The 72,089-nt window shown below is 34.5% G+C and overlaps 5 protein-coding genes across 6 annotated transcripts; all 5 read right to left on the reverse strand.

Moving 5' to 3' along the window:
• Positions 1 to 15,502: 15,502 nt before the first annotated feature.
• On the reverse strand, positions 15,503 to 16,075 carry LOC107958815 (calmodulin-like protein 30). The gene has a single exon (XM_016894707.1). The coding sequence runs from the start codon at positions 16,073 to 16,075 to the stop codon at positions 15,503 to 15,505; it is 573 nt and encodes a 190-aa protein (XP_016750196.1).
• A 1,451-nt stretch (positions 16,076 to 17,526) lies between these two features.
• On the reverse strand, positions 17,527 to 25,843 carry LOC107897709 (protein DETOXIFICATION 49). Its single transcript, XM_016823257.2, has 3 exons — positions 24,086 to 25,843; positions 23,575 to 23,948; positions 17,527 to 18,648 (listed from the first exon to the last, which is right to left on the reverse strand). Exons 1-3 carry the CDS (start codon positions 24,245 to 24,247, stop codon positions 17,616 to 17,618), a joined length of 1,569 nt encoding a protein of 522 aa, XP_016678746.1. The 5' UTR covers positions 24,248 to 25,843; the 3' UTR covers positions 17,527 to 17,615.
• A 1,073-nt stretch (positions 25,844 to 26,916) lies between these two features.
• Positions 26,917 to 29,562, reverse strand: LOC107958824 (pentatricopeptide repeat-containing protein At3g16610). The gene has a single exon (XM_016894718.1). It carries the CDS (start codon positions 29,560 to 29,562, stop codon positions 26,917 to 26,919), a length of 2,646 nt encoding a protein of 881 aa, XP_016750207.1.
• A 1,161-nt stretch (positions 29,563 to 30,723) lies between these two features.
• On the reverse strand, positions 30,724 to 34,837 carry LOC107897716 (caltractin). Of its 2 annotated transcripts, XM_016823265.1 has the most exons (8): positions 34,389 to 34,837; positions 32,561 to 33,154; positions 31,762 to 31,876; positions 31,635 to 31,671; positions 31,524 to 31,551; positions 31,277 to 31,429; positions 31,090 to 31,192; positions 30,724 to 30,937 (listed from the first exon to the last, which is right to left on the reverse strand). In XM_016823265.1, the coding sequence occupies exons 1-8, from the start codon at positions 34,710 to 34,712 to the stop codon at positions 30,873 to 30,875; spliced, it is 1,419 nt and encodes a 472-aa protein (XP_016678754.1). In that variant the 5' UTR covers positions 34,713 to 34,837; the 3' UTR covers positions 30,724 to 30,872. The 2 variants fall into 2 exon arrangements, with proteins under 2 accessions (XP_016678754.1, XP_016678773.1); XM_016823284.2 differs by lacking the exons at positions 32,561 to 33,154; positions 34,389 to 34,837 and adding an exon at positions 32,207 to 32,375.
• A 23,943-nt stretch (positions 34,838 to 58,780) lies between these two features.
• On the reverse strand, positions 58,781 to 59,934 carry LOC107897732 (uncharacterized). The gene is made up of 2 exons (XM_016823296.2): positions 59,262 to 59,934; positions 58,781 to 59,157 (listed from the first exon to the last, which is right to left on the reverse strand). Exons 1-2 carry the CDS (start codon positions 59,689 to 59,691, stop codon positions 59,078 to 59,080), a joined length of 510 nt encoding a protein of 169 aa, XP_016678785.1. The 5' UTR covers positions 59,692 to 59,934; the 3' UTR covers positions 58,781 to 59,077.
• Between the last annotated feature and the right edge of the window lie 12,155 nt (positions 59,935 to 72,089).

Consider the following 72,089-nt stretch of genomic DNA (forward strand, 5'->3'; position numbering starts at 1 on the left):
TAATTTGCCATTCAATTTCACATGACACAACAAACATTACATTTTTCCATATCATACACACCATCCATCAACTTCTCTTAAACATATTAAATCATAAAATTTATGCCATATAAATAAAGAATTACGATTCATGCATAGTATTGCATTATTATTAACACACAAACTTACTTGGTATTCGTTTTGGTGTTGTGTTTTGGTTATTCCGAAACCTTTCGTTTTCCTCGGTCGACCTCCGAAATTTGTTCCTTGGGGTCTATTACAACAAAATTAAATCATTAACACTCCACATTATACATTTCAAGTCTAAATTCTACCCCCGGTCCAAATGACCATTTTGCCCTTAACCTTTCACATTTTCACGATTTAGTCCCTAGGATGAAACACATACAATTTCTATCTTACCCAAGCCTAGCCAAACATTTTTCTCTCTTATGACAGCCCACATTTTCCATTATTTTCACATTTCTACCTCACATTTTACAACTTTTGTAAAAAGGTCCCTTTTGGGGATTTTCATGAAAATCACCTAGGAAAATATGTTTAACACACATCCAACTTTCATATTCCTCTATAATCCATCAAAATACAAGTAACTCATGCATGGGTAAATTTTTAAACATGAGCCCTAGCATGAAATATCGGCAGAAATGGAGAGAGCAAGCTACCGGAATTTCAAAAATACAAAGAACATTAAAAATGGGGTTTGAGAGCACTTACTATTGAGCTTGAAAAGCTTGAAAACCCTTGCTATGGAGGGCTTGAGAGTTCCGGCTGGTACAAGGGAGAAAATGACTGATTTTTGTTTCATTTTTCCCATTTTATTTCATCAAAATGCCTAATGACCAAAATGCATTTAAGCCCTTTCTTTAAAATTTCATCCATGCAAGCCCATTTTTGTCCAAAAACATAGAAATTGGGCAAATTGCTCTCCAAGACTTATAATTTATAATTTAAAGAAATTTCATACAAATTGGTTCTAGAATCCAAGTTTTTTAATTTATTCAATTTAGTCCCTAATTTCCAATTGGACACCTTACTCAAAGAATTTCTTCATGAAACTTTAACACATGCATATTCTCATATTCTAGGCCTCATAATAATCATAAAATAAATATTTTTATGTTGGATTTGTGGTCCCGAAACCACTATTCTGACTAAGCCCTATTTCGGGATGTTACATTTCTCCCCCCTTAGGGACTTTCGTCCTCGAAAGTCTTACCAGTAAATAGATTTGAATATTGGCTTCTCATGGTTTCTTCCGGCTCCCATGTAGCCTCTTCCACACCATGTCGATGCCATAAACTTTTACAAAAGCCACATCTTTATTCCTCAACCGTTTAATCTCACGGGCTAAAATCTTAACCGGTTTCTCTCCAGGCGAAATCATATGAGAGGGGTCTGATCGATATCGCCTTAACATAGATACATGGAACACATCATGAATCTTTTCCAGTTCGGGTGGCAATGCTAAACGACAAGCTAACAGTCCAACTCTTTCGGTGATCTCGTATGGTCTGATAAATCGCAGACTCAGTTTGCCTTTCCAACCAAATCTCAACACCCTTTTCCATGGAGATACTTTCAAGAATACTCTATCTCCAACTTGGAACTCAATTTCCTTTCTTTTCAGATCAGCATATGACTTTTTCCTATTTGATGCTGCTTTTAGACAATTTCGTATTACTTTAACTTTCTCTTCAGTTTCTTTAATCAGATCAACTCCATGAATCTGACTTTCCTTAAGTTCTATCCAGTAAAATAGAGTTCGGCACTTCCTGGCATATAAGGCCTCATAAGGTGCCATCTTCAAACTTGTTTGAAAACTATTATTGTAGGCAAATTCTACCAATGGCAGATATTTTTCCCAGCTACCCTAAAATTCGAGGATGCAACATCGCACATATCCTCGAGAATCTGAATCATCAGTTCAGACTGACTATCAGTCTGAGGGTGAAAAGTTGTACTAAAGCTCAACTTCGTACCCAAGGCTTCTTGTAATTTATTCTAGAATCTCGAAGTGAACCTCGGGTCTCTGTCTGAAAAATCGGCAGTGGTATTCCATGCAACTTTACAATCTCAGAAATGTATAAGTCAGCCAACTTATCAAGAGAGTAATCTATCCTTACCGGAATAAAATGACCCAACTTCGTCAACTTATCCGCTACAATCCATATGGCATCTTTCTTTTTCGAAGTCAAAGGCAATCCTGTCACGAAATCCATGGTAACTCTATCCCACTTCCATTCGGGGACCATCACAGGCTGTAACAACCCTGAAGGTACTTGATGTTCAGCTTTAATTTGCTGACATACCAGGCATTTTGATACAAATTCAGAAATATATCTTTTCATGCCTTTCCACCAGTACATTTTCTTCAAATCGTTTTACATCTTGGTACTTCCTGGGTGAACTGACAAACGGCTGTCATGTGCTTCTTACAAAATATTCCGAATAAGGTCATTGTCCTTGGGTACACAAACCATATCTCTGAACATCAAACATCCATCAGAACTAATCCGAAAATCTGATTCAATACCTCATTCACATTGAGTTCTTTTTGCTTGCAAGTCATCATCATTAGTTTGAGCATTATAGATTTCCGGAAGAAATGTCAGCCTAGCCTCTAGCTCTGCCAAGACTGAACCATCATCAAGCAATGCCAAACGAGCATCCATGGCTCTCAAAGCAAACAAGGATTTTCGACTCAACGCATCGGTGACCATATTCGCCCGTCCTGGATCATTGTCCTTAAGGCATCAAAATACAAGTAACTCATGCATGGGTAAATTTTTAAACATAAACCCTAGTATGAAATATGGATAGAAATGGAGAGAGCAAGCTACCGAAATTTCAAAAATACAAAGAACATTAAAAACGGGGTTTGGGAGCACTTACTATTGAGCTTGAAAAGCTTGAAAACCCTAGCTATGGAGGGCTTGAGAGTTTTGGCTGGTACAAGGGAGAAAATGACTGATTTTTGTTTCATTTTTCCCATTTTATTTCATCAAAATGCCTAATGACCAAAATTCCCTTAAGCCCTTTCTTTAAAATTTCATCCATGCAACCCTATTTTTGTCCAAAAACTTAGAAATTGGGCAAATTGCTCTCCAAGACCTTATAATTTATAATCTAAAGCAATTTCATACAAATTGGTTCTAGAATCCAAGTTTTTTAATTTATTCAATTTAGTCCCTAATTTCCAATTGGAATACAAATTGGTTCTAGAATCCAAGTTTTTTAATTTATTCAATTTAGTCCCTAATTTCCAATTGGACACCTTACTCAAAGAATTTCTTCATGAAACTTTAACACAAGCATATTCTCATATTCTATGCCTCATAATAATTATAAAATAAATATTTTTATGTTGGATTTGTGGTCCCGAAACCGCTATTCTGACTAGGCCCTATTTCGGGATGTTACAACACATTTAGAGAATTTTGTGTTTACGTTTTGAGGGTTCTTTGTTTTCGGGTTTTCAGGGTTTAGTTTTTATCTCCATCTTTTGTACTCTTTGTTCTTTTGCCATAATAGTAAAATTATCTTTACTCGTGGCTTTTTTCTTCTTTGGAGGGGTTTTTTCACGTTAAATTTGTGTGTTCAATTTCTTAATTTATTCCGCTATTTTTTTACTTGTTGCTTAATCTTGTCAATCCTAACAGTGTCATTTACTAGAAGATTAGTGGATATGGGAAGTGATAAAAGAAGGGAGAGAAAGGAAAGAGGATAAAGAACAAGAAAATTCAAGGAAAAAGTAGAAGAAAAAGAGAAAGGAAGGACTTAGATAAAAGATTCTTTTTTCAATTCAATTATGAATTTATAAAAATAACCTTCTTTTAAATTATAATTATTATTATTGGTGACATTTTTTTATACTTTTATATCATCTTTAAATAAAAGAATATAAATTATAAATTCAAGAATTGAGCATGTGTTCAATAGTATTAAAATACAAATTTATTGAACCCAAATTATGACCTGTTTACCTTGCCTATGAAAAATTTAGATTTGAATCATTCTTATAAATAAATAAATAAATTTATGATTACTCTAACTATATTAATTATTGGATAATTTTTTAAAAAATATACTTTTTCTTTTAATATTTTCTTTTACCCAAGTTCACAAAATTTAGTATTCATTACCCAGGTAGCAAAGTTACTATACTATTTGTATTGTGACTTTACATATTATTCCAATATTACACGTAATAATATCCTTATTTACAATTCTAGTATATACATAGAATTAGATTTGTATTCATACATTATTATTATGCTCTTTGGTTATTTAAGCAATAGTGTAAAGGGAGAAGTTTATTTATTACATATTTATTACAAGAGTTAGAAATAAAATAAAAAAATAATTAATATAAATTTAAATTAGAAATTAGAAAAATAAATAATTATTATTATGAAAAATAAAATTTCTATTAAATAAATGAGAAGTTTTTTTTTACTAAAATAAATTATAAGAATGATTAAATATCACAAATTGAATTAATTTATTAAAGCAGGGTAGCCGTGATGGATTTCTTGGCTTCTTAATTTTATCATTTGTTGTGATGTATTCAACCATGTGCTTCATTATTTTGTTGTATGAAGTCTTTTTATATGCACATCATATTGAAGTCTTTTTATATGTATATCTTGATAATTTTTATATGTATATCTTAATAATTTATACATTTGGTCAAGTAAATTAATTTCAAAAGTCCTTTTATATGCATATCTTAATATTTTCTTTACGTATCAACTCTTCATTGCTACCACACACCTCCTTTCTCTTTTTCTAACAACACTAACAACCTTCAAATTTATTCTTTAATCCTAATTGCATTTACATATTACACTAAAATTTATATATAATTTTAAAATTTATTATTCTTCAAATATTATTAAAAAAATAATATTTTTATTTTGTCAAGTATCCAACCATTTTTTTCCCTGCTAGTGGTTAGAGATTTTTTATATTAAACTTAAATAATATTTTTATTACATCCACACTAATATGGGAATGAAGTGCAAAATTCCTTAGACAAGTAGTATCCAATATGACCAGATCAAACGAATTGTTGTGTAAATGAAAAAGAATATTGTCACATAAAATTGAACAGCTTTTATATATATATGGTAATAGTTTTGGTCATATAAAATGGTTTTTGTATATAATTATTGTTCTAACTGTTATAAAAAAGGACAAAAAGGAGAGCCGGCATCCGCCATAAATAAGAGGTAGAACAGCCTTGCAATGTAAGCAAAATTCTCCTCAAGTTCCAACAAATTAAGAGTAGTTGCAAATAGGCTGTAAATTAAATTAAAGAAAAACCCAAATCTAATCTTTTCAAAGGTGGGTGTTCCATAAAAAAGGAGCAGGAGCATGTTACCATCACAAATGGTTCATTTGTCAGCATTATCATTTTATATATACACGCCCCCCCCAATTAGGATGCTACCTTCTCACTACTGCCATTCTTATCTTCTCAGTTACATTGCTAATTTTGGTCACATAGAATTGAATTAATCAATTAGCCTTTGTCAGTTTCCCATGGCTGAAACCAATTTTGTGCAACCCAAAGAAAATAAGGACTCAACCCTGGTACAGTCCAAAGAGTCAGACCTGGAGGAGCAACCTCAACAAGCGGTGCAGGCCAAAGAAAATAAGGACTCAACCCTGGTACAGTCCAAAGAGTCAGACCTGGAGGAGCAACCTCAACAATCGGAAGACTCTACCACCGAACCATCATCCGAGTTCACCCGAAAGGATCTGGCTAAACTTGTTGCCTCCTTGGTCGTTGTTGCGCTGACTATAGTATTTTCAGTACTGGTATTCACCCCAAAACATCCCAAGTTTAAAGTGCGGTCTGTTGCGGTTGAGAATCTCAACTATACCACCTCTCCCAAACCTTCATTCAACATGAGGTTTGCTGCAAAAATGACCGTGAAGAACCCAAATTTTGGCTACTTCAGATATGGAGTCACTAATGTTAGTTTCGCCTACAGAGGCATACAAGTTGGGGAGGTTTTGATTCCAAAGGCAAGAGTGAGGGCAGTAAGCACAAGAAAGATGAATGCAGCAATAAACTTGAATTCAAACAACGTAAGAAATGATACAAATCTGGAAAGTGATATAAGGTCGGGGACTTTGACGCTGACGGTCCAGTCCAATATGAAAGGTAAGGTGTACTTGATGTCTTCGGGGAAAAGGAGTAAGGTAAACGGTAGGAAGAGAACTGCAGCACTGAACTGCACCCTTACAGTTAATTTGCCTGAAAAGTTGGTACAGGACATACATTGCTCTTAAAGCACTGCAACCGTATGAGTGATGCTGGTTTTTTTTTATTAATTTGAAACCAAAAAAAAAAATACTGAAATAGAACGTCCGTCCCCATAAGTGCCACACAAGCCCGATTCCCGCAAAGATTCAGACTTTTTCATTTCAAAAGAACGTTTTCGAAAGGAAGAAAAAAGAGTTAATGTCAGTCAGCCAAGTTAGAAGGGATCAGTCAAGTCAAATCAGTGCCAGTCAATCAAGTCAGAGTCAATTAAACGGATCAAAAATTTAGCAGTAAAAAGACCGAAATCGGTTTTGCCCAGCTCGATTTCTATGAAAAGCAGATGGCTCATGTCACGTCAAGTCCGTCAGAAACATGGTAGACGAGTGACGAAAATTGATCTGCCGTGAATTTATTACAGCCTCCGTCAAATCGGAAAATCCAGCTTCGGAGAATTCAATCCGATTCTCCCCAAAGTTTGTTTTTTTTTTAAAGCAGTTATATATTGAGTTTGTTAGAGTTGTCAGTCTCTGTAAAATATTTATATTTGATTATAAACATTTTACATTAATTGTATAAGTAGAATTTATATAAAATTTATCACATTTTATTTAATATGGATTAGAATAATATTTTTTAACTTGTAAATAAAAATAATTGAAACTTCTCTTTTATTATTTGAATTTCAATATTAGTAATTTTTTTTCTATTCTATTTATAGTTTTTTTCGAAAGAATTTTCACGTAAAATTTATTTTTTTTCTTATTTTTTTGTTTTGCTATTATTTACATTCTCATTATTGACGTTCAGTTTTTTAAATTAATATCAGAACTTTTCTGGTTACTTGTCTTGATCACAGTAATGGCGACACTGAAGTATGGTATTTCATTGTTTGATCGCAACACCAGATTCGTGTTGTGGAGATAAAGATGCAGGCAGTTCTTGCACAGATGAATTTGGAGCATGCCCTAGTAAGGATAGATAAGACACCTTCGACATTGATAGAAGAAGAGAAAAAGCGTAAAGATCGAAGGCTTTAACGCAATTACATCTGCATCCGTCAAATGAAATTTTGTAGTACATGATGAAGGAGAAAACCACTGCTGCATTATGGAAGAAGCTGGAGCAGTTATGCATGTTGAAAACTCTAACTAACAAGTTGCATATGAAGCAATGTCTTTATGCTCATCGTTTGGAAGAATGTGCGTCTGTGCACGAACACTTAACTGTGTTTAAAGAAATTCTTTCGGACCTAGAGGCCGTGGAGGTTCAATACGATAAAGATTTAGCGTTAATTCTATTTTGTCTATTGCCCCCAACTTATTCGACCTTTAGAAATACAATTTTATATAACCGTGAATCTCTCACAGTTGATGAAATCTATGCTTCCTTAACCTCATATGACAAGATGAAACATCTTGTGGTTAGATCCAACTCTCAGGGAGAGGATCTCATTATTTGTGAGAGGCAAGAATGAAATATTAATGATAATTGTGGGATGACACAAGAACGCAATCCTCGCAGTAAATATCTAAGGATAGATCGAGATCTTCAAATAGAGGTAAAACTTGTAACTTATAAAAAAAAATGGCACATTAAGTCTGAGTGCTATAAGTTACAAAACAAGATCAAAATGAAGGTTACGAATCGAAAGGGAAAACAACTAGAACAATCCAATGAAGTTGATGTTGTAGAAAACTATAGCAATGGTGAACTCCTAGTTGTTTCTACCAACAACTCTAAAGTGAGCGATGAGTGGATCCTCGATTCTGGTTACACCTTCCATATGAGTGCTAATTGGGATTGATTTATAACATATGAAATAATGTTTGAAGGTGTTGTTTTTATGGGAAATAATGCTTCATGTAAAATCGCAAGTATTGGCACGATCAAAATTAATATGTTCGATGGAGTTGTCAGAACACTTGATTCACAAATGCACAAGTACCAAAATTAAATATGAGAATTGAAGTGGTATTAACATATAAAATGTACCTGAATTGAAGAGGAATTTAATTTCGTTGAGTACTCTTGATTCAAAAGGGCACAAGTACACAGCTGAAAGTGGGGTTCTAAAGATTAGCAAGGATTTTTCGTTGTGATGAAAGGGCAGAGAAAGACTGTCAAGTTATATGTTTTGCAAGGTTCTACTGTTACTAGTGATGCAACCGTCACTTCTTCTTCCTTGTCAGATGATGATGTTACTAAAATTTGGCATATGCGTTTAGGGCATATGAGTGATAACATCATCGCAGAATTGAGCAAAAGAGGACTTCTTGATGGATAAGGTATTAGTAAATTGAAATTATGTGAGTATTGCATTTTTTAGAAGCAAAAAAGAGTTCGATTTACTAGAGGAATCTATAACACGAAGGGAATGCTGGTTTATATTAATTATGATCTTTGGGGACCATCCAGAGTGCCTTTGAGGGGTGATGTTAATTATATACTGACGATCATAGATGATTTTTTCTAGAAAAGTTTGGGCATTCTTTCTGAAGTTGAAAAATTATGTGTTTTCCGCATTTAAGGCTTAGAAAACTATAATCAAGAAGTAGACAAGAAAAAAGATAAAACACCACATAGATAATGGCTTGGAATTCTATTCTGATGAGTTTAACGAATTATGCAAAATGGTTCGTCATACTCCACAGCAAAACGGTGTTGTAGAACGGATGAATAGAACAATCATGGAAAATGTTCAATGTAAGTTGTCAAATGATTGTTTATCGAAGTCGTTTTGGGCTGAAACGGTGTCTACTGCATGTTTTTTAATTAATCGGTCTTCGTTTATTGCAATTAAGAAAAAGACTCCACAAGAGGTATGGTCTGGTAATTCTGCTGATTATTCTGATTTGAAAATTTTGGGGTGTCTTGCGTATACTCATGTTGATAATGAGAAATTGAAACCTAGATCCGTTAAATATGTTTATCTTGGTTATAAGGCTAGTGTTAAAGGGTATAAGTTATGGTGTCTTGAAAATAGAAAAGTTGTGCTGAGCAGAGACGTTATTTTTTATGAAACTAGTATGCTACCTAACTTATCCCTTAAAGACTCTTCCAATAAATATCAGTAAAAGCACGTTGAGGTTCAGATTGATTTAGAATCTACAACAGAGTCTACTCCTCAAGTTAGTACAGAAACTCAGAGTATATTTGCTTCTTCACTACAATATTCTATTATCAAGAATAGGCCTAGAAGAGAAATTAAACCTCTAAAGAGGTACGCCGAGGTTGATCTAGTAGTTTATGCTTTAAACGTAGCTGAAGATATAGATGCAAATCAAGAACCACCTACTTATTCAGAGGCAGTTCGTTATGAAGATTCAGAAAAGTGGATGATTGCCGGTAAAAAAAGATGCAATCGATTCATAAGAATAAAACATGGGATCTAGTAAAGCTTCCTAAAGGTAATAAGTTTGTTCGTTGTAAATGGATGTTCAAAAAGAAAGAAGGGAATCCAGGAGTTGAAGAACCTAGATATAAAGTAAGGCTAGTTGCAAAATGTTACAGTCAGATTCCAGGTATAGACTTTACAGACGTGTTTTCTCAAGTTGTGAAGCATAGTTCGATTCAAGCCTTGCTTGGTATTGTAGTCATGTATGTTTGGAGCTTGAGCAGTTAGATGTAAAAACAACATTCTTGCATAGAGAACTTGAGGAAGATATTTACATGCAACAACTAAAGGGTTTTATAGTCTTAGAAAAGAAGGACTATATTTGCTTGCTGAAAAAGTTCCTTTATGGCTTGAAACAGTCACCAAGGCAGTGGTACAAGAGGTTTGATTCTTTTATAACTACTCATGATTTCAAAAGAAGAAACTTTGACAGTTGTGCTTATTTTAAGAAAAACAATAATGGTTTTTTTTGTGTATCTACTCCTCTATGTTGATGACATGTTGATAGCAGCCAAAGATAAATGAGAGATAAGAAATATCAATGTAATGCCTTTAACCCGTATCTGTCGCCAAAACAGGGTTACTGAGCATTACCAGGGTTTACAGATCAATCAGACAGAAATTTCAAATGTTTCATTACATATCAATATTCATAATAAAACCAATCAAAAATTATAAATATTGTCCCTTAAACAAGCCCTCAAGGCCCGAAATACATATTAGAAACAAGTCGGGACAAATTGGAAACTCAAAGAATTTTTTAGAATTATTTAAAATTTTCAACACTACAAGGGTCACACGGCCGTGGGGCCAGGCCGTGTGACCAGACGATGTGACTCACACGGTCAGGAGACACACCCGTGTATTAGACCGTATGGGCATTTGAGATAGAGACACACGGCCCTGACTTGGGTCACACAGTCGAGCCACATGCCTGTGTGTTAGGCCGTGTGAACATGCTGACTTGCGCAAATTAAAAGATATAGGGTACACACGACCATGCCTCTTGGTCGTGTGTCACACACGGTTGAGACACACACTCGTGCCTCTACTTGTGTGGACAAAAAAATAGGTCATTTTCTAAGCCACATTTCTCACCCAAATTGATACCAACCTGGCCTCAACAATTTACACATCAACAAGACATGACAAGGCATTCAACACAAGCTAAAATCAAGTCATAAACATGTATTATTATCATATATAACCAATATACCCATAGGTATTTCTAATGACAACTTAAAAACATGTCCACCAAATATCAAAACTTACCTAATTAAACTATCTAACCAAGTTACCAAAGTTTACTTTAACTCAATTATATAAATACATACATATATCACACATATTAACATCACAAATTTACCTTAATCTCATACCAATATGTAAATTGATTATATAAACATAATATTATTCATAATATTTACATAAGCTAAACTTTGACCAAAGACGTATAAAAGCCTATACATAACATATAAACCGTATTGAACGTTTCAAAAACTACCGAGATAAGCTAGATAATGTAACTTGAGTGCTGATCCAATCGTCCAACCTTCTGAAAATCTACAAAGACATTAAACAACACATATAAGCTTAATGAAGCTTAGTAAGCTTGATGGGTTAAACAAAATCTTACCAAACATACTATAACAAGTCAAATAAATAAAATCATTCATGTCAATTCCCTGTCATTCACTGTCAATTTACTGTCATTCACAACTTCTATTGATAAATATATCCGTATTCAAATCAATATAAAAAATAAATAATATGTCTTTCAAATTTAATAAATAAATCACCTTACCAAAATATTTCCATTCAAAAAATGACTTACGGATAAGAGTACATCGTCAACAGAAGCTCATAAGAGCTAGGCCTCCTGATTAAGCCAACAGAAGCTCGAAAGCTGAACAGAAGCTCGTGAAAGCTGAATAGAAGCTCAAAAGCTAAACAGAAGCTCGTGAGAGCTGAAAGTAAAACATGAGAGTTCGTAACAAATCCTAAAACACGAGAGTTCGCAACAAATCCTAAACCCTAATTTTCTTGGGAAAATGATGTTGTCTCCTTCCAATACCATCATACACCAAAATATGAATGTACTCAAATCCCGCGTTCCATTCAAACCGAAATCCAATTCAATATTATAATTCCAACAATATTTCATTTCCAACAATAGAATAAATAAATAATATCATTCATCAATTTATACAATATATTAGATTTTAACTATACGAACTTACTTGGATTGAATTGTAGTAATTGTAGAAGTTCAGACACTATTCTGCTATTTTTCCTTTTTCATGAGTATCTACGGGATCTTGATCTAAAATATAAAATTACTCATTCATTAGCATAAATTTCACTTTCAATTCACTTCACAATTAATACTCTTTTATTTATATGGAATTTACATAATTACCCTAAACTTTTACAATTTTTGCAACTTAATCCTTTAATTAATTAATCTATCAAATTAACTAATTTTCCTCAATCAATAATTTATTCAAATATTCTAAGCCATTATACAGCCCCTAATAAACTAAAAATTCACTATCAAACCCTAATATTTTAACCTTTTCACAATTTAATCCTAAAATAATATTTAACAAAATCACTTTATAAAACCATCATACAACGCAATCAAAGCTCTAAATCTATGTTATTCATCAAAAACATCTAATATTCATTAATGGTAACTTCAAAAAAAATTAATAAAATCAAAGGCTAAGATAAGATTTAGTTGGACCTAATTGTAACAATCTCAAAAACATAAAAATTACAAGAAACGGGTAAGAATTTAACTCATATGAAGCAAAAATTGAAAAAACCAACCTATGCTCTCTCCTCTGTCTGTTTTGAACCAAAAATTTGAAAAAGAAATGTCTAGAAATCCTTAAAATCCAATTTGTTTGTTTTTAATTTCAATTTATTTACCAATTTTCCATTAAATGGCTTTATTTTATTATTATTTTTATTATGCGGCCTCACCCTATTTTTTTAGGTTTATTTACTACTTAGGTCCTTCTTTATTTATTAATCAAGCGATTTAATCACTTAATTATTATAATTAACAAGTTTTACACCTTTTTTCAATTTAGTCCTTTTTAATTAATTATCGAAACGTTAAAATTTTTCAACGAAACTTTAATACACTCCGTAAATATTTATAAAAATATTTATAGCTCGGTTTATAAAAACGAGGTCCCAATACCTCATTTTCTAAAATCACTTGACCTAGGGTTTTGCCACTTAAACCTAATAAATCATTATAAAAACATAATTACCAATTCAAAAACCTTTTTAAAACCCTAGTTGACTCGTACATATTAAGTAATAATATTTACAAACTTACTCGTCAGATTTGATGACCTTGAACCACTGTTTCTGACACCATTGAAAATTGGGCTGTTACAATCAAAGTCCAACTTAGTAAAGAATTTGAGATGAAGGATTTGAGAGTAGCAAAGAAGATACTTGGGATGGAGATTCTCAGAGATAGAAAAACATATAAATTATACCTAAGGCAGAAAGTGTACATTGAGAAAGTTTTTTGCAGGTGCAATATACAGAATGGCAAGCTTGTTAGTACTTCATTAGCAGCTCACTTCAGACCTTCGTCAGCTTTATCTTCACAATCAGATGATGAGATTGACTACATGTCACATGTTTTATATTCTAGTGCTATGGGATCTCTTATGTATTCTATGGTTTGCTCACATTAAGATTTATCATATGCAGTTAGTATAGTTAGTAGATACATAGTGAATCTTGGTAAAAAACACTGGAAAGCAGTTCAATGAATTTTCAGATACTTACTAGGTACTACTGATGTTTGCTTACAATTTGGAAAAACTAAAAATGGAGTCATTGGGTATGTTGATTCTAGTTTTGCTTGAGACCTTGATAAAAGAATATCTCTTACAAGGTATGTCTTTACAATTAGGGGTTGCACAATCAGTTGGAAAACCATTTTGCAAACTATAGTTGCTTTGTTTACTATTGAAGTTGAGTACATGGCGATCACTGAGGCTTGTAAAGAAGCTGTTTGGTTAAAGTGACTTTTTGGTGAACTCAGTAAATACCTTCAGATCAGTACAGTGTTTTATGACAGTCAGAGTATCATATTTTTTACGAATGATCAAATGTTTCATGAGAGAACAAAGCACATTGATGTTCGATATCATTTTGCGCGTGATATTATTGCTCGTGGTGAGATTGTTGTGAGCAAAGTTAGTACTCATGATAATTCTACAGATATGATGACTAAGTCACTTCCTATAACCAAGTTTGAGCATTACTTGGACTTGGTTGGTGTTTATTGTTAAAAAGTACCCCTTAAGGGGTTTTGTGAAAGATGAGGAGAACTTGTTCGTTAAGAATTCGTGTCAAGGTGGAGATTGATAGAGTTGTGTGACCCAAATTCCTGTTAAAAAAAATAAAATACAGCGGCAAAATAAGGGATCTATATAGAATTACACTTCTTCTATTTGATATTGATTGTACAAGTAGAATTCGTATAGAACTTCTCTCCTTCTATTTAGCACTGATTAGAATAAGATTTTTCAACCTATAAATAGTAGTTGAAACTCCTCTTGTATCATTTGAATTTCAACATTAGTGAATTTTTTTCTCCTCTGCTCGTGATTTTTCCCGAAAGAATTTTCACGTAAAATCTGTGTGTTTTTTCTCTTTTTTTTTCTTTGCGATCGTTCTATATTGTCATTATCAACGTTCAGTTTTTACATAATCAAAAATACTAGTAGACAATAAAAAAATTTTATTGCTCCTCTATTGTTAACAAAATTTTCTGCATCTGAAGGTTAAGTTAAAGTAAGGTTATGAAATTATTATTCTAAGTTATTAGTAATTTTTATATGTATTTTTTATGTTTAAGTTAATTTTTTACGGCATATTTGAATTTAATATAAGATGAATAACAATTTTGCAATAATGGTGGTCGTGATACGAAGTTAATTAGAGTTATATTTGAATCAAGACTATAGATTACTGTAAGATTTAAATGCAATGTTAAACTTGATGAGCTGAAAATGAATATTGGCGAAAAAATTGTAGTTCACTGTGGCAAGACAGTAACTAAATTTCTTATAGATTTCCAACGTCACTAGATCCTATCAAGTTTAACTAGGTTGAGCTTATTGACGATGAAAATATCATGATAACAGTTCATGACGAAATAAGAAATCATACGACGGAGTTATACGCCGAACTGGTTCACGTAGAACAATGGAATATAGTAGATGAAATGCTTACTTCATCTAGACTATACATGGAGGTGCCAACAATGTCCCAGGGAAATCCGTCTGGGCAAAATCGATTGCCGTTTTCTATTGACAATTTTTTTGACCCATTCGATTAACTCTGACTTAATTGATTGACAATAATTTGACTTGATTCAACCCTTCTGATTTGACTTTGACATCATTTTCTTCCCTTCTTTTCAAACACATTTTCTTCAACATGGAAATAGTTCGAATCGTTTAGAAAATCCGGCTTGTGTACACCGATTCCCCGTCCCCAAGCCAAAACTTGTTCTATTTTAGCACTTAAGGGGAGGGGCGTTCTATTTCAGTAATTTTTTTGTTTTAGTTTGAGACCTAGATATGCAGCTTCAGCAATAAAAAAAATGTTTGCCAATTCAAGTTAATCCGCCTTCATTTTTGTTATTAAAAATAGAAGAATGTAATGGGGACAAAGGACACTTGCCAACTCATTTTACTAGCATATATATGTATATAGCTTCATATTTAGAGGCATTAATAGCCATTATTCCAATATGAAACAAAGGCCCCAGGTTGATGATTAGCAGTAGCTTATCTCTGACATACTTTCATGGTGCGAGTCATCATGGTGGTGAACTCGGTTATGTCAATCAAGCCATCTCCATCAGCATCCACCCCTCGAATCATTTTCCGACAAGTTTCCAGATTACACCTCTCTCCCATCTTCTTAAGCACCGCCATCAATTCTTCGGCGCTGATTTTCCCGTTTCCGTCCAAATCATACACCCGAAATGCACTTTGGATGTCATTGACATTGATCCCTTCTCCCATGTTCTGCATCATCTCCATGAACTCCTTGTAGTTGATGAAGCCATCTCCATCGGTGTCGATTGCGGTAAATGCTTTGGTCACCTCGGCACCCGTCATTCCTTTGCCAAGTACTTTCAAAGCTGACTTGTACTCTTCCTTGGAGATCTTACCATCTTTGTTGGTGTCGAATTTGTCGAACAACCATTTCATTTCTTCCACATTGGGCTGATAAGTTCTTGAAGACACATTCGACTTTAGGCTGTCCTTGTTGATGCTCATCTGTGTTGTCGGTTTCCTTGACAACTTCCTTGGAAATGCTCCATATTTGAACTCGATAAAACTCAGTTTTGACATTCTGTTTGATGGTTTTCTTCACAATCTCCTATGTCAAGTACCTCTCCCTATATATATATATATATGTATGTGTGTGACAATTTGACTTCTTTGGATCAAATTCTAAGATCATGTTGGAATCTCTCTTTTAATTTCGGGACCTAAAATAAGGCAAAAAAAAAAAAAGTGGTCCACTTGGGTTTGATAATTGATATTCTTATTCTAAGAGGTTAATTTGCATCCATACAAGTCGAGATTCTACGCGGAAATGGCATGGCGTAACCAAAATGACTTTGCTACCATGGTAGGCAAAAGCTAAAGCATAAAGAAGGTATTCTTCCACTACAAGTTGAATCATAGACACATGACCTTACTAGATTCCAATTCGACTCGCCTTTCGGCGAAGGCTTCTTTTTTTATCTGTAAATTACGTATCAAAGATGGGACCAAATGATCCGAGGAATTACGCGCAAGGAAAAAATGCTGAGTGTTATTGGTCAATTTTCTTTTCTTCACCTAGCAAAATTTGTTCAAGGATAAAATCCTATTTCTGTTATAGGATGGATTTATCTTTTTTTTATTCCTCACTTTTAAAAACAATTCTATCACTATCACTATTTCTAAAATTCTATTTTGAAAATTCAAATTATAGAATTAATATAATAAATAAGATTTGATTTGTTTTATTTATTTTATTATTTATCATTAAATATATATACAAAGTTAAATATATCAATAATATATAATAATATTAATAATACATAAATATATAAAGGAAAATATGTGTTATATATACAACTAATTATATACTTATACTTAATAAATTATATACTTAATGTTATATTTTTATATTTTTAGGAAGTGGCGACAGGATTTGCGGAAGGATACACCATTATTGTTTCGGTGCTTTTTTTTTTCTAATCACATATCTAAATATTGATATGGGATATAACTCCGAATAATATAAATCTTAATTAAATTAAGACTTAATCAACTTATAAATTAATTGAAGATAATTACCTCTAGTTAATTATGTTTTATAGATAACAAATTGCATTTTAATTTTCTTGTATTAGACCGATTGACATTTTAAGTAACTTTGATTGAGAGTTTATAATGAATTTTTTTTTTTGTATGGCATTCTCTTAACATTTATTATAGTATGACTCAAATAAAATTAGCTAAGAAATGAAATAGGATTTCATCCAAATTATGCATCAAAAGAGGTTGAATTTAATAAGTTTATGGTTTAAATTCCAACATTTGAAATCCTCGATGAAATCAATTACCCAAAAGAGAAAAATCCTAAAACTCATAGAAATTGAAGTTTGAATTTGTAAGAGTAAGACATTAATGGCTTTTAGTGTAAACCATGGGAATTTGTTTTTGTTCCTATAAAACCTTTGGATATAAACTAGGGTCGCCTGCCTGCATTAGACATTTGTGGTTTTCATACTAAAAGAACCCAGATATACCAAACTTTTAATTAATTGAACACCAAAAAAGCACAAAACGACAAGCAGTGAGCATTGAAGTAATTTGTAACCTGGAAAAAAAGAGGCTAATTCACAAGCATTACTGATATTAAACCCGGGATTTTGCTTTGATCCTCTTCCACTACTGCATTAATACCAGTCAGTTGCTCGGCTCTTTTTGCTTGGACAAACCAATCTGTTCTAGCCACCACTATGACCATGACAGTGGCACATACAACTTGAGCTGCCAATAACCCCAACCAAAGGCCTAACAATCCTATATCCATCACAAATCCCATTACAACTGCAATTGGCAATCCAACACCATAGAAGGATCCTAAATTTATGTTGGCACCCAATGTCGGCCTTGCACTCCCTCTCAGAACGCCACAACCGGTGGTTTGTGGACAGTTCCCTAGCTCACAAAGCCCTGCCACTGGCATCACCATTGCTGTCAACGACAAAATGGCTTTATCGTTTGTGAAAATTTGTCCCCAAGCGTTTCTCATTGTTGTCATGAATGACATAGCCATGAAACTAGTTAAAACAGCACATGATAATGCGATCATGGACGAGGTTTTAGCCGCACTTGGCTGGTTGGCTCCCAACTCATTACCAACCCGTGTCGACACTGCTAGACTCAAAGACGAAGGGAAGATATAGGTGAGTGAAGTGGCTTGTATTAGGATTCCCATTGTAGCGACTGCTTCTGGGGCATTGATAAAAAGTCCTGAAAGGACTATCATAAGCTCGTACCACCACCATTCCAAGCAAACAGATAGGCAACAAGGTATAGCAAGGCAAAGTATTGGCTTCCATTCATCGAAGCATTCCAGGGACCAACCTTGCCATGTTTTGTCACAAATGCCAGAGAAGCATAGGTAAAGCAAAAGGGTAACAAGCAAATTCAAATCTGTTAAGTTGACTGCCACAGCTATACCTTGAATGCCAAGGCTAAGATGGTGGACAAGGATGTAGTTGATAGGAGCATGCAAAGCAAGGGAAAAAGCTGCAGTCAACATAAGAGGGAGGGCTATGTTTTGGGTTCTTAAGTAAATTCTTAGAGGGTTTATTAGAGATTGGAAGAGTAGATCTGGGAGAGAGAATGCCAGATAAGTTATTGAAGCAATGGTTAGCATGTAGCAATCACATGTTTTATTATTATTATTATTATTATTATTATTATTATTATTTGGATGTAATGATGTAACTTAGTTGTATTCCAACTAAGTTTGTTAGTGTAGTAGGTGGTGATTTATTTTAAGTGGATGTAATGATGTAACTTAGTTGCATTCCAACTAAGTTTGTTAGTGTAGTAGGTGGTGATTTATTTTAAGTGGATGTAATGATGAAACTTAGTTGTATTCCAACTAAGTTGTCAAGTTGTAAGCTTGTATAAATAGGCTTTATGCCATTTTAAAAAAATATGAATGAATTCAATCAAGATTTCATCCATATACTCTCTATTTTAGCTTTGCTTAAAATTTATTTCATTTTTCTTCTTTGTTTCTGCCGCAAGTCTCGATTCTTGCTCGGCAAGCTTTTGTTGAACCTTGCTATTTGTTGCACTTAGCTCCAACAATTGGTATCAAGAGCCTATTTCTTAAGGGATCTGTTATACAAATTCATGGCTTCATCAAGCTTTTCACCAGCTGCACCTCAAGTCTTCAATGGAGAAGGCTACCACATATGGGTGGTTAAAATGAAGACCTACCTACAAGCTTTCGATCTGTGGGAGGTAGTCAACTCAGATGTTGAACCAGAGCCACTTAGAGGCAATCCAACAGTGGCTCAAATCAGGCAGCATGCTGATGAGAGGACCAAGAGGCACAAAGCCATGTCTTGCATCCAGAACTCAGTGTCAGATGTGATTTTCACAAGGATTATGGCCTGTGAATCACCAAAACAAGCCTGGGACAAGTTGCAAGAGGAGTTTCAAGGGACAGAGAGGACAAGGCAGCAACAGTTGCTGAACTTAAGGAGAGATTTCGAGAATTTGAAGATGAAGGAAGAAGAAACTATCAAGCAGTACTCTGACAGGATTATGGCTGTGGTTAACAGCATTAGGCTCCTTGGAGAGTAGCTCAAGGAAGCTAGGATAGTGGAGAAGGTTATTGCAACTCTGCCCGAGAGGTATGAGGCAAAAATCTCATCTCTCGAGGACTCAAGGGACCTGTACACCATCTCCCTGACAGAGTTGATCAATGCTTTATATGCTCAAGAGCAAAGAAGAGCAAGCAGACTGGAGGAGCATCAAGAAGGTGCCTTTCAGGCAAGAACAAACACTGCCTACAAAGGCAAGAAGGCCTGGAGAGACAAGCCAAGGACTGATGTTGCAAGAAAAGAGGGTCAGACTTGCAAGCACTGCAGAAGGGCTGGTCATCCAAAAGAAAAATGCTGGTTCAATCCAGATGCTGTATGTCAGCATTGTAAAAAGAAGGGTCATGTTGAGAGAGTCTGTAAGAGCAAGGCCAAATCAAGGCAGAGTCAGTTTCAACAGATGAAAGCTGAGGCTCGAGTAGCTAAGGAGGATAGTGACCAAGAGGAGCAAGTCTTTGCTGTGTTATGCTCAGCTGCTCAAGAAAGGTTCTCATCTGGTTGGCTTCTAGACAGTGGATGCACCAACCACATGACACCTGATGCTGCAATCTTCAAGTCTTTAGACAGAAGCTGCAGAACTAAAGTCAAGATAGGAAATGGACATTTTATTCAAGCTGAATGCAAGGGTGATGTGCTGATATGCACCCCCACAAGTGCCAAAGTGATTTCAAATGTGCTTTTGGTGCCTGAAATTGACAGAAACCTGCTCAGCATAGCTCAGTTGCTGGAGAAAGGTTATTCTGTTGTGTTTAAAGACAACCAATGCCAAATCAATGATCCAAGTGGATCCAAGCTGATGGCAGTTCCTATGGCTAATAAGAGCTTTGTAGTTGACTGGACCAGGGAGTCAAACATTGCCTACACAGTCACATCAGATGAATCCAAGCTTTGGCATCAAAGACTGGGACATGCCAACTTCAGATCGATGGCTCGAATGGTCAGAGAGGACTTGGCTGAAAACTTCATCAACTCAGTGGATCATGATGATGTGTGTGAAGTGTGTCAGCTAGAAAAGCAGGCCAAACTCCCATTTCCCTCGAATCAAGCCTGGAGAGCCTCTGAAAAACTCCAACTGGTGCACACTGATGTGTGTGGCCCTATGAGGACTGAGTCATTAAGTGGAAACAGGTACTTCATACTGTTCATTGATGATTTTTCAAGATATTGCTGGCTTTACTTCCTAAAACAGAAATCAGAGGCGGCCTCAGTGTTTTGGAAGTTCAAGACTGCTGCTGAGACTGAAACAGGTTGCAAGCTGAAGTCCATAAGGTCTGATAATGGGACTGAGTACACCTCAGCTCAGTTCCAAGCCTTCTGTGATAAGGTAGGCATCAAACATCAACTTACCAACACATATACACCTCAGCAAAATGGTGTAAGTGAAAGGAAGAATAGGAGTTTGATGGATATGGCCAGGTGCTTGATGATTCAGAAGAATCTGCCTAAAGCACTATGGGCAGAGGCAGTTAACACTGCAAACTACATTCAAAATAGGCTTCCAACCAAGGCCTTGGATCAGAAGACTCCATTCGAAGCCTGGTTTGGATTCAAGCCATCACTGGCTCATCTGAAGGTCTTTGGATGCATCTGTTATACTCATGTACCTGCTGTCAAAAGGGACAAATTGTCTGAAAGGGCTCGACCTGGTATTTTGGTGGGCTACAGCACTGTTAAGAAGGGCTATAGGATCTTGGATCCTTCAACAAAGAAAGTGTCAGTCAGTAGGGATGTGGTATTTGATGAAAAGTCATGTTGGAACTGGGAAAAACATGAACCTGAGGAAGTTTCAGAAGGACTTCCAGCAGATCAAGCTGAGCCAGATCAAAATGTTCCTGAAATGGACATTGATGATGAACCATTTAGAAGAACAAGACCATTGACTGAGATTTATGAAAGAGCTCATGTAGCCATAGCTGAACCAAGCAATTTTGAAGAGGCTGAAGCTCAGCAAGAGTGGAAGCAGGCAATGGCTGAGGAGATTAGCATGATTGAGAAGAACCAGACCTGGGAATTAGTTGAAAGGCCAGTCAAAAGGAAGATAATTGGGGTGAAATGGGTGTACAAAGCCAAGCAAAATGCTGATGGTACCTTGAACAAACTGAAAGCAAGGCTAGTTGTCAAGGGGTTCAGTCAGAGGTATGGCCTGGACTACCTGGAGACCTTTGCACCAGTGGCCAGGCTAGACACCATCAGATTACTGATTGCCTTAGCAGCACAGCTCGAGTGGAAGATCCATCAACTCGATGTGAAATCAGCCTTTCTGAATGGTTTCTTAGATGAAGAGATCTATGTTGAACAACCACAAGGGTTTGAGATAGCTGGCAGAGAGCATATGGTCTACAAACTGAAGAAGGCCCTATATGGCTTAAAACAGGCTCCAAGGGCTTGGTACAGCAGAATCAATGGCTACTTGACTAATTTGGGATTCGATCGAAGCAAGAGTGAGCCAACACTGTATGTCAAGAAGCAAGGGACACAAACACAGCTCATTGTATCCCTATATGTTGATGACCTGCTGGTGACAGGAGGAGATCGAGCAGTGCTGGTCGATTTCAAGACCAAGATGCAAGAAGTATTTGAAATGTCTGATCTAGGGGAAATGTCTTATTTCCTTGGAATGGAGGTGACTCAAGCACAAAATGGGATATTTCTAAGTCAGAGAAACTTTGCCACAAAGATTCTGACCAAGTTCTCCATGCAAAACAGTAAAGCAACTAAAACACCTGTTGCTGTTGGAGAAAAACTATCGAGCCAAGGTGATTTTGAGAAGGTTTGTGAAACAACCTACAGAAGTCTAGTTGGTTGTCTGTTATATTTAACTGCCACTAGACCAGACATAATGTATGCTGTAGGATTGCTCTCAAGGTTCTTGCATTGTTGCAATAAAAAGCATTTACAAGCTGCTAAGAGAGTGCTTAGATATGTCAAAGGCACTTTGAGCTATGGTTTAAGGTACAGTAAGGAAGGAAATCTGAAGCTGGTTGGCTACACTGATAGTGACTGGGCTGGCTCGATAGATGACATGAAAAGCACCTCAGGGTATGCTTTCAACCTTGGTTCAGCCATGTTTTGCTGGAGCTCGAAGAAGCAAAGTCTGGTGGCTGAATCTACTGCTGAAGCAGAATATGTGGCAGCTGCAAGTGCTGTCAACCAAGCCATTTGGCTAAGGAAAATCTTAGCTGATTTGAAAGTGCATCAAAAGGAAGCTACTGAGATCTTCTGTGACAACCAATCTTCAGTTGCAATTGCTAAAAATCCAGTGTTCCATGGAAGAACAAAGCATTTCAGCATCAAGTTGCATGTTGTTCGAGAAATGGAGCAAGCTCAGGAAGTGAAGCTGATCCATTGTAATTCTGAGGATCAACTTGCAGACATTTTGACTAAAGCCCTTAATGTCACAAGGTTCGAATGTCTAAGAAGGAAGCTAGGTGTTTGCTCCATGCAAACCAAGGAGGAGTATTGAAGCAATGGTTAGCATGTAGCAATCACATGTTTTATTATTATTATTATTATTATTATTATTATTATTATTATTATTATTATTATTATTTGGATGTAATGATGTAACTTAGTTGTATTCCAACTAAGTTTGTTAGTGTAGTAGGTGGTGATTTATTTTAAGTGGATGTAATGATGTAACTTAGTTGTATTCCAACTAAGTTTGTTAGTGTAGTAGGTGGTGATTTATTTTAAGTGGATGTAATGATGAAACTTAGTTGTATTCCAACTAAGTTGTCAAGTTGTAAGCTTGTATAAATAGGCTTTATGCCATTTTAAAAAAATATGAATGAATTCAATCAAGATTTCATCCATATACTCTCTATTTTAGCTTTGCTTAAAATTTATTTCATTTTTCTTCTTTGTTTCTGCCGCAAGTCTCGATTCTTGCTCGGCAAGCTTTTTGTTGAACCTTGCTATTTGTTGCACTTAGCTCCAACATAAGTAGAGGCAACTGAGGAGATAACTGGGTCTTGTCCACAAAAGAGAAGGATGGACTCAATGTTTAGCCATAGAACTGAAATGGGCAAACAGGCAATTGTAAGGATGGCTATGGTGCGTTGAAGGGTTTGGCCCATAAGAGGCCATTTTTTGGCTCCACAGGCTTGAGAAGAAATAGCTTCCATCCCCATTGCAAGGCCAGAAATGACAGAATAGCCTGTAATGTTAGCAATACCAATAGACAGAGACCCTCCTGCCAATGCTTCCTTGCCCAATTTCCCCATAAAAAACATCGATATTACCGATTTTCCATAGATAAGAAGACCAGTAATTATCATAGGCAAGGCTATTGCATAAAGCTGCTTGATCTCTTCAACAACCTGAGAGAGAAACAAATGACAAAAAGATATTTTCCTTTTTGCATTGGATTTATCTGGTTTTCTTTTTTACCTATTAAAAAGTTAGATAAAAACCACGTACAAAGAACAAGGAATAGTGGCGTCACCATGTAACTAACCTTTGAAAGTGATGGTTGCCAAGCTTGACACTGGTACTGAAAGGAATCTTGCTCTTCTGGTGAAACATCCTTAACACATTCTTGAGATACTCTATCAATACCTTCATTGAGCAACAAAGGAGCAGTAGAACTGTAATAAGTTGCAATTCCCTTATCACTCATTACTTTTAGTCAGAATAAAACCTGGAGAGTATATGTTTCTTCTCAAAAACATGCAAGAAAAGAGAAAAGACCAGAGTTTTGGAGTAAAAAAAAGGACCAAGAGAAAAAGGGTCAGTCAATACAAGCTTCCTCTCTTTTCTAGTAGTATGATCAAGTGCATATACCACTAGAAGCAAACTAGACAGGTAGAGCTTTGTTTTGAGAAGACTGAGAAGGGAGTGAGGGGAAGATAGAGAAAGAGGGGATGAGAAATGGAGGAGTGTGGGTATGGAGGCATGGAAGGAGATAAGGGGGAAAGGAGGAGGCCATGCGGGTGGTTCGTCCTTTTCTTTGAAAAGGGCGCGTCGGTATACCTCAAAAAGCACTTTTTGTTTTGTAAACAAAATGCTAGCAGTCCTTCCAAATGCCAAACATGGAAAGCTGTCAACACATCATCAAAGTTCAAACAAACCCTCTATAAATCTCTGAGATATCCACTGTTTTGTCTCTCTCCATGGACCGTCTTTTCCCTTTGGTCCTTTTGTAATACCTGCTCTCCCTGAGCACGTGCACTACTTCCTTTCCCTTCCTACTCATCATATCATGCCAAATCTTCAAGCTTTGGGTGTGAAATACTGAAATTTTATCACTATTACTTGTTAGCTGTTAATACTTTCAGAACAACAATGCATATGTGCTTGTCAACGTGGTAATGAGTGCATTAACCTATTCGGTTATATCAGCCAAGAAATTAATCATTCATTCATTTATGCTCCTTATCATATATATGATGTTAATCATTCTTGGTCGTGGTCTGTGGGCGCCTAAAAATAAAGTAATAGGGTATAGGGACCCAAGCAAAATTGGCAGAACAGCCAGGCAATTACCATTTCCTTCAATCTTTCCCTTGATGGGAAAAAGAGAAGAGGGTGGTGTAGATGGTCACGATATCCTTGTTCAGGTCTGCCAACGGAGCGTAATGGCCCCTTCACATAGGGACAAAGAAAAGGGGTCTTCAAAAACTCTTATTAATATATTTTGCGAAGGTAAGAGTACTTCATTCTATTAGACATGGCTAAGAAGGCTATGGTTTCATTGATTGGGAAGGAAGTGGGAACTCCCTCAAAATGGGCTCTGCTCCACTTTGGGAAGATATTTCTTACTTAGACTGATGATATCCAATTGGAAATGAACAACGATTTCTCGATTTCCAAAGCTGTTGCTGTTGGGGACCCTGCCACATGCTGATTCCAAGCAATGGCCTAACTGATCCCCCACCCCGTTATTGTTGTTTTGTTTGATATCTTTTCGGGGTTAATTCAATCGTAATTTTGATATTTTCCCTTCTTACATGTTGGGATATGATATGCTGATCGGACTAGTTGTTAATCAATGGAGAGACGATTTGCCTTTTATTTTAAAGCTTCTAATCATAGTTCCAAGTTTGAAATAAGATCAGGGCCTGGGAATGAAAAACTTATTTAATATTGATACTAAAGCTCCATTTGTGAATCAAAAGCATTCATCTGACTAGAATATGAATGAAACAGAGCCCTCAGATGAATTAATTGTTTGATTTTTGCTCCCATCGTCTTAATTTGTTTGAGATTTGCTAGCTAGACAACATAGCTTTTTTTATCTTGATTTCTAGCTGATGAAGTAGTCATGATTCTTTTTCTTTTCCAAAGCAATTAAAGTCATGATTTAGATGAAAGTATTAGAAGCATCTTTTGGAGGAAGCTATCTTTAAAACAAACAAATGGTCCCTAATGATCCTTAGTCGCATCTGAAATATAAATTTTGAAAGAGTTTATGAATGTTTTCCCTTCAGCCTCAGTCCACTCGCAAAATGCTCACAAGCTCTTCAGTTTTTACCAAAATAGAGCTCTCACCAAACCCCTCAATTCACCCTCACCCTCAATGCTCACAATGCGTGACACTCCCAAGCCCTTCAAATCCCCCCCCTTAAATAGAGCTCTCAAGCCTCGACTCTAAGGTGTGCCTCCCCAAATTCGAGGGTCTTTCCTCTACGCATATAAGAGTCCAGTTCACAACTCTGGTACCATTTGACGTAGCTAGACCATTTGGTCTGGCAGCATATAACAGAAAAGTACCACCGCTCCACAACGCATATAGGAATCTTCATGAAGATTCTTCATGTTTTGTTCTCCACCAGTCGCTTACGGTGTCTGCAACTGTAAGTAACGATTTGCTTTATTTTTCTCCAGGCTGCATCATTTATTACTTCTTTTAATAACTTCCTGTCGCCATTTCACCTTATGGATCGTTTTGATTTCTAGTTTCAGAAAGAAAACAAAAGCTGGTTCCCCAAAATGAATGAGGATGTTGGTCGATAGATCACCAGCTAGTTCTTAGTTCTCTAATGCGGCAATTTGCATTGAATAACTCCCATCCGAGTAGGCTTGTTATCTTCTAAACAACGGATAACATTGTTATTCGACCAGGTCCTCAGCTAGCAATGGTTCACATTGCACACAGTGGAAAATGGAGATCACCTCCTTCATGGCTTGGATTGACATTCATTTACTGTTAGCATATATGCTTCAGATAACTGCTTTATTGGCTACCATTAGCTAACATGGAGCTCAGTTGGTCTCTTCGAACATGGTCACATGGAGCTGTCTACTTGCCTTGACATTCATTTCCCGTTAGCACACTTTAGAGGACTGCTAATATGTGAAGTTATCTCCAACTAGACTAAAACCAGGGAGTTTTCTTAGCAGTCTTCCTTCCATAATAGACCTGACTGTGTTGGCGTCTTCCCACTTTCCAGCTGCTGCGTAGATATTGTGAAGCATCACATAAGATTCTGAGTTTTGTGGATACATTTCGAAGAGCATCTGAAAAATTCTGTGTCCAATTTCAATGTTCCCGTACATTTTACAAGCACCTAACAGGGATTCAAGCATGCCTAGAGAAGGTTTGAATGGCTGTCTATTGACTATATTATAAGCTTCATGCAAATGACCAGCTCGTGCAAGAAGGTCAACCATACAAGCATAATGCTCTGTTCTTGGAGATAACCCATCTTCAATCATACAGTTGAATACCCTCTGGCCTTCCTCAACTAAACCAGCATGGCTACAAGCCGATAAAAGACTTAAATAAGTAATGGCATCATGGCTCACCCCTAAAAGCCACATCCTCGAGAAAAGCTTGAGGGCACCTTCAGCATCTCCATGCAATCTGTATCCATTAATCATCACACTCCAAGAGACAGTATCTTTTTCAAACAAGTAGTCAAACAGCAATCTCGCAACAACAATGCTTCCACACCTTGCATATAGGTCTATGAGGGCATTACTAACTACCACATCTTTGTCAAAGCCCTTGCATATGATATAGGCCATCACAGAATCCGCTAGATTCAGGCTGTTTAGTAGAACACATGAGGAGATTAAACTTAAAACTATTATATTGTCAGGTTCCAAACTTATCTGGAGCATTTCACAAAAAACAGCAACTGCTTGTTTGGCATTTTTGGTATCAACATGCACAGACATGATAGCATTCCACAAAGAAATATCACATCTTTTCCCCATCTGAAAAACTAGGATGCTCAATTTTATTTTACCAAATCTAGCATACATTAAGATAAGAGATGTAAGAACAGTTGTTTCCTCTATCATCCCTGTTCTGAGTGCAAACGCATGGATGGACTTACCCTGTGACAACATGCTGCACATGGGCAATAAATTTAGTATACTTACTTGATTTGGTCTTTGGTTCTCCTTCACCATTTGAGCAAACAAGACTAGAACATCATTTGATAAGTTGTAATGCCGGAAGCCAGTCATTAATGAATTCCAAGAAACTACACTTCTTTCAGGCATGGCATCAAACAATCGTGATCCAGCATCAAGCTCTCCACAGTTACAATACATACTAATTAGTGCATTTGTCAATGAAACATCAGAGTCCCACCCAGTTTTGATTGCATAACCATGAAGGATTGTTCCTTGCCTGAAATTTTCATTCTCACTATAAGAAGAAAGGATACTTAGCAAAGTTACAGAATCCAACTTCCCTCCCTCTTTCTGCATCTGGTGAAGAATCACATTTGCCTTATCCTTTTGTCCACTGTGTACATACCTAGATATCAAAGTATTCCATGATACTGTATTTTTAGTTGCCATTCTTTTAAATAGCCTAAAACAAGTGGAGAGTAAAGGACAGTCAGCGTAAAATGCCAGGACTGCATTTGAAACATTAATATTTGTTTCAAAACTTCTTCTAACCACAAATGCATGTATCGACTGACCAAGTAAAATGTCACCTAGATTCAAGCAGGCAGAAAGGATGCTAACAATTGAAATTGCATCAGGACTGAACCCTTCCAATTGCATTTTGCGAAACGCAACCAAACTTTCATCTGGTAGTCCATTATTTACATAACCAGAAATCAGCACATTCCATGACAGCTGTGTTTTGTTTGGTATCTGATCAAACAAAATTTCAGATGAACTTATTTCCCCAAGCTTAGCATACGTTGACATGAGAGCTGTCAATACAGAAACCTGACTTCCAAATCCATGTTTAATAACACAACAGTGGAGAGATCCGCCATAGCTAGTATCAAAATAGTTCTCACAGGAGGGAACAGTAGACACAAACGTCACTGAGTTAGGCTGCACATCATTTCGAATCATTTCCCGAAACATCTCAAAACCTTCGAAAAACCTCTCATTCTGCGTATAACTATTGATCAGAGCATTCCAAACAGAAACATTCCTTTCCACAGCAAAGTAAAACAGTTTCCTAGCACTAGATAAATCCACTTCACTTTTATACATTGAAATAAAAGCAGGAACCAAAAAATCGTTGAAGAAGTATCCACATTTAACAGCCAAACCATGCAGAGATTTACCAAAATAAAAATACCCCAACCGCGTACATGCAGGGATTATACTTGCCAGAGTACTGACATTAGGCTTTATGTTCATTCCCTGAATTTTCCCTAAAACCCCCAATGCTTCTTTATCAAGTCCATTAAAACAGTAACCAGAAAGCAAAGCATTCCATGAAACCAAGTCAGGGTCAGAAATTCTATCAAACAGTTTCCGCGCAATCCCTATATCGGCATTTCTCGCATAAAAATCAATAAAAGAAGTCATAATGACAACATTTCTTTCATACCCTTTTCTCAAAACAACGCAATGAATCTGCTGTCCAATCCCAGAAGCACCTAAAGCTGAACAAGCCTTAATCACGAAAGGAAATGTAAAATCATCAGATGGGCAATTCAAGACCCGGCATTTTGTATAAACAGACAAAAGATCTCCATATAGACCATAACCAGAAAGACCTTTCAGCATTAAGTTTTGGCAGAATAAACTTGGGTTTTGAATTTTGTAAAAGGTGGAGAGAGCCAAATTTGGAGCACCCAGATAAAAGCAAGATTTAAGAAAATGTCCTAGCAATAAGTTGTTTCTTATGAGACCTCGTACGATGAGAAGGGATTTAAGCGGCTTTAAGTCTTGGATGCTTTGACAGTGCTTTAAGAGATGCATGAAACTTGAAAAGGAACCACATGGAAGTTTTAAAACCATGGTGGTGTTCCGCCATTAATAATTGTTCATCATCTGGAGTTCCGAATTCGGACAAGCCTTTGAGATTATTTGTAAGGGTTTTTTTTTAGGTGTAAAAATGGTTGAATTATGATCTTTATATATGCCAACCCTTAAGGATAGAACCAATACTAGGGTGAGTTGTAAGCTATTTAAGCAAAATCTCAGTAGTATTAAGGATAAAAGTAAAAAATGCTGAAAAGCTTTGCTTCTGTTTAAGGATTGATAGAACCGATTTATAAGAAAATCTTGGGCTTGATTATGGATGGAGACGGTAAGTTACCCGATTCTCGAGATGTAAATATGATTATAAGATATTAAGGAAAAATTCCTTAAATTAATCAATGTTCAAAATAAAGTCAATGGATTCGGTTTAGGTTACGAGAATGTATTTAATATGTATTTGAAAATTTTTCGGAAGTGGGTAGTGGATATTGAGCAACAATATATAGGTATTTGCTCTATTCATGGAGGCATTTTGGATGGATTGATTCTCTTTTTTAATCCTATCTAATAATTTTAAAAGGATACAATCTATTTAGAAGATGATACCGAAAAGTTTTAATTTTATATTGGTCTGAAGAGTTCATTAATTGTTGAGGTGCTTTAGCCACTAGCATATTTATCACATTTCTATAGAGAAAAACTAGGATACGGATAAATTAATTAAACTTACTCATCATAATTCATATGATGTGTGCTTGTATGAGGTCTTCCTACTAAGAGGGACAAGTTTGTTTTTATAATAAGTTTGAGCATCATTTCTTATCACTAAAAAAATTTCATACAATTAGTAAAAATTTAGACATATATAATTTCAAATCATATCGTTAAAATTGAAGGTTTGATTTCTAAAAAAAAAATTCATAAGTGATATTTCTATATTTGTGTGTTAGAAAACATAAGTACTTAATTAAAAAAACAGCATAGTATTTAATATGATGAAATATTAAATTCAGTATTTAGAACATCCAAAACATGGTTTTCTTTTTTATTTACAATATCTACTGCTATAGCATGACTTCAATCAACCCTCGCTTGAGCATGAAATGCAACTTCTAGTAGCCATATGTTGTTCTCTTCATCACCCTCATGAACTCATCTATGTTTACCTCACCATCACCTGCATCCAGAATTGGCACTAATTAATAGTGTTTTTGCTTGGATTGAGATAGCAAAGTGTTCAACAAATTAAGTGAAGAACGCAATGGCATATGAAGCCTATGGCTGCACCAACATCATATTATACTATATAAAGATTCAAGAAGAGCTTACAATCTCGGTCGGCTTCCTCGATCATATCTTGAATCTCTTTCTGGGATAAGAGTTCACCAAGGTCCTTTGAAATGCGATGAATGTCTTGGACAGATATCTTTCCCTGGATCCAAATAAAGGAAGAATCAAAACATGAACAGCTTACACCCCAATCAATTCCAAATATACAGAAAACGGAGGTACTTACATTGTTATCTTGATCGATGATTTGGAATGCTTTCATAAGCTCTTCGTTAGTGTCCCTCTCCCCAATCTTGGCAGTCATCATGTGCACAAACTCATCAAAATCAATAGCACCACTGCCATCCCTGTCCACATCCGCGATCATTTGTTTGATTTCCTGTTGCGATACAGCACAGAAGGATTTGAAGAATATATCAACTTCATATGCTATCTATCTATTAAAGGATAATAGCAAACATCTCAATAATTACCTCTTCTGTCATCTCAAAACCAAGAGCCCTGCAATGCTAAATACTTTTAGTTCCCGATTGTCGATATTGTCATTCACAAATGCGAAACAGCAGAGACAAAAATGTTCATACCTCATGGCCACATTCAGCTCTTTAGCATCAATGGTACCTGTAAGCAAATTTGAACTATAACTTAGCATAATGCCGAGCACATGTATCGTGGATAAATAAACCCCATAATAACAAGCCATTCCCATACCTGAGCCATCAGTGTCAAATAATTCAAATGCTTCCTTAATCTCTTGCCTCTTTTGTTGGCTTAATCCCTGCTGACGTCCCTTAGGCTTGCCTTTCTGCGATGCCCTTCCATAAGCCTAATGGTGTAATCAAAACATCCATTAAAACATAATGAGCACAGTTCAAGTTCTCTAAAAGATTCAAAACACTATTCCACTCATATATGCAATCTCAGTAAACCATAAATAAACAAAAGTTAAATTAACTTAATGGTTTTATTATAAAAAACCCGAATTTCAAAATTAATCCCAAATTAAATCTACCAATAGTAGACAGTAAAAGAAAGCAAACCCACAAGAAGAATCAGAAAAATATATATCAAAAACCCATCTTCAACAAGTATTTTAAATAGATGATTATTATCAATTAAAGCAAACTGATCTGAACGATTAATACGAAGAACATACCATGGCTAACTCAGATACTTGATTTGAATATTGAATTTTGAACAAATATAGGAATTTTGTTTTGGTTTAACTTTTTAAGATTTGAAGCCGAAGCCATAAATATATAGGCAGTTGTTTGATCATTATCGCCAGAATCAAAAATTGCAAGTCAATGAGTCATGATAGGCCCGTTGTAAAATTGACTTGCCTAATCTAATTATAGGCCAGTGGGCTGATAATTTCGGGCTCATTTTGAAAAGAAAATTCCATGAAAGACAGAAAAGAGTAAGAAAATTCCATGTTTCATACATACTGAGGTACAACAATGAGCAGACAATTGTTTAGCAGTCATCCACTAAATGCTTCCCTTATCACCTCTAATATACGATTTGCTACGTCGGGCCCAAACAATCTTGGGAAGCTTGAGCCTATATCAATCTCAATTGTCTTGTTCCTAACCAATCCATCCCTCTTCTCCAAATATGCCTTTTCCGCCTCATCCACATTTCTGTTTCCACAAGCACATTGATCCAACCATATCCCCAATGCTTCTTTCACCACGGGATCTATGTGATCCTTTATAATCTCCTCCATGCGTCCTGGTCCGTCTCCCTCAGTCCCCTCTGTGTTGATTCGGATCATGATCGATGTGGGAGAGGTGAGACATCGAATGTAAAGTGCTGAGGAGTAGTAGGGTTGAACTTCTGGGAGTTTCTCAAGCGCTTGCCTAAGTGATTCAAGCCGGGTGTTCTCATAAAAAGTTTGAAGGTATTCGGGATATAAGACTGGGTCCTTTCGAGGTGGTAAATCCAGAATGAGAACAAGTGACGTTGGGCTATTCTGTATGAGCTCTAAAAGGAAATTCGGTGCATCTGTGGAAGCATTCAGATAAGCTGAAAGGCTTGTTATATCCAGTGCTCCCCCTGTTGGCAGCTCACAGTGTAACCAACTTCCTAGCATGAAATCAACCTGAAGAAACCACATTCCATATGTTCAGAATCCCGAAAAGGGAACATTAAACAATAAGTTTAATAAAATAAATTAATTCCTAAGTGGCAACACATAAATACAGAATGGCAGCGTTGCGAGTTAGTAAAATGGATATCAGATGACCACTCTCAGATGGTATATGAAGCAATATAGTGTTTTAACATAATGAGAACAGCAGTGAATGGTGCTAAATTTTTGTGTAATGGCAATGGTACAACAGTGTTCCTGAAGAGAAAGAACCTATGCACCTTCATTAAGTGTTCTAATAGCCAGAGAGCTAACACAATATCCTTAGATCAATATCATCTCTACCTTTCGGCATCAGCAACCAACTCTGGTAAATTTAAGCCTTTAAAAACATGAGTTTGGGGCCTGGGATGTTACTTTAAGCATCCTTACTGTAAAGATCCATCTAAAATTTTAACCAGAAAAGAAGCCAGGTGCAGCATGCACACAGAAGTTAAAACTAAGAAGTAGGAAGAACTTAAAATCACATAAAAGCACTTCCAAATTCATTGATCATACCAATATTGGCAAACATGTCATCCTCCTTACAATTCATTTGATTTACTTTCTCGGGGGAAATAATGGTGAATGCAATTCATTTTTCCTTGTAAAAACTTTATTAGGCATGCATTTCTATGACTGTGTGTGTGTCCATAAGATCTTCATAAAACAAAACAGGCTAAGCTAAGATTATATGGAATCATATGACGAACTTTTGCAAGGTCTTTTTGTTACCAGCCACCCTAAAACCTCAAAACACAGACTAGTCTGAATAATTTACCAATATGCACAAGTCCAATACACGACCACAAGCCACTATGCAAATCTTGCATCCAAAATCATTTTGCTTTAACTTCACTATACTAGTTTGTGATACTGCATATAAAATAACCTAGTGTGGAAAGTTTTGAACACGTCCTATGACCAATAAACCAAACCAATTCGGCCTGTTGAAAAACAAGTTGGAGAAACTCAGCCACATGAACATAAAAGTTTTAGGCATGGAATTAATCAACAATTCAACGCTATACCCTTGCAATAGCAACTCGTGAAGCAGTTAATCATCAAAAAGATGCAATTTCCACTCAATTTGAGCTCACTTAAGAAATCGTCAACTCAGGTGAGCTTACTTTAGTGTTTGTTCCATGCAATTAAACAAGCAACTAAAATATTGAAATTAAAAAAGTTTATAAAGTAAAGTAAATACCTGAGAAGAGGTATGGCCTGATCGGATATAAAGTGAGCCATGGGAGGTTTTACTTGGATTGTAGTAATGTTGTAAATCGGAAGGTAAAGTGCATGGTTTGAGTTGAGACTGTAGACGGTGCTCCATCGTGGATACGAGATCGATCATCAAGTTCCTACGCGGGGCAGTGACGAATGGGAAATCCATGAACTTTTTGGGGGAATTGTCCATGGGAGATGCAGAGGATGCAAAAAATTGGGGTCTGGGTGAAGGTTGAGAGAAAGAAGAAGAAGAAGGTGAAGATGAGAGTGAAGGAAGTGGGAAGTGTGGGAAAACGACAGCCATTAGTTCCAGTTGTCGGATGGCTGCCCCTTTGCTAATGCACAGAGGTTATGGAAGAATACAAGTTACTCCGTTACGGAACTTGAAAGAACAGGCGGACACGACACCAGCATCCTAACCCCGTAGCCTACGACGGATTGATGTCTTAATATCCATTTTTTTAATATTTAAAAAATATTTTTTAAAAATTTATTTCTTAAACTATATGAGTATTAATATTCTTTTTTAATATTTAATTAGTAATAAAATTAAACGTAGGATCATAAAGAAACTATTTGATAGCACAACCTATGAAACATCAAACTTTTACACAAAACTTTATAATCGTTCTATAAAGATTAATACGTGGTTAAGAAAAAAAATTAAAATTTGATCATATGGTATAAGGTTAGAGAGAGTTTTTGATGATTAAGAGAGAGTTTTTGATGATTAAGGGAGGGGAGTTGAGAACTAGGAGGTAAGAGAGTAGAGAGGATTTCCAACTTCAATTGTTCTTCATAGGGTATTTTAAAGAGTGTTCATACTTCACTTGTCAAAGTAGTTAGTAGTTACATCTTAACCTGATATTGATTGAGTTAAATAACAACATAAAACGAGATATCAACTAGTTACATCTTTACCTGGCATTGATTGAGTTAAATCGGCTAATAGCAAACTTTTCACTAAATCTGGAGGATCGTTGTATACTTACAAACTTGAAATTCTAGGAATATAACATTCAGCCATATTAATATTGATTTGTCGATATATCATTTCAGACTAACCATTATATTTTAAAAATATTTAATATGTGTATACAAAAATATGTTTATAAATATTAAACAAATAAGAGTAAATCAATTTCAAATAAAAAATACTCATCAATAATGTAAATATTAATAAAAAATTCACAAATATAATTTACCATTCAATAAATTCAACATAAACAAGAAAACAAAACATCTCATGCGTTAAACAAAAAAAAATTCATTTTAACCATATAACAATTAATTGATAAATACAACATAAATAAGCAAAAAAAAATTCTCATACATTCAACCACAAAATTATCTGATACTAGCTTACTAAACAACTAAAGTTTTATAAAGTATCAACTCACACAAATTCATTCATCGCCATCTTTCACATTTCCAAGTAACCTTCAAAAAAAACAAAGTCAAGCTTCAATTAAATATGTTATGCCAATTTGAGATTTTAGTCTTAAAATGAAAAATAAAAATTAGGGTTAGAAAGTTTTTAGCTTAGGGTTGGTGTTGTTAAGAGTTGGGAGTTTGGGTGTGTGAAATTTTTTTTATTTGGTTAATAAACTCAATACTCAATAGTGTATGCTAGTTGTCAAAGTTTTTTTTTTATAAACTTTAATTCAAATTTCAAATGGTAATAAAATTATAAAAGTTTGGATATAGTTGAGATCTAATTCTGGTTCGATTGGATTAAAATCAATTGGTTTATTAGTGGGAGACAAAATGATTACCAATTGATGTTTTCTGTACGATTGAAGACCATGCATGAAGGACTATAAATAGCTGAGAAGTGAATTCTCAAGTGGATTCCTCTCAATTCTATTTCATTCTCTCTTATTCATTTTTCTTGGTTGCTCTAAAAAAGATATAACTATGGGAGCAATGATCAAGAGGTTTAAGTCAAAAAACCGAAGAATCTAGTAAACCAGTAAGGTTTTTGGTCTTTTTTATATGTAAAATTAAGAGAATGAAGGTAAGGATTTTCAAAAACCTCTATAGGGGTTCTACATGTTTCTGAAAACCTAAATTTTAAGTTGAGAATATCGAGCTTAACTCACGATTTTGGGTTGTCATGCTTAGCTGTCAGGAGAGTGGAAGCTCTGACATTCAGAAAGGCTAAGTGAATGAGGCAAAGAAATGTCAGTTGAGTTTCTATACTCCATTCTTGGAATGATGTGTGGCTGGCATGATTCTGTAATGATGCATGAATTTTGCTAATTTCAAATGCCAAGCATGTATAAGATTGTTTGATATATGGTATCCACTATATAATTTAGTATGCATGAGATAGTTAGAAATCTATGTTTAAAAGAATAGCGTACTTTATGCTAGTGTCACGGGCCCAAGTTCCAAGCCCGTGACCATGGCACAAAATGTGACCCATGGAGGTCGATCAATTAGATGGGGATTATTCAGCCCACAAGAACTGGCCCGATTCAAAGAATTGTTGGAGAAGCCTGTCAGATTGAAGCCTGGATGGACCAATAACGAAGATATGGCAACATAGGCTATTTTGGGTAACTAATCTTAAAAGATAGAGGGAATCATATCTTGTAAAGATTATATTAAATTTGATAAGGCATATCTTGTAAATCTCTTAAATCATGGGATATCGTTAATCTCGTCCGTCGATGTAAATGTATCTTGACCGTCGGTTCTGGGGGAGCTCAACTATAAATAGAGAGCCTCCCCCTCATTTGTAAACCATCCATTGTATGTTGAATTCTTAAGAGTAATAGAATTCTTGGGCATTTACTCAAACACCTTGTGTGTGTTCTTTCTTTGGCTTTCTTTTGCTTACTTGTAGCTTCTTTTGGCACAAACGCTTCCGCTATACAAATTGGTGCCTTGGGAGGAGTTCTTAAGGAATCCTCATTTTTGGGCGTAAAGGCTGACTTGGGTGAGGATGGACGTGCAAATCGCCTAAGGCCGCACGGATTGCGAGACGAAAGGTCTAGCCCCGTGACACTAGTATGTAAGTGAAATGCGTGTATTGCATGTTTATAACCGTAGGGTACGGCGGAAAAGTATTGACGGGATATGTAACACCCCAAAATCATTCATAGAGAATCCCCAAACCTTTAACAGTTTTACAAATTGACCCTCGGACTAGCTAGATAATACAAACTCAAAAACATAAAAATCACCAAAAACAGGGCTCGAAAGCATACCATGCATGAGATTTAAGTTTTGGCCAAAAGCTTTCTTCACCTAGCAATGGTTTTTGGTTTGAAAAATAGCAAATTGAAGAAGATGATAGCTTTTTTCTTTTAGTTTGGTTTAACATTTTAATTTAATTATCAAATTACAATATTAACCATTTTAAACTATTAAAATTACACCAAAAACCAACCAATATCATCCACTAACCACAAATATGGTATAATTACAATCAAAGTCCATTAATTCACCTTTTCATAGTTATTTGATCCATTTAACTAATAAAAATTAACTTTTACAACTTTTACAATTTAGTCCTTTTCAATTAATTAACTATCTAAACATTAAAATTTCTTAACCAATTTTTAACATGACTCTAATAATACTCCATAAATATTTAATAAAATATTTATGGACTCGATTTATAGAAAAGAGGTCTCGATACCTCATTTTCTAAAATCACTTGACTTTAAGGATTTACCACTTGAACTTAATTATTCGTTCAAATAACATAAATTATCAAATTAAAATTTAAAACAATATTATATTTGACTTGTAAATATTAAATAATAATATTTACGAACTCGCTCGTCGGATTTATGGCTCCGAACCACTATTTTCGACATCACTGAAAAACAGTTTGTTACAACTCTCCCCCCTTAGAAAATTTCAATCTCGAAAATTCTTAGTTGAAATAAATTTGGTTACTGAATTTTGAAAGACCCTTCTCTTTTCCAAATCAAATTTGTCCCCACTACCTATTTTCGTTCCATTCTGACCAATATAATGGGTTCTACATTTTCGTCCATGAAAAACTTCAAACGGTATCATTTTAATACTAGATTGATAGTTGCCATTATAAACGAATTTAACCAACGGTAAACATTTTCTTAATCACCCTTGAACTTGATGATGTAATATTGTATTATGTCTTCTAGAATCTGAATTTCTCATTCTGACTGTCTGTCTATTTGATTACCCATGACTTCGTGAAATTTATTCCTAAATCTAGAGATAAAATCAAATACATACAACTCAATTAGCTATTCAAGTGAATAATTCATTCTGACTAGAACAAATAAGTCAATTTTATCAACTTGATAGTAACAATTCAGATCAAGTCTTTCTTTTTCATCATGAAAAAAATTCCAACTACAAAATCTACTGTGACTTGCTCTCAATCCCACTCAGAAATCACAGCAGTCTGTAATAATTCATACAAAACTTGATATATAACTTTGACCTATTGACATATCAAACATCTAAGTACAATTATGTAATTTCACGTTTTATTCCTGAGCACCAGTAACTTTGTTTCAAGTCATTATACATTTTTTTGCTATCTGATTTAGAGCAGATAGATGATGATATGAACCTCGAGTAAGATATCCTATAAAATCCCATAATTGTACAGCATACATAATCTAATATTTTTCTTTACATCTCATAAATTCTCTAGAGAATTAATGGTTTAATTCTCCACTTTGTAATAGTCAAATTAACATATTTCAAGGTCATGTTAGTGTAGTATTATAGTAAATAATGAATTTTTCTCTGAACTTAGGCTAAAATAGTTACTTGACTTGACTTGACTAAACAAATTCAACATTTTTTTCCTGTAATAGGTTCATCAACGATAATACAATTATCGAAAAATTCCTAATAAATCGTCTGGTGAGATATGGCCAAAAACCCGGATCATTAGATTCATAAACACTGCAGGGTATTAGCTAATTCATAAAACTTTGTTAAAACTCATGATATCCATAACAGGTTCTAAACGTTGTTTCTAACTCACAACTGATAATAACTAGATCGACAATCTGTCTTCAAGAATATTGTAACACTTTTCAACTGATCAAATAGACTTTCAATATGAATCAACGAATGTTTATTCTTTATCGTCACTTTATTAAACTACTAGTGATCTCTATACAACTCATCTACCTGTCTTTTTTTTTCACAAAACAATACAAGCGTGTCCCAAAATGACACATTCAGTCGAATAAAATCTTTGCAACTGAACTTTTAATTCGGTTAAAGACATTCTATACAGAATAATTTAGATTAAAACAATCTCTAGCATTAATTTTATGACAACTCGATGTCTCGCTCTGGCAGTAAACCTAACAATTCTGCAAGAAAAACATATGTAACTTGTAAATTATCGATAACAGATCAACTTACATCTTAGATACTCTTAAATCCAAGAATTATCACGACCTCTTTATATAAATTTCTGTACAGATATCGCTAAACTCATATTCAAATCACAATCAAACTTAACATAAATCAGTTCACGACTCTGGTGTTTCAAATCAATTAATTTCTGTCGATAATTCACTACTACATTAAGAAAAATCAATCAAGAACATTAAATTCAGTAGGAAAATCATTGCTCTAAATCTTTGATATTGTTGCAATTCAGATAATTCATCAATTGACTCAACCAATAAACTCTTCTCTGTTACTAACATAGTGCATAAATATATATAAATGTCTCAACCCAAACTCAATTAATGCATATACTGTAATATCAAAGATAAAAAAAGTACCAATAATATCATCAAGAGCTGAGGCCTCCCCACTTATATACAAATAGTTTAAGTTCCATCAAAAGCTTGAGCTTCAGATCGAACTGCTATGTCTTTTATTCCACTTCTACTGACTCTAGTTTTGCTTTAGATTCTTGGCCACTTGCCTCTTGTAGAAATAATAATAGGTCTTACATTCAAGGCTCTGTTCAATTTAACTTCAATCGATAATCTTTCTTAAAATGATAATAATATCCACAAATAAAACAAAATTCATCTTTCAAACCACACACTTTAGAGTGATTTTGGCCACAATGGCTGCATTCAGTGTCTATTTACATTTTTAACATGACAGCACCGGTTACAAAAGGGCATCAGAGATCTTAAACTATTTTGACTCGTTTGATTTCTGTCAAATAACCTTGATGGTGTTGAAAAAAAACTACTCGATTCTTTCATTTTCTTTTATAAAAGAGTAGAAAATGTTCTGGGTGTGCTAGATTTACTGAACTCACGAGCTTCCATTACATATTATTTATTGTGATTGCATACTTATTCCATATTCTAAACTTGACTTAATAAAATTACAAACTCTCAAATTTACATTACACCAACCAACAACTTAATATCGTCGCTTAAACCATCTTCAAAGTAAGCACACATTACTTCCTCGATCAAATCAATTTCTTAGTCATCTCTACTACACTGAACAAACTCACATTCAAACTTCGTGACTGATCTATTTGCTTATTTCAATCCAAAAAGTTTTATTCTTTTTAATATATCGTTTTTTGATGTATTTCTTTCGAACTCTCTCTTTTAAAGAATTCCCGATTAACCCATCCTTTTGATACATCTGTAATTAAAGTTGACCACTCATAAATAGCCTTTTCTTTTAATAGTAATTTAGCACATCTCAGATAGTATTCAGAAAGATATAACTCTTTATCTAGAACTCTTTGTGTTTGCTTATCAGTACTCAGCTTTAGCTGAATCATCATTCACTTTTCCTCTAAATTCCTCAACACCACACTTTCAGACTTAATCAATAGAAATTTTGTAAATTTTCTGTCATATAGGACTTTGAGGACGATGGGTGAAAGTTGTAGAGCCACAAAATTGATTCTCACATTTACATTAAACATATCATTCATTATTAAAAAAAGTATTGTGAACCTCTTCTTTAAACTCTTGAATTTCGGGACATAAAAAGCAACCCTTAGATCAAAGGCTTGAGAATTGCTCTCAACTTCTTCGGAATTAGCTCAGTTGAAAGACATCTCATATTTATAAAAGGAACAAAATCACATTAAACCAGGAGATATCACACTATCACAGGTTATAAAATGGCATGTATTTTTAAACTCTATATATGCTACGTTCAGTTCAAGAACAAACTAAACTATAGCTCTGATACCACTAAATGTAACACCTCAAAATCATTCATGAAAAATCTCTAAACATTTAACAGTTTTACAAATTGACCCCTGGAGTAGCTAGATTAAGCTATTACTAGTTCAAAAACATAAAAATCTCAAAAAATGGGGCTCGAAAACATACCATGCATGAGATTTAATATTTGGCAGAAAGCTTTCTTCACCTAACAATGGTTTTCAGTTTGCAAAATAGCAAATTGAAGAAGATGATAGCCTTTTTGTCTTTTAGTTTGTTTTAACATTTTAATTTAATTATCAAATTACAAAATTAACCATTTTAAACTATTAAAATTACACCAAAACCAACCAATATCATCCACTAACCACAAATATGGTATAATTATCATCCAAGTCCATTAATTCACCTTTTCATAGCTATTTGATCTATTTAACTAATAGAAATCAAGTTTTACAACATTTACAATTTAGTCCTTTTCAATTAATTAACTATCTAAACATTAAAAATTTTTAACCAATTTTTAATATGACTCTAATAACACTCCGTAAATATTTAAATATTTATGGGCTTAGTTTATAGAAACGAGGTTTCAATACCTTATTTTTTAAAACCATTTGACTTTAATGATTTGCCACTTGGACTTAATTATTCGTTCAAATAACATATATTATCAAATCAAAATTTATAATAATACTATATTTGACTAGTAAATATTAAATAATAATATTTACGGACTTACTCATCGGTGTGGTCCCGAAACCATTATTTTCGACACCACAGAAAAATATGTTGTTTTAGGATAAATGAAGTTAGGAATTGGGAATGGGAATTTTTGTTAGATATTGATTTATAGTATTACTGAGTACAAATCGTGATCTGTGAAGCATTGGGCCTTGCGGAGGGGACACTGAGGAGTTTGAGCATCAATGTTAGGAATGGTGAAATGGAGGAATGGTGAAATGGAATAGGGAAAATAGAATTCCTATTAGATATCGTCATATGGTGTTGTTGAGTTCAAACTATAGTTTACGATGCTCTAGGCTATGCAAAGGGACACTTTAGTGTTCAAGCATCAAGGTAGACATGAGATGGGTCGATATCGATGGTTATAAGGTTCCATAGAGCAACATTGTGACGACCGCCAACAGGCTCTATGGGGAAACAATACAATGGCATAACAACCAATATAGCCTATCAGGATAGTAAACACGAGGTAGTCCATCAGGACAGTAAATACGAGGTAGTCTACTGGGACAATAAACACGAGGTAGTCCGCAGGGAGATTAAACATAGGGTAAAATGGTGTAAGACTATAGCTCGATTATGGCAACCAACAAAATCCACTGGGACACTAAAAACGAGATAATTCACCAAGACGATGATGATGGAAAAATCTCAAAAATGGAAACAGGGTTAAAAAAGAATGAAAGAGAAAGCTAGCAAGCGGGTTATGAGGAATTTTTAGAATTAAAAAAGTAGTAAAAAAGGGAAACAGTTTGCTAAAACAGTGAACGAAGAAGCCGGAAGGGCATAAGGGTGGTAACTCTAATAGGAATCAAACATGGGGAAATGACGTGTCAGTAACGCCTTATATATAGGAAAAGGATAATGAACCGCCAGTCAAAACCGTCAAAGAAAGTGTTCAAGAAAGCTTTGTATGTTAAAAGAAAACCTCAGAAGGTCAATAGAAGTCCAGCCCCAATATGAGACTCGTTGATGCCAAAGTTATACAAGAAGATTAATTGTTGGTACTCTAAATAGACTGATCGATAAAGAAGGGTTGGATAGAATCCATTGATAAGAAAATATACAAGAAAGTGTACTTGTGCACCCCTAATTTGACCCTAGTCGGAAAGTGGTTTCAGGACCACAAAATCGAGTCACAAAAATAATTAATTGTTATATTCTATGCTTATTATTTGTGAATAAGTATGTGTAAAAATTTCATGTTTTAATTTGGATGTGAAATTAGCTAAAAAGGACATATTTGAGAAACTTTAAAAATATGATAGGCAAATGTCCAAGTGATTAAAATGTTAAATTACTAAAGTTGTGGACTTGCATGTCAAATGGCCCACTTTTAACATTAGTGGATGGTAATGATGTTATGATTTTGGCATTATGTTTATATTATATTTAGTAAATAATATTTAATAGTTTATAATTTGAAAACATGAATTAAATAAAAAAAGAATGGTGATAAAAACAAAGAAACTTTTCTCTTTGTTTTCTCTTATTGCCGTAACTAAGCAAGAAAGAAAGGAAAGAACACCAAAGGCACTCGGTCACTTGGTGTTGGGAATTAAGGTGAGATTTCATGTATTTTATTTTTAATTTTTGCGAAATATTGTTAGTTTTGAAGCTCACAACATGACCCATATGTTAATTTTTGTGAATTTATTTCATAAAGCATTCGGTCATGGCTTCAAGGATTAGATTGTGGATGTTTTGATGATAAGTGTTTATGGATGAGGATAGACTAATTAAATTTGCTATGAGGAGCAAGTTTGAGTAAAATTTCATTCGATTATTAAAGTGTAAAGTAAGGTTGTGCCAAGTTCTTGGAAATTATATTTTAAATGTTAGATTGTAATTATACGGATGCCGAATGAGGAATTGAATGGGGAGTTGAACTAAATTATTGTTTATTAAAATATTGATGCATTCGGCCGTGAATTTGCAATATGTTATAAATTGAGTGTTAATTGCCTTGATGAATAAAAAGGTGGTTAAATGAGTGCATGTGGTTTTAGGAATTTTGTTAAGTGAGGTTATAGGTGATTAAAATGAGAAAATTGTATGCGGCAATTAAAGTGAAGTATGAAACTTGTGCTTAATTGTGGAATGCTATAATTAAATTGCTAATATATGTTTATATACTTGCCGAATTTGAATTAAGGTGAAAGACGAGGTAAAGAATGAGTTTGAGTTGAAAATTTATAATTGTAATTAAATTGATAGCATATATTTATATATTAGCCGAATATGTGCTAAAATAAGAAATGAAATGAAGGATTAAGTTTGAATATTTATTTGAGTGGTCTCAAGTATTGACGCAAGCCCATGGCAAAATCTAGTTAATGGAAAAAGATGACATTCGGCCAAGGAAGTTTTGTGATAGTATTTTTTTGGCTAAGGATGCTTTGTATGTTATGCATGATGTGTTTAATGTCTTGATGAACAAGTAGTCATTAAATGAGGCTAAGCTTGTGAAATTATGAGTTTGGATGAATATATATATGCATTCGACAATGTGTAAAATATTGATTGTTTTAAATGGTTCGTAGTTAAGTGGAAATGGAAGCTTGATAATAAAAATCTGTTAAGGATGAGTAAGAGGTATGTGCATTCGGCCATTAAACATGTGCTTAATTGTTGATGAATGGTTGTAAAGAAAATACATATAGGTCAAATATAGCCTTGGATAAGAAGATTTTTATGTATTGAATTTGTAACATGGTTATGCCGATTGTGAACATGTGATAAAGAATAATTCAAATGGTTGTTTAAATAATATTCGGTTTATTAGTATATGTATAATTAGTTAAAGTGTAAACTTTGCATGTGTATTAAAGGTTTTTATGTGATATTCGGCCTTGGGAAATCTAAGCTTATAAAGGTTTGAATGTTAATTGGGTTGTCTCTTTAATGGCCGAATGTGCTAAAAGCTAATGCATGATTTAGTTTAATCGATGTAATGATACAAATTATGATATTTACTTGTGGTTTTGAAGTATAGAAAATTTGTTAAGTTGATTAAGTGGTTGCCGAATGTGAAATTTAGGTAAGGAAATGTGTACAAATAATATTTGTATGGATAATTGGTTTAAAGGGGTCGGCATTATACATTGTTGATATGGTGTTATTAATGTAAAGCACTTTAGTATAGACGTATATACATATGGTCACTTAGAACGTATTGAGATGGCCGAATAAGGCTAACGATGAGTATGCTTTGATTTTCTATAATACTTAGTAATTTGTTTAAGGTGATTAAAGATGTGTACGATTATTTTATATTGAGCTAAAAGTAGTTATATGGCCTATTAAATTTCTTGTGGTATTCGGCCATAAGCAAGCACAATGGGATTTTAATAAGTTAAATTTGTTTTAGATTAAGCTCAAGAACTTAAGGAGCCTAATTCGGATAGGGGAAAAGCTAAACTAACCAAATAGCCGATCCGTAGTCGTTCGACGACATTCGAGGTAAGTCTCTAAGTAATTAAACCTATTTTGAGTTTTGATTAATGGATACTATTATAGAAATGGCTAAATTGAAAAATATGATGTGGCCATGATATGTTCTAAGGCCGAATGGAAAATTTTACGTATTTGAATCAATTTACTAATGTGATTTTGTACCTAAGACGAAATAAAATGACAAGGCGTAATATCTAGCTTAAGATCGAATGGCCAATGTGATGAATGTGAAAGGGTGTATATGTGATAAGGTCGAATGGCCAATGTGATGAATGTGAAAGTGCATACATGTGATAAGGCCGAATGGTTAATGTGATATATGTGTAAGTGAATATGTGATAAGGCCGAATGACCAATTGTGAAAAGTGTGCAATATTAGATATTTAATGAGGCCAAAGTTAGTAAAAATATAAATATATATTAAATGAATTGTGCTGAGATTGTATCCGGGTTAGAGACCCGCTGGCTTCATGCTGGGATTGTATCCGGGTTTAAAGTCCCGCAGGCTTAATGCTGGTGAATTAAGTAAGATTATGATCTTGAATGTTCGCAGTGAGCTACCATCAAGTAAGTACTATACATTTAAGATGTTCAGATACATATTACCTCCTCATTTGTAAGTTTACCTCAAAGTGAATCACTAGCATTCAAGAAAAATGTATATGTGATTGATTATTATATTGCAAAAATGAGGATGACCTAATCAGTCTTGGTATGCTTGTATAATGTAGTATATACTAAGCTTTCATGTATGTACTCGTGTACATTCGGCCAACGATTCGGTGAATATTAGTATTAAAGAACGATACATATGTGGGAATGATTATTATATCTTTGAATAAGGGAATAATCTATTCGGTCAATGGTTGTTAGTATGACAAAGTATTCGATTTAAATTTATCGTATGAGCTTTAAGTAAAGAAAAGTATGTGCTGAGATTTATATATGTAATTGTGCATATTCGGCCAAAAAGGCCTTATAAATTGAGAATAAATTGTATTCGGCTAGATGTACAAATGCAAGGGAAGGATTGTATTTTGTCAACCTACATATATGTGATAAGGTTTATGTTTGGTTCTTTGCGTACCTATACTGTAGTTCAATACATGCCACGTTGAAATACTCAAAAGTTTTGATGCGATTATGAAATAAGGAATTAAGTTTTATATATATATATTCATGTATGTGCATGAAACGAGTACGTTTGAGCAAGTGATTATGATTATTGAAAGAGTATATGTTATGCTAAATGAGTAGTGACTCTATGAATCTATTCATGATAGATTATGATATTACTATGTGCTTCTAAATATGGAAACTAAACATGGTAAAAGTATTATGTTTTAGTTTGATTGATTGAATTAGAAGTAGATATGAGGTTTCTAGATGCGAAAGACTATGTGAATCAAATTTGGAAGAAATAGATAAACTATATATGCGTGCATGAGGTTTGAACTATTTGACGGAATGGTGAGATCTCTTGATATTGTTAAACGGGGTTTCTGCAAGGTCTAAGACAATGAGGCTTAGTAATGAAACGACAGTTAAAGATGTTCAGTACATTAAGTTGGCCAGGTATGTATTAGGTACTCGTATGTGATTTTCAATTCGGATTAGATCAAAAGTATACAAAGCGATGCATATGTGAATAAGTGTATGAATGCAAATGTGACCATAGTCCATGTGACTATGATACATTTGGCCAATGTGTTATGCCATAAGAATGTATTCGATTAAACTATAATAGAGGCATTTAGATTGGAGTGTAATTATGAGCTAAGTGTGCCTTGTGAGCATACGAATATTTGACCATTTTGGTCATTATCATGAAATAATTTGTGGTAACTAAATGTTGTGGTTATTGAAATTATAGTTCGTTATGGAGCTCTAGATTGACTTCATTGATTAGAAAAAATTCGAGTGATAAATGATAATTGAATTTGATTCTGCAAAATTATCGTTTTACTTAAGACTTACTAAGCTTATGTAAGCTTACTCCGTTTGTCTTTTGTCTTTGTTTTATAGATTGTGGACTCTGATTACCAGCTCGGGGATCGTCAGCACTTCATCACACTATCTACTATTATGGAAACCTTGTGATTTGGATTTAGCTTATGGCATGTATAGGATATATTATACTAGAATGATATCATAACTATTGTTTATAAGCCATGCGAATATGGCATCCTTTGGCAGTCTACTTTTATAAGTTATAAGTTTGATCTTTGTTTGTGTTTAGAAATTTAATTAAATGAACAATCTTTATTCATGAAAAAGAAAAAGAAATGTTCAAAATTTTACTGTTTTGATCTGTTTCCAAATTTTCTGGTAACGCCTCGTCCTATTCCGGCGACGGTTACGGGATAGGGGTGTTACATTTTATTGGTATCAGAGCTACGGTTTAGTTGATTCTAGGACTAATGTAGCACATGTGAGTCTAGTTGTACATGCCATAGAGTGATAATATGATAGTGTGATGATTTTTGACAATTAAAAAAAAGTGTTTCTTATACTGTAATGAATTCCAATCCCGATCGAGCTATAGTAGATGGTATTGAGAGGACTGAGACATGATTATGATGTGTCAATATTGAGAAAGGTATAATAAGTAAGTTTTGAGTAATTGATTTTGGTATTTAATTTAAAATGCCATGATATACATGTATGATAGATGAATGATGTCCCATTGTCCTTACCATGATAAGGTTGTTGAGAAAGAAACTTTATACATGTTTGTTATGTAGCCGAATGGCTATTAGAGAATTAAACAAAGAAAAAGATTGGGGATAGATGCTTATGTGTGTTTGCCTAATGAGCCGAAAGTTTAGTAAAAGAAGTATATACGTATTAGAGTCGAATGATATTTACGACATAAAGTTAAGGTGCATGTTATATGTCTATATGCGAATGAGGCAAATGAATTACAAATGTGATGATTTATGTGAAATGTTGTACCATGTGATTAATTATACATGAAACTTGAGATTATGCCCGGGGTAAGACCCGCTGGCTTCTTGTGGAGATTTCATCCGAGCTAAAGGTCTCGCCGATGATCCGGGCTAAGTCCCAAAGAGCATTCGTGCTGAAGTTATATCCGGGCTAAGTCCCGAAGAGCATACGTGCTGGTGTTATATCCGGGCTAAGTCCCGAAGAGCATACGTGCTGGTGTTATATCCGGGCTAAATCCCGAAGAGCATTCGTGCTGGTGTTATATCCAGGCTAAGTCCCGAAGAGCATTCGTGCTGGTGTTATATCTGGGCTAAGTCCCGAAGAGCATTCGTGCTGGTGTTATATCCGGGCTAAGTCTCAAAGAGCATTCGTGCTGGAGTTATATCAGGGTTAAGTCCCGAAGAGCATTCGTGCTGGTGTTATATTCGGGCTAGGTCCCGAAGAGCATTCATGCTGGTGATGTGTATTCGGGCCTTCGTGCCTAGTAGGCTTCGTGCCGGTAATTTGATCAAAGTTTAAGTGTTCATTACTATACGAATTCAAAGTTAAATGAAAGGATATGTTTAAAAGTGTACATACATGATGTTTATAGACTTGGTTAAGTCATTTCAATGTGTAACAACAAATGAATAGGGGCACTATGTGTGCAAATGATTAGAGGCACTGAGAGTGCGAGTTCTTCAACCGAGCACTACATGTGCGAGATCGGTCAGTAGACATTAAATGAGTAAAACAAGATTCATGTAAGACCTCGTATGGAATGAAGGCATTGATTTAAGATAGTAGATATGTTGTTAAGAAATGAATTCATGTTATAAATGTGTTACGGATTTAGTTTATGGGATGCTTGGTATATGAAGTCATATGTGCTATTGCTAAATGACCCCTATTTTTGTTAATCATGTTCAAGAAATTATTTCGATTAAGTTCGACATTTGAAAGTCTGTAAGAATTTTTGATGAATGCTGATAATTTTGGATATATGGGTTATGTGCTAAAATAAATCCCATGCCGGTATACTATAAGAGGCTTTATGCCTAATCGATTGTATACGGGTATCGTTAACGGTGATTGAATGTGCTAAATGAATTCAATGTTCAGGTATGTGGAAGTTGATTTTCTGTTGGAAATAGGTTAAGTTGAATAGTGAGATATGATGGAGTTATAAAGGATATTTATTGGGATGTTTGAGTATGTGTGTACTTTCGGTCAGGTTACAACTTATACATGAATGAAAATGTGGGTTACAAATATGTGGGTTGATGATGTGAATTATACATGTTAATATGTGCTTAATATGTGTTTGAAATGCATTTGTGAATTAAATTAAGTGATTATTGCTTATGAAATCAAGAAAATGAGATATATGTGCATACTTGTAGAAATGTTTATGTATTTGTTTTAAGATAAGAAAATGATTTTATAGATCGATGTTAAATCAGTAATGAATTACAATTGCTATCGATGAGCTAATGTTTATATAGATATAATTCAATAAGAGGACATTATCCTAAACTATGCATCGGTAGAAATTTTCGGGGACGAAAATCCCAAAAGGGGGGGAGAGTTGTGACACCCCTAATTTGAACCTAGTCAGAAAGTGGTTTCGGGACCACAAAATCGAGTCACAAAAATAATTAATTGTTATATTCTATGCTTATTATTTGTGAATAAGTATGTGTAAAAATTTCATGTTTTAATTTTGTCATTTGGATGTGAAATTAGCTAAAAAGGACATATTTGAGAAACTTTAAAAATATGATAGGCAAATGTGCAAGTGATTAAAATGTTAAATTACTAAAGTTGTGGACTTGCATGTCAAATGGCCCACTTTTAACATTAGTGGATGGTAATGATGTTATGATTTTGGCATTATGTGTATATTATATTTAGTAAATAATATTTAATAGTTTATAATTTGAAAACATGAATTAAATAAAAAAAGAATAGTGATAAAAACAAAGAAACTTTTCTCTTTGTTTTCTCTTATTGCCGTAACTAAGCAAGAAAGAAAGGAAAGAACACCAAAGGCACTCGGTCATTTGGTGTTGGGAATTAAGGTGAGATTTCATGTATTTTATTTTTAATTTTTGCGAAATGTTGTTAGTTTTGAAGCTCACAACATGACCCATATGTTAATTTTTGTGAATTTATTTCATAAAGCATTCGGTCATGGCTTCAAGGATTAGATTGTGGATGTTTTGATGATAAGTGTTTATGGATGAGGATAGACTAATTAAATTTTCTATGAGGGGCAAGTTTGAGTAAAATATCATTCGGTTATTAAAGTGTAAAGTAAGGTTGTGCCAAGTTCTTGGAAATTACATTTTAAATGTTAGATTGTAATTATACAGATGCCGAATGAGGAATTGAATGGGGAGTTGAACTAAATTATTGTTTATTAAAATATTGATGCATTCGGCCGTGAATTTGCAATATGTTATAAATTGAGTGTTAATTGCCTTGATGAATAAAAAGGTTGTTAAATGAGTGCATGTGGTTTTAGGAATTTTGTTAAGTGAGGTTATAGGTGATTAAAATGAGCAAATTGTATGCGGCAATTAAAGTGAAGTATGAAACTTGTGCTTAATTGTGGAATGCTATAATTAAATTGCTAATATATGTTTATATACTTGCCGAATTTGAATTAAGGTGAAAGACGAGGTAAAGAATGAGTTTGAGTTGAAAATTTATAATTGTAATTAAATTGATAGCATATATTTATATATTAGCCAAATATGTGCTAAAATGAGAAATGAAATGAAGGATTAAGTTTGAATATTATTTGAGTGGTCTCAAGTATTGAAGCAAGCCCATGGCAAAATCTAGTTAATGGAAAAAGATGACATTCGGCCAAGGAAGTTTTGTGATAGTATTTTTTTAGCTAAGGATGCTTTGTATGTTATGCATGATGTGTTTAATGTCTTGATGAACAAGTAGTCATTAAATGAGGCTAAGCTTGTGAAATTATGAGTTTGGATGAAAATATATATGCATTCGACAATGTGTAAAATATTGATTGTTTTAAATGGTTCGTAGTTAAGTGGAAATGGAAGCTTGATAATAAAAAATCTGTTAAGGATGAGTAAGAGGTATGTGCATTCGGCCATTAAACATGTGCTTAATTGTTGATGAATGGTTGTAAAGAAAATATATATAGGTCAAATATAGCCTTGGATAAGAAGATTTTTATGTATTGAATTTGTAACATGGTTATGCCAATTGTGAACATGTGATAAAGAATTATTCAAATGGTTGTTTAAATAATATTCGGTTTATTAGTATATGCATAATTAGTTAAAGTGTAAACTTTGCATGTGTATTAAAGGTTTTTATGTGATATTCGGCCTTGGGAAATCTAAGCTTAAAAAGGTTTGAATGTTAATTGGGTTGTCTCTTTAATGGCCGAATGTGCTAAAAGCTAATGCATGATTTAGTTTAATCGATGTAATGATACAAATTATGATATTTACTTGTGGTTTTGAAGTATAGAAAATTTGTTAAGTTGATTAAGTGGTTGCCGAATGTGAAATTTAGGTAAGGAAATGTGTACAAATAATATTTGTATGGATAATTGGTTTAAAGGGGTCGGCATTATACATTGTTGATATGGTGTTATTAATGTAAAGCACTTTAGTATAGACGTATATACATATGGTCACTTAGAACGTATTGAGATGGCCGAATAAGACTAACGATGAGTATGCTTTGATTTTCTATAATACTTAGTAATTTGTTTAAGGTGATTAAAGATGTGTACGATTATTTTATATTGAGCTAAAAGTAGTTATATGGCCTATTAAATTTCTTGTGGTATTCGGCCATAAGCAAGCACAATGGGATTTTAATAAGTTAAATTTGTTTTAGATTGAGCTCAAGAGCTTAAGGAGCCTAATTCGGATAGGGGAAAAGCTAAACTAACCAAATAGTCGATCCGTAGTCGTTCGACGACATTCGAGGTAAGTCTCTAAGTAATTAAACCTATTTTGAGTTTTGATTAATGGATACTATTATAGAAATGGCTAAATTGAAAAATATGATGTGGCCATGATATGTTCTAAGGCTGAATGGAAAATTTTACGTATTTGAATCAATTTACTAATGTGATTTTGTACCTAAGACGAAATAAAATGACAAGGCGTAATATCTAGCTTAAGATCGAATGGCCAATGTGATGAATGTGAAAGGGTGTATATGTGATAAGGCCGAATGGCCAATGTGATGAATGTGAAAGTGCATACATGTGATAAGGCCGAATGGTTAATGTGATATATGTGTAAGTGAATATGTGATAAGGCCGAATGACCAATTGTGAAAAGTGTGCAATATTAGATATTTAATGAGGCCAAAGTTAGTAAAAATATAAATATATATTAAATGAATTATGCTGAGATTGTATCCGGGTTAGAGACCCGCTGGCTTCATGCTGGGATTGTATCCGGGTTTAAAGTCCCGCAGGCTTAATGCTGGTGAATTAAGTAAGATTATGATCTTGAATGTTCGCAGTGAGCTACCATCAAGTAAGTACTATACATTTAAGATGTTCAGATACATATTACCTCCTCATTTGTAAGTTTACCTCAAAGTGAATCACTAGCATCCAAGAAAAACGTATATGTGATTGATTATTATATTGCGAAAATGAGGATGACCTAATCAGTCTTGGTATGCTTGTATAATGTAGTATATACTAAGCTTTCATGTATGTACTCGTGTACATTTGGCCAACGATTCGGTGAATATTAGTATTAAAGAACGATACATATGTGGGAATGATTATTATATCTTTGAATAAGGGAATAATCTATTCGGTCAATAGTTGTTAGTATGACAAAGTATTCGATTTAAATTTATCGTATGAGCTTTAAGTAAAGAAAAGTATGTGCTGAGATTTATATATGTAATTGTGCATATTCGGCCAAAAAGGCCTTATAAATTGAGAATAAATTGTATTCGGCTAGAGGTACAAATGCAAGGGAAGGATTGTATTTTGTCAACCTACATATATGTGATAAGGTTTATGTTTGGTTCTTTGCGTACCTATACTGTAATTCAATACATGCCACGTTGAAATACTCGAAAGTTTTGATGCGATTATGAAATAAGGAATTAAGTTTTATATATATATATTCATGTATGTGCATGAAACGAGTACGTTTGAGCAAGTGATTATGATTATTGAAAGAGTATATGTTATGCTAAATGAGTAGTGACTCTATGAATCTATTCATGATAGATTATGATATTACTATGTGCTTCTAAATATGGAAACTAAACATGGTAAAAGTATTATGTTTTAGTTTGATTTATTGAATTAGAAGTAGATATGAGGTTTCTAGATGCGAAAGACTATGTGAATCAAATTTAGAAGAAATAGATAAACTATATATGCGTGCATGAGGTTTGAACTATTTGACGGAATGGTGAGATCTCTTGATATTGTTAAACGGGGTTTCTGCAAGGTCTAAGACGATGAGGCTTAGTAATGAAACGACAATTAAAGATGTTCAGTACATTAAGTTGGCCAGGTATGTATCAGGTACTCGTATGTGATTTTCAATTCGGATTAGATCAAAAGTATACAAAGCGATGCATATGTGAATAAGTGTATGAATGCAAATGTGACCACAGTCCATGTGACTATGATACATTTGGCCAATGTGTTATGCCATAAGAATGTATTCGATTAAACTATAATAGAGGCATTTAGATTGGAGTGTAATTATGAGCTAAGTGTGCCTTGTAAGCATACGAATATTTGACCATTTTGGTCATTATCATGAAATAATTTGTGGTAACTAAATGATGTGGTTATTGAAATTATAGTTCGTTATGGAGCTCTAGATTGACTTCATTGATTAGAAAAAATTCGAGTGATAAATGATAATTGAATTTGATTCTGCAAAATTATCGTTTTACTTAAGACTTACTAAGCTTATGTAAGCTTACTCCGTTTGTCTTTTGTCTTTGTTTTATAGATTGTGGACTCTGAGTACCAGCTCGGGGATCGTCAGCACTTCATCACACTATCTACTATTATGGAAACCTTGTGATTTGGATTTAGCTTATGGCATGTATAGGATATATTATACTAGAATGATATCATAACTATTGTTTATAAGCCATGCGAATATGGCATCCTTTGGCAGTCTACTTTTATAAGTTATAAGTTTGATCTTTGTTTGTGTTTAGAAATTTAATTAAATGAACAATCTTTATTCACGAAAAAGAAAAAAAATGTTCAAAATTTTACTGTTTTGATCTGCTTCCAAATTTTCTGGTAACGCCTCGTCCTCTTCCGGCGACGGTTACGGGATAGGGGTGTTACAGTACTAGGAATGATGAACCGATTGACATATACGCCTGTCAAGGCTATTGCTCTTTAAGGAGATTATATTACGAAGTACCTGCCCAAGGGCTAATTTTGTAGGGAACCATCACATAAGAGAAATCGTAAACTCGAATAGTCATTCAAAAGAAAGTGCACCGAATAGAATAGGCCTAAACGACTCCGACCTCACGAACATGTTACACTTATAAGCATGACATCTCAAATAAGATGGATTACAAAGAAGTAATCCAACCACTATTCATCTCAAGTTGGACCTAGTCCGCCAGAATGGCAGGGGACCTTATTAGTTATCTTAATGGATGGAATGTTTGTAAGTCCTTGAATACTATGGTAAGAAAATAGAGCCCACCATGGACTAAACAGATTTGCAAAGATCGCAAATGTGTCTGGTCCTTTCTCGTAAGCCTTATAAGTAGATAACCTCATGGGTATAATATTAGTGTATTCACCGAGACTATGGCACTTACGATTCAAAATAAAACTAAAATCGCTATTCTTGATAAGAAGGTGTATAGGGTAATGTGAAAACCCGTCAATATAACAAGACATCTAGAAACCACCAAAACCCTATTGTCAGAACATAGGTTCGACCAAGAAATTAAGGTATTAGTGGTCAAACTGTCATTAAAGAACAGCGAAAGGTATATGAAAGTCCGCCAATCCTGATAAGGTGCTAAAGTGTGAGCAAAAGTAGGGAGTTAAAGTATTTTATTTTCGTTTAAAATTTTACCCTAGTAAAGAAGATACGAGCTATGCAATTTGGTAGTGAAGAAACTCACTAAGTTCATTGCACTTACCAAAGTGTTGGCCTGTGTTTTATAGGATTTGTGGGTTAAGGATATCGAGGAGGGACCAAGCCAGATAGTGTTGAATCAAGAATCAATGTTAGTATGGTGTCATGTACATAGGAAGGGGCATCTTCAAAGGCTTCGCCTCGGGATCAAAATACTATGACTAAGTAGCTTTCCATAGAGTTTGGAGTTTTGAGAAAATATCTTTGTTCCAATTGAAGGCTTCTATTGTAAGAGGTATATATATTAATTGACAAAGTCCGTTGTAAAAATTTCAAGTTAAAATTTTGGTTCTTAGTTCAATCAGGTTCAATTGTGACACTCTATACTTGGATTCAGCGATCGAGTGGGGTGAGAGTGTTACACAGAGGGATCAATTTGACATATAAAATTGAAGCTCAAATGATTTATAATTAAGTTTTAGGTTTTCTCCTATTAATTATAAACTCATTGAGTCACGAAGTCATTCTTCTATAGTATCATAGCTGAATTCTCCTCAACGGCAAACCATTATGAAAATAACTTGATTAATGCTCATCTGATGATCTTGTCACAAGTGTGTTACCTTCATAGGATATCCTTGGACTTTTTGGGATAATATTTTTTCTCCCAAAGTGATTTTATTTTATCTTATGGTAATCATTACATCTTCCTTTATAAAAAGTCAATCACTATCAAATAGTGATCAAGTCATCCATCAGAAAGACGAATGACCCGTAACCACGTTTACTTTCCATCAACCATGTAATGCCAATAAGAAGATATCATTTACCCATGTTTTGGGCTATGAACTCCACTATTGTGAATGACGCTACATACTGCAGATGTCGTACACCCAACGCACCAAGTTTCAATTTCTTATCTATTCGAACTTAGGTTTTTACTCACATCAAAGTGTATACGAGTCATGCTTACATAGTCTATCATCCACTTAGGATTTAGGTATGTCACACTATAAACGTCGCAAGTGAATAAATCAATAAACGGATTCAAAATTTATTCTTCTTGAGTCCTATTCGATGTACTGTCAGTCTAGTTAGTCACATCTATGTCTCTATCTTCTGGGAGCTATCCACTCCAATGCCAAAGACAAAGCATCTCCTCAATTGGACTTGAAGATGACATATTAGTCTTTCAATCGGTTTACTTGTAACACACCAAACCTGACATAATAATTGGATCTGAGTATGATGTGTCACAAATAAAATCAGACTAACTTCAAAGTATATGGCGAAAGCTTTATAAAATTTTACAAAGTTATAAATATAAAACATATAACGGTTGTTGCTTACTATAGTTGATTACCATCATTGGTAGTTTAAAATAGCGTACAAACAACTTGGAGTATAAGTTTTAAATAAGTAAAGTTCATTGAACAAAATATAATAATTTAAATCCAAACATTGATATTTAAATAAAATCCTGTAAAAACAAAGTATTGTCAAAATAGTAGTTCTTAATATAGATCATTTCCAAAATAAAAATGTACGCCACCCCCAAGAGTCATGCGTAATACATAATAAAACTGTCAGCTCACAATAGCAGCAATACTCTGGCGTAGTCCTTTTAACAAACAGTCTTCCTTCACTCAGCAAGCCTAAGAATAAAAAGATAACAAAGTAAGTTCATACAAATTTATTGTGTTCTAAAAAGAAATTATACATATATTTACTTACATACAACTAAACCTTTCAGAGGAACTTATACACAATAGTCATAGTACGCCCAATGGCGTATACAAAACACAAACAAGCTTAATATGCTAACTTATTTAACACATGGGTGTATACTGTACGCCAACTTAACATAACTCAAACAACCCATTTCATGTCAGCCATGTACCAAAATTCAGAATCAGAAGCATATCATTCAATCTCATTCACATACATACTCCTCATTAACTCCTCATTTCGTTTTCATTCAGATTAGCATGTTTTATCATGGTCTGCCAGTTCGGTTTGCAAATTAGCTGCCCTACTTTTTAGATTATAAGAATGATTAAATTTTAATTTTATCCCTATATTTGCTCAAATTTAAGATTTAATTTATATAATTTAATTTTGACATAATTTGATACCTCAATCTTTATAATATCATTAGTTAGTCTAAATTTAAGATTTAATTTATATAATTTAATTTTAACATAATTTGATGCCTCAATTTTTATAATATCATTAGTTGTCTAAATATTTTATTCTAATTAAATTAATGGTGTGAATTTTTAAGAATTGTTAATACCATTAAAATTCTTTATTAAATTCAGATATGTTAAATTATTATTATTTGTTACATGGATATTAAATTTATTATATTTTTTTCAAAATGTCACATCAACACAAAAACATTCTAAAAGTGCTATCAAATGGATCTAAATTTTTAAATAAAAAAATTAAATATCTAAAAATAAAAATTTAGAGATTAAATTGGTGCCAAATAATACAAAAACTATAATTTAATTAATAAATAAATAATCAATCTACCTTTCCACTTCTGGCAAAGGGCATGAGTTTCCTTACCCACGTCATCTACACAGCCTTCTGAAAATAGCTATAAACCTATAAGTTTACTCAAGTGTGTTTACGAAAATAGTCCGTTTCTCTATTCATATAAAAAAAAATGAAATTTGGACGAAAAATTTTGTAAAATTTTTTCGAATCAGAATCGCAGGAGAAGTGCAAATTATCTGTCAAACAAAGTCTTTAATTATGTCTGGCTTTAAGGAATAAGCATAAAAATTTATTACTCCAATTTGCCTTTCTTTTCACCAAAGCAAATGATTAATCTGTTTGCCACCAACCAAAGCAAGCTCTACTACTGTATTCAAAGCAAAAATCCTCATTCCCATTATTTAATAAATATGCAAGTTTTTCAAAAACCTGCAAATATCTTTTGACCTTTAATTTTCACACTGTACTTGAGACAGCAATCCAAGATGGCCTGATTCATGTTAGAAAAAGTCAATATATTAGCAGCTGTTTAACGTGGGAATTTCTTTTTTACAGTGGGGTTTTTTTTCTTCTTCTGAGTTTTTCATGTCTAGCAAAACCAAAGTCGGTGCGTGAGGAGTGGTGGGAATATCATAGCAATTATAAAACAAGTTATTTGTTGGTTGTTGATGTTTGGTTACATTGATTACAACTCTGGTTCTTTTAATTTGTCTTGATTTCTCAGTAGTTAACCCTGAAACACTGATGACGGCGATAATAATATCAAAGTTATATGACACAACAGATCCTTATGTCCATCATGAGCATTGCCTCACCGAACAAGCAACCACCTGCGCCCATTGTCTCAGCCTTATCTTCACCGTCTGTGGATTATCACCTTCATCAATCACCCAAAACCAAACCAATTTCAATACAATCAAAATAAAACAAAAAAGGTCGGGTGAATGGATCTGACTCAGTTGAATTTGGTTTACTACTTACCAGGACCAAAGATGGGGTTGGGGCTGCCTATAGGGGAGGGAATACTATCACAATCCGATGCAACTGAAGAAGACTTGGAAACGATGTCGTTGTAGTTCTTGTTAACAGCATAGTAGAGGCCAAGAGCAGGCAAAGTGTCGGACAAACGTTGATCCACCTCGGGTGAGTCAAACTCGAACCCGAACCCCAACTCAATACAAGCCTTGAGTTCATCAAGGTCTTCGTCCGTCACGCTCTTGCTCCCTCTGTTCTTGCTGTTCCCTTTCCTTCTAAGCCATGCCTCGTCGCGGAAAATGTCTGGCGACAACGAGCGCTGCTTATAAAGCGCCGGTAGCTGAGATGGCGTCATCGTCATCATCGGTGGGGGTGACTCCAGGACCTGCACTGCTTTTTCTGGTGGTGGTGGTGGCGCGTGATGAGGAAGGGACATAGTTATAGCAGCCCCGAGGAGGTCCCGGGGGACCTCTCCCGCGGGTGTGGGGAGCTCTATGGGTGGGGTGTGTGTTTGGGATAAATTGTGGATGTGAAGAGGTGAGGGTAATGGTGAGGTGGGATATAAGGTGGTAAGGTGGTGAGGTGGTGGGGGCGTGGGTCAGGGGGTGAGTGAGTGAGGCTAAGGAGACCTTGGGGGATTAGTTGGTTCGAGTCAGGATGACCTGTCTTTTCCTTTGTTTATTTGTTTTCAAAGAAGGGCTAAGTGTTTCTTATAAGATTTGTATTAGTCATTTATATTTGCTTACCAATATAGCATATGATTGAAGCAATATCCAAATTAAACAATTAAAAAGAAAATACGAGTATTCACAGTTTGGATTACAAAGATTTGTTTTTACTCTAAATTTAGTAATCGTGGTGATTGAATATTAGTTACTTAGTATGGATAAAAAGACGTGGATTTGAATGCGAGAATTCTACATAAAATTTTAAAAAAACGTCAACGACTGCTATCTTATTTATCAAAGATAAATAAAATACATTATAAAGAATTAATTTGTGAGTTGGATATTCGATAATCAAAAAATAGTTAATTTGTAAATTTTGAATTAGTCAATTTATTAGATTTTCATTTTGATATGCTTGTTTTCGTTTTCAACAATTCATGTAAGAATAAATTAAGGAAAAACTTATAAATCGTCGAAGCGCATTATTCTTTTATTTATAAGTTAAAAAAAATTTTAAACATTGTACTAAAAAAGAAACATATATAATCAGAAACTTGAATTTATTTATTAAAATAACATCAATTTATTTATATACTTATTATTTAAATAATTATCAATTTAAAAAACTCCAAACATGTATTATAAATCAAATATGTGAAAAATATTAATAAAAATATATTTGTACTTTCTTAATTCTACTAATTTGGTTCTAACATTTTTATTTTAGTGAATTTTTAACAACAATTAGTAATGATTGTATAACTTTCTTTTTTTTATATTGAATAATAAATAGTGATTTGTTTACTATTTATTTTAGTTAAAATTGCATTTCATACATGCACGCTCATGTTTCATTTTTTTCATATTGGTCAATGATTATAACATATCAAAATCTTGGTTTTTTACTAAAATAAATTAAAAAAATTATTTATCAAAATAGGTTGTCAGCTCGATTATTTATTAAAATGGCTTGTTTTTTCATTCGCGTCTATTTGATAGGCGCGATTCATTTTTTTATATTACTTTTTTTGTTTTTTAAATAAAATATTATTTTTTTATTTTCGGATCAGTATGACCCGGGTATAGATACGATATGAATACAGATTGCGCCTATCTCAAAGGCGCAAATGGTGGGGCCTACATGCTGCTTACTTTTTCCCCTATATATACCCCCGAAAATCAAATGAGCACATACACAAAATTTAGCAAAGCAACATACACAAAATTTAGTTGAACGGAAATAAGAAGATAGAGAGAAGAAAAAAAGAAAAGAAAACAAGGAGGAGGATAAGGTATTTTAGTTTTTTTTTTAAAATAGAATGTAAAGTTTTGTTAGTAATTTTATTATTTGAAAGTTATTTTGTTAGGTTATTATTTTTGTTAGCTTCTGAGAAATTTTTGCTATTCGAAACTGTTTTGAGAATTTTGAAAAATTTTTAACAGATCTAGTATTGAAGATGGAGAATCAGTTTTTCGTATATGTTTTTTTCGATGGAGAAATTTTGACAACAACCGTGGGATGTATATTTAAATGTCGCAAACAAGTAGCAATGAGATTTAATAGAAATATCACGTTTGATGATATGAAGGAAAAAAATTAGTGAAAAAATTTATAGACGTTGTGGGAGAAGGATCTCGAAACTTTTCTGCAAGTTTCCAGTTTCGACGGATCCCTTAGAATTCACCGAAATGGAACTCGTAGATGATAAAGACATGGAGACAATGATCGTTCTTTATTGTAGGACTCGTAGCAACCAAAATGCACCGATTCACTTATTTGCTGAGTTAGCTGGTATAGAGGCAACTGAAGATCCCACTCCATTAAGTGAAGAAGATGGAGCTCAAGAGCCGTGTACGGTGGTTTCGATATCGTACGTTGATAGTCAATCAACTATATACGGGATCAACATTGATCTTAATGTTGCACCTGAGACTGATGTGGTTGGTGATGATATATACCATAGTAGTGATCCTTCTGATCACGAAGTCGATAGTGAGAGTGATCCTGATGTGGACGAGGTCCCGGATGATATTGACGAAGAAGGTGTGAATGATGATGAAAATGTTAACGCGTCTTCAGTCGGGAACCAGATTCGTCATATTGTAATGCACAATAGCCCTGGGGCACACATGTCTCGGATAGACCCCGATGCGACGTACGCAGCCGAGTTTTCGGAATACCCTAAAATACTACCTGCTCACCGGATAGCTGTATATTCTGATCCTGAGGAGTTGTTCGTGGGCCAGAGATTTGAAAGTAAGGAAGAATACGTTTTTGCCATTAAGCGTTATAGCATGAATATATCAGTAGACTACAAAGTTGTAATGTCTAAACCGACATTATATATTGGAGAGTGTTGGAGGTCGGCGGAAGGTTGCAATTGGCGGATACTAGCTGCATTTATCCAGAAGTCGCAGATGTGGGAGATACAAAAATTTGTTGGGCCTCACACATGCACTTCAACACGTATAACAGAAGGTCATCGAAAACTTAATTCCAAAACTATCTATACATGCATCATGCCAATGGTGAAAGACATGCCTCCATTAAAGTTTCAGTACTAATTGCCAAAATAGAGGCACGATTCCAGTATCGAGTATCATACCGAAAGGCATGGATAGCTAAACAAATGGCAATGGAACAATTGTATGGAGATTTCGATGCATCGTACAATGAGTTACAGAGATGGATAGCCGCTATGAGGGAGTACGTGCCGGGGACTGTCATTGAGTTGCAGACACGACCTTATTACGGGCCGATGACCAACTACAATCGGGAAAAAAAATTTCATCGGATGTTCTGGACGTTTGATCCATGTGTGCGCGATTTTCCAACTACAAGCCATTTGTGCAAGTAGATGGGACCTGGCTATATGGAAAATATACACAAATCCTACTTCTTGCGGTTGCTCAAGACGGCAACAGGAACGTACTCTCGATAGCATTTTCCATCGTCGATAAGGAGAACATGGAATCGTGGGAATTCTTCCTTACCAACTTACGGAGGTATGTTATTAACAACGATAATATTTGCATCATCTCTAATAGAGGGAAATGATTAATTACCGCCATTAGGCATTCCGGTGTGCCATGGAGATTCGTTTACTGCATCCGGCACATCGCGGTAAACTTCTAGCAAGATTATAAGAATACAGACTGGAAGAGACAAGTTGTGAGAATAGGTAAAGGATTACCTTATCTTTTCAATATAAGTTTTAATGTTTTAAGACAATACTGTAACTTATCTTTTCTTAATACATATGCAGCGCACGAGCTAGAGCCACACATTTTCACCCAAAGAATAACTCGACTTGAGAGCGACATAGAGGGTCAAACGAACACATCTTTCCGACAGTGGTTGGGTACTATGGAGCCGTGACAATGGGCTCAAAGTTTTGACGAGGGCTTTCGTAATGGTCAAATGACCACAAACTTGGTAAAGGGGATCAACGCTATGTTGTTAAAAACACGACATCTTCCGATTTCATCTGTCTTCTCAGCTACATTCTACAGGTTGGCTACCTTGATGCCAAGAATGGGTCAAAAACAAGTCAACTAGATGGAGGCGGGACACGTGTTTGTAGAAGATGTCAGGGATGCAATTGCTGCAAAACGTCGGATGGCGAGGTCGATGACTGTAGAAGTATATTCATGACGTAATGAAACGTTTCGAGTTACAGAGACCATCGGTCATTGACCCGGTATACCACCTAAATCCTACAGAATTGATCTTCAAAACAGACGATGCAATTGCAGGAGGTTTCAAACACTTCATTATCCATGTGCACATGTTGTGGCAGCTTGTGCTAAAGTCTTACTCAATATAAAACAATTTATCGATGAAGTGTACACCCTCGAACGCACGTTGCGTGCATGGGAGAACGAGTTTCGTGTACTTCCTGACCTATCTATTTGGGAGGTACCTCCGACGACCTTCGAGCTTGTCCCAGATAAAGGGTTGCGTAGGAACCTAAAAGGTCGTCCGCAATCATCGAGAATCCATAACAAAATGGACATTAGGAAGAAATCCGATAGGAAGCTATGTGGCATATGCAGATTAGCAGGTCATAATCGGACTAAATACCCACTCCGAAACTACCATGTTGGACAATCGTCGCAATCGGGTAGAAATTGAGATGTAGTTCATTACATGTTAAAAAGATTGAGTCACAAATTTGTCAACAATTTGTTGCAGTTAATCTAATTTGACTTACATAGTTAGTATAAAGTTTATTTATTTAAATAATATATAAAAAACCATAAAATTGTTAAATAAAATGGAAAAAAAGTCATTATATAAATACAAAGTTGACTATTTAAATTAAAAAAAACAAATTAAATTGATAAATAAAATGCCAAAAAATTCAATACATAAATATGAAGTTATTTATATTACAAAACCCCCTAAAATTAATGGTTTGATGGTGTCGTTCTAGGGGTATATTTTTGTGGAGCTCGACGTTCACGTTACGAGCGATTACGGCGATCAACATTCTCTTCATCCGTATGTGGGGGTGTGCTAAACATAGATGAAAAATCATATGTCTCAAACACCATCGATGAACTTGAGCAAGGAGGAGTAGAGTACGGCAATTGATACGGGCTAGGAGGAGTGGAGTATGGTGGTAGATACGGGTCGGAAAGAGTGGAGTACTGAGATGGATACGAGCCAGGATGACTGGAGTACTGATGTAGTAGTGGGCTGAAGATATCAAACTCTAAATGAGATCCGTGGCCTAACAAGCCTGGGAAATAGTCATCGCCCCCCAAATCTGGATGATAAGAACTATCTCCAGAGTGTAGTTCCAGCTCTGGCGCTGGTGCATAATGCGAATTTGAAAAGGGTTGCCCAATTCGTGTCGTATGCAGAGGGACTACCATCGACCGCCCACCAAACAAAAACGGTTTCCCTATCTCACAGTACTACTGTATGTACTCTAACGAGGGCTGCAGATCCAAAGCACGATCCGTCTGAGGTACCCTCTCCAATCGGTTGGCCCATATCGTAATATATTTTTCATGCACTTCTCCCTAATCATTTCCATACGTCCCCCTCCTGCTCATCCCATAGATATTCTCCAATTGTACTAGCAGTCTCGGGATATACTGTATGCAACTAAACTGCCGGAGTACTTGATCGCCATGATACCACTCCATTATATAAAAATTGATAACGGGTGCGCTAGTGCACCATAGGTTTGAGTGGACGTGGGCAGATGAGGGAATAACCGCCATAATTTCTGGAACAGAATACGACATCCAAATGAACTGCACAGTTAATAACATTTTTATATTAATGCGGGTCGAGTGAGATAAAATAATAAAATTAAGTTTATATTGGAAAAACTTACCCCCTCTCCAGCATGATTCTCAATCATCAGACGGTATATCGAAACCATGTATGGCCTCCCGATACCCAGATTAGTGCTCTATCTACGAAAACAAATTGTTAGGATAATATAATCCAAAAAAAAGTCAACTAATTCTTATAACGAGTAAAAATTCATCACCTATTAACGAGTGGAAATGTATATGATTGATGACTAATGAATGCCAAGAATGGCATCCGGTAAAGTGCCCACGACTGTAGCAGAATGAGACATCCGCCTATGTCCATCGCAGAAGGATCTGTCATCTGACAAAGTTCGCGATACAGCATGGCTAACACTACAGACCCTCAACTGTTTGAACGGGTGTTATGCAAATTGGATAATAAGGGCAAGTACATCAAGTGGACCATACTACCGTTTGCATCCGGCATGAGTACACCCCCTATAAGGTGCATAATGTAAGCTCGAACGGCCTGCATCACCTCCCATTCATTGGCAGTACTCGACAAATGTTCAAAATTGGCCTTTAGCCATGAAAACCTCAAACTGGTAAATTTCCCCTCACTTGGCGAGCGTCTAAGTAATTCATAGCAAAGGGTAGCCGGCCTAGAGATCGAACTTATGCCCGTGACTGCATTCCCGTCGATGGGAAGCCCGAGCTGTAGCGCAACATCCTCTAGAGTGATGGTACACTCCCTGCACGACAAATGAAATGCGTGGGTCTCCAAACGCCATCGCTCGACTAAAGCGGAAATCAAGCCGTATCGCAAATCAAAAGTTTGGATCAATGCCGCTGATCCGAACCCGACTAACTCCAAGTATGGGATTAGGCGTTCATTTGGCAGAAACCCTACACTATTAACACGACCCCTCAATACGCAGTACGAGCCCTAACATTATTAAATTAGCAAAATAGTTAATACAATATAATTTAATTTCACAAATAACATGAGTATCAAATAAAAATTTTATTACCATCTCATTAATAGTACTTGATATGTGATTATTATTAATCAAAGAACCCATTTGCTGCAAATCTACAATTAAAAAAATGAATTTATTTAATTTGTTTCAAAAAATACAATAAATTATTTCAAATTTCAGAAATAAAACACTGTAAATATCTAATAATTTCCCATAATTTACCTACAATAAAAAAATATGTTAGATTACAATAATAATATAATTAAAATTAATATAAACTATCTAAACATAAAAACATACGAATTAAAAAAATAAAAATAGAAATAGAAACATACCTGATTAGTTTCTTTCAAACAAACAACCTATAAAAATAACAACAAATTTAATCAATATTTTAATAAATCAATAAAAACTGTCAAATAAATAAAAAATCAAATAAAATTACATTATACAAAAATTACATGAAAAAAATACAAAACACTAGAAATAGTGATATTTGTGGGTGTTAAATAATTTATATAACTTAATCTTCTTGATATCCAAGTTGATGTAAAAAAATTAAATGAGTTAATAGCAACCATTAACATACCAATACTTAACAGTAACCTACAAAAATTAAATAAGCTTAAACATCATTTGTCCAAATTCATTTTCAAAATGAAATAATTTTTAATTTTTTTTATAAACTTATATGTTAAATTCTCTAAATACTAAACTAAACACAACAATTTATAACTTAATTATAAATTACTAATAAATTAATTTTAAAATAATTATAAAAAACAAAAAATTACATTCATACAAAATATTAATCCAAAACTATAAACACTAAACATAAATATTTTATAATTAATAATTAATAACAAAAAAAATCACAATATCTTAATTAAACTCTTTAAATTATAAACAAAATTATTTACTAAAAAATACATTACCTTTTTTTTTCTTCTTCTTTTCTTTTCTTCTCCTCTTCTTCTCCTTTCTCTCTTGAAATCAGGTGGATGGGGTTTGGGGGACCATACTTATAAGGTCCCCCATTTGCAACTTTTTCCCATTGCAGGGACTAGACACAACAAAATGATGCAGCAAGCAGCAGATGGAGCAAGGGAGGGGGCATGCAAGCAGCAACTGCAGGAGGGAGATTGTGCGGGCAGAGGGGGCAGTAGGGTGGGCAGATCATTTACGCCTAGCTATCAAGCTCGATTAATCGCGCCTATCTGACAGGCGCGACCCGTTTTTACCCGTATTTTGACTCGTTAGACCGTATTTTTACCTGTATATATATTTAAATATTTTTAATAAAAATAAAAAATAATATTTTATTTAAAAAACAAAAAAAATCAATATAAAAAAATGAATCCCGCCTGTTAGATAGGCGTGAATGAAAAAAAACTCATTTTGGTAAATAATCGGGCTGACAACCTATTTTGGTAAATAATTTTTTTAATTTATTTTAGTAAAAAACCCCAAAATCTTAGACATTAATATTTATTATATTCAAAATATCACATTAATTGCATTAACTAGGGTTGTGGCTGATAATGCCTCCACCTTTTTAAAATAGAAAATTTTTCATTTTAGTCCTTTAAAATTTTTAAAATTTTAAATTAATAAAAGTAAAATTACATTTTAGCCTCTCTAAAAAAAATAAAAATTTGACTTAATCCTTTCAAAATTATAAAGATACAGACTATTAAAATGATAAAATTTACAATTTAATTTCAGCCTCCCCTAACAAAATTTCTTGACTTCGTCCCTGGCATTGACCATATTTTTTTGGATACAAAATTAAATTACAAATTGTGGTATTCATAAGTACTAATTATTTTTAATATTTATTAAAATTATGTTATATTTTCAATGGCAAATATAGAAACTTTTTTAAGAGCAAAATTGAATTATAAATTTTAAGAGGTGAAATTATAATTTTATCAGATATTAACTTATGACTTCATTTTTTTTGAAGGGATTTAAAGAATTTTTTTTAAAGGGATCAAAGTATAATTTAATTATATATTAATTTACAATTTAAATATTTTTTAAAGAACCCGTATAACAATTTTTCTATTTTAGAAGACCAAAGCTTCTTCCTACTCCTTTAAATTCCCCCTTTCATATTTTCTAATCTCATTCAAATGGCCATTTTATCCAAAAAGCCTGTTTTTAAACGTTAATAATAGAATTGGACCGTTTATTGGGTTATTTACCGGATTAGGCCGTTTTTTCCGAAAACGCTCTGACGTTAGCACGCTTTAGTGTCCACGTCAGCAAAACGCTCCCCTAGGGGAGCGTTTTGCCCTTGTAACGGTCAAAAATTTGACCGTTGGCTTCCAACGGTCCAAAAAAAAACTATTAAAAGGCCCCCCAAAACAATTTTTTCACACAAATCTCTCACAATTTCTATAATTCTCTCAAAATTCCTTTCCCTTCATTTATTTTTCACACAATTCTCTCATAATTCTCAACATTCTTTCAATATTCCCTTCAAAAATCTACCAAATTTCATTGAAATTTTCTCAAAATTCTATCAAATTTCTTGGTTTAAAATTTTTTTGAATTTAATTTTTTTAAATTAAAAAATCTGATCATGTTAGCAATGGCTGAAGAATTAATCCATCTCGATAATAAGTACATCTCCGTTAATCAAATGACAATGGTAAGTGATAATTTTAAATTTTCAATACTATTCGATATTTTTTTAATTTATGTAAATTTAATTAAATTTGCAATATTATTTGATATTTTATTCATTTATGCAATTATAATTAAAATTTCAATACTGCTTGATTTTTTTTCATTTATGATGTTTGCATTAATTAATTTATGCAATTTTAATTAATTTTTGTTTTATAAATTTTTATAATAGTCTGTAAATTGGGTGTTGCAATGCTACATCCGTAATATGTTTGGTCCTCCATCGCCGTTGATCGAGAATTACTTGCGGGAAGCGGGATTTTGGCATGTGGCAATGATAGGCCGGGGGTGCAAGTTGGACCCGAAACTAATCAGTGTGTTGATAGAGAGGTGGAGACCCGAGACGCACACTTTTCATCTTTCATGCGGAGAGTGTACTGTCACTCTGGAAGACGTGCATTTGCAATTGGGATTGCTGGTGGATGGGTATGCAATCACTGGGTCCGCATCATCTACTGATTATGAGCTTTTGGGTGCTATACTGGATAATATTAACGGAGGTCGGATCGAGATGGGTTGGTTACGAGACACATTCCCGGAGCCAGATAATAATTCAACTGAACTTGAAAGAATACGATATGCTCAGGCATACATTCTTCATATGATTGGAGGTTATCTGATGTCGGATTTGTCACGAAACCTCGTACATCTGAGATGGCTGCTGAAACTCGTAGATCTTAAAGCAACCAGCGAATTGAGTTGGGGGTCTGCCGTGTTGGCAACATTATATAAAGAGATGTGCGGGGCGACGCGACCGAACAAAGCCAAAATAAGAGGTTGCCTATCACTACTGCAATTATGGGAACGACAAATTTACGTCCTCGAGTGGACCACCCATATACATTTCCACTCATAACGAGATAAATTTTATATTAGATTTTACAATTATTACGTAGATTTAGAATATAATTGTATGCTAAAAATTTATTTAATTAGGTGGAACTATTTGGCGAGTTATGTCAGAATACCTACCTCTCTCAAAAATATATGGCTTCTATTAGACCAACGATCGGAAGTACAAGTAAGTATTAAATAAAATATATATAATAAAATAGTCGTTTCGTATTTAGTATTTAGTATTTAGTATTTAGTATTATGTATTATGTATTATGTATATATGTAATATTTTTATCATGTTCATATAGTTTCAATGGACATCATACGAGGATTCGGCAATTCGAGTAGTAATTCTAGATGAATTCCTTCAAAATCCAAACGTTTTGCATATTAAGGTCCCATTGACGAACTACGCTACCTTGGAGATGCACCAGTCAGATAAAGTATTGCAGCAATTTGGATTCCGACAACCGATTTTTGTGGCATCCGAGGTGTTTAATGATGAGCACAAAGTCGACTTACGGCAATAGCATACGGATTGGCCAAGATTCTGGTCACACTATATTGAAATGTGGGAAAATCAATATGATTATATACCTACTCGGGAATCGATCATCGTTCCAGAGTTAGTGTGCGTAGCGGAATACATGCCATGGTTTAAGATCCATGGCAAACCATATTTGTTGTCGGAAGAGAAGAGGTGATGACAAATTCGTGCCCAAAGGGAACGACAGGGCTCTTTAAATCCAAAAAGAATGGACGACGATGCAAGCCAATCAATAGCGCCCACACAATCACCAGGCCTAACAGTTCAACAGACGACACCCACATCACAGCCTTTTCAGATTATGCTAGGTGCGTATCCTAGCCCTTATATGTATCCTAACCCTTATATGTTTTCTTTTCCTAATCCTATGACAGGTTGGAATCCATGGCCCGGTTCATCTTCATTCTCGTTTACACCGAGTCAACCGCAAATCTATAGGCCGCCGTCGCATGAGGGATCGCACGAGGCACCATCGGAGAGCTCTTCTTTCTACCAATCCTCATCATATTACTGGATTCAAACACTTCCGCCATGGGTGATGCAAACACAGCCGCAATTATTATTCTATCAAGGTGGGTCACCCTCCCAACACCCACAACCAAATCCTCTGCCAGAGGAACCACAACCCCCGTAGAAAGCTAATCCAAGGAGGAATCCAACATAGACCCGTCGACGACCCCCATGTGGCATTGATTCTGACCACCACAGATATTGATTTTTTTTTAATATATTTGTACATAATTTTTATATTGTTTCATTTAATAAAATAAAAGTTCTTTTAAATAAGACAATTGTAATATAACATAGTTTCATTTAATAAAACATAAATAATACAACATAGTTTTTTACGACAACTATCAATTATTTCGATTTGGACATGATCTACTTGTATGGCTTGGGTTCCTACACCATCCGCACAACTTCTATTGATTAGTTGTTTCTTGGATATCCATATTGGTACCTATTCTAGTCGATCAAGGTCGACCCTTTGGTTTGCGACCCAATTCTCTTTCCGGTAACAGCTTAAACAAAGCAAGTGATATAGGTGGCCACTTACGTTTATCTGAGACATGTGAGAATACGTGTCTCCACACATTGTACATGGTTTCTAGTTTGTACACTTCATTGACGTAGCTCATAGGATCTAGACGGAGATTCTGACAAGCTGCAATTACATGAGCGTATGGATAACGAAGTGCGTCAAACCTCTCACAGTCGCAAGTCCTATTTCTCAAGTGTACACGATATTGCCCGCTAATAATACCATCGTGCAGTCTATCAAACTCCGTCACATGAAACCATAGGTTGTCTCGATCATGACAGATTATGTGCATGGTGTTCACCCGCGCCTTCGCCTTGTTAATTTCTTACAATATCTTTGTGCACCATACATGGCCTCCTTGCATTTGGTCTTTATAAGTCGTTGTTCGCTTTGGAAATAGTGTCGCTAAATGAAAATATGTCTTTCAAACAACCGATGTTATCGGTAAATGACGTGCTCCTTTTAAAACAGAATTTATGTATTCAGTTAGGTTTGAGGTCATATGACCATATCGTAGACTGCTGTTGTATGCTTGTGTCCACTATTTGAAAGGTATGTTACAGAGGTAGTCTGTGCCTTCTTCGTTAACTGAACACAAAACCGCCAACATCTCATGAAAACGATCGTTACTTATCTCATACCCTGCCAATATAAGTTGATAACGAAAAGTACATACCACTTTTCCATTTAAAATAAATTCAATATTACAAATGAAATTATATTAATAGATATTAAATACCTATGTTGGTCACTTGTCATTTTTCACTTGTAAATCAAAATTGCCCGTAGTAG

The sequence above is a fragment of the Gossypium hirsutum genome, chromosome A11 (genome assembly GCF_007990345.1).
Source record: "Gossypium hirsutum isolate 1008001.06 chromosome A11, Gossypium_hirsutum_v2.1, whole genome shotgun sequence".
In the NCBI taxonomy this organism is placed as follows: domain Eukaryota; kingdom Viridiplantae; phylum Streptophyta; class Magnoliopsida; order Malvales; family Malvaceae; genus Gossypium; species Gossypium hirsutum.

Coding starts and splice junctions, on each gene's coding strand:
- LOC107958815 (XM_016894707.1), bottom strand. CDS start 16,075: ATGTCAAAACTGAGTTTTATCGAGTTCAAATATGGAGCATTTCCAAGG.
- LOC107897709 (XM_016823257.2), bottom strand. CDS start 24,247: ATGAGTGATAAGGGAATTGCAACTTATTACAGTTCTACTGCTCCTTTG. Junction 23,949..24,085: donor GGCAACCATCACTTTCAAAG/GTTAGTTACATG, acceptor TTTCTCTCTCAG/GTTGTTGAAGAGATCAAGCA. Junction 18,649..23,574: donor GTTATCTCCTCAGTTGCCTC/TACTTATGTTGG, acceptor CATTGCTTCAAT/AACTTATCTGGCATTCTCTC.
- LOC107958824 (XM_016894718.1), bottom strand. CDS start 29,562: ATGCTGAAAGGTCTTTCTGGTTATGGTCTATATGGAGATCTTTTGTCT.
- LOC107897716 (XM_016823265.1), bottom strand. CDS start 34,712: ATGGCTGTCGTTTTCCCACACTTCCCACTTCCTTCACTCTCATCTTCA. Junction 33,155..34,388: donor CAGGCCATACCTCTTCTCAG/GTATTTACTTTA, acceptor TGGTTTCTTCAG/GTTGATTTCATGCTAGGAAG. Junction 31,193..31,276: donor TCATCGATCAAGATAACAAT/GTAAGTACCTCC, acceptor ATTTGGATCCAG/GGAAAGATATCTGTCCAAGA.
- LOC107897732 (XM_016823296.2), bottom strand. CDS start 59,691: ATGTCCCTTCCTCATCACGCGCCACCACCACCACCAGAAAAAGCAGTG. Junction 59,158..59,261: donor CAACCCCATCTTTGGTCCTG/GTAAGTAGTAAA, acceptor TGATTGATGAAG/GTGATAATCCACAGACGGTG.